The sequence below is a fragment of the Notothenia rossii genome, assembly GCF_949606895.1.
Source record: "Notothenia rossii genome assembly, chromosome: 6".
NCBI classification, from domain to species: domain Eukaryota; kingdom Metazoa; phylum Chordata; class Actinopteri; order Perciformes; family Nototheniidae; genus Notothenia; species Notothenia rossii.
Window position 1 is genome coordinate 47,745,035 of NC_136909.1, and position 72,089 is coordinate 47,817,123.

The 72,089-nt window shown below is 40.8% G+C and overlaps 1 long non-coding RNA gene across 2 annotated transcripts; it reads right to left on the reverse strand.

The window, feature by feature from the left end:
• Nucleotides 1-8,669: 8,669 nt before the first annotated feature.
• On the reverse strand, nt 8,670-37,980 carry LOC307042581. 2 transcript variants are annotated; one of them, XR_013809169.1, is made up of 4 exons: nt 37,906-37,980; nt 37,121-37,185; nt 16,370-16,494; nt 8,670-16,186 (listed from the first exon to the last, which is right to left on the reverse strand). It is a non-coding gene; the product is annotated as an uncharacterized lncRNA (long non-coding RNA). The 2 variants fall into 2 exon arrangements; XR_013809170.1 differs by lacking the exons at nt 37,121-37,185; nt 37,906-37,980 and adding an exon at nt 18,793-18,905.
• Between the last annotated feature and the right edge of the window lie 34,109 nt (nt 37,981-72,089).

The following is a 72,089-nucleotide window of genomic DNA, read 5'->3' on the forward strand; positions in this document are numbered from 1 at the left end:
GTCTCCATACTCTCAGCAGTCAACATCCTCCATCAGTCTCAGACTATTATGACTTTCATCTTTGCCTAGTAATTTACTGGAGTGGTTGCACTATTTACACGTAGCTTGCTAGTGTTTTACTTCTTATGGACGAGCTGGACTCCTTATGAATCTGAGTGCTGTTGTATATTTGTGGTTATAGAACAGGACTTTGTCGGTCTATGCACTATGCTGTTGGTTTAGCGGTACACTTATCAGTGCCACCTGCTCTTGGAGTAGCCTCTTAATTATCAGATCAAAGGCAGTGAAAAGGTGCTAAGTGGTTAGGAGTTGCAGCAGCAAGCTACTGGCCTTTGATCTGCTCGGTCCCAGCCACCCCAGCAGCAGCCTGCCTTAAATTAAATATGGACAGACATCTCTCTTAGAGTACAGCCCTCTTCCCCTCATAAGCTGTAGCATTTTTGTGTACAATGCATTCTGTTTGATGTGAGTGACTGCTCAGCCTGACAATGGATGGCAGTGTGCTTACGAAGGAGTGGCTGGCTAATCGAGGGCCGGAGCTTCCTGCTGTGTTACCTGGAAAGGTCTCAGCTATCTCTAGACCAATGGAGCAGACGGTTTAGCATTGTCTATAATAAGACTGTGTGTTTGATTTATTATTTGTGTGCTGTTTATCTGATGTTAGGGTAAACACCAGACCCTTTGCCTCCTGGGCTGCAGACACTGAGCGCTGGCTCCTGTACTTGTGCTCCGGATCGGGCTGGTCTGGCCCCGGACTGTCACGCCACTTCTGTCTTGCATTAGACCAGAGACTTTTTACGACTGCGGCGGGCACATTTAGCTGAAACAGTCGAGGTCTTGTGTCACCAGATGTTTTATAGGGCAGGCTGCCCGGAGGAGGCAGGCAGTAAGCAAGCAGGCAGAGGGGGGGCCGACGCGGGCTGGGCGGCAGTCAGGTGCTCTGGGTGCCCTTTTATGGGCCAGTCCACTAATGAAAGTGGGGTTCTGGGACCACTGTGGAACATCAGAGGCCACTCAACCCCACCAAACCCCCACCTCCATCTACACAGGAATGTCATAAAGCTTTAAAAGACCCCCCTACCTTTCATTATTTACTTCCGCCTCCCCTTTCACTCTGCTGTCCCATCTACTGATTAATTGTTTTCTATTTGTTGTCGTACCACAAGATGGGAACAATAAGTCATTATTAGACATATGAAGAGTAAAAGCCCCTACACACCAATCTGACACCAAAGAACACGTCCCGACGGACCCGACGGTTGTGTCGCCTCACGTCTCTTGGCCAACAGTCGCACTGGAACACACCGCAAAGACTTCAGCTGACGGCCAAGTAGCACGTACGAACTGTGCATGCGTGAGTTGCAATAACTCTCCGCAAACTGTCCGCTCCTCGCAGCAGTTTGCAGCAGCTCGCAGCAACGAGCCTCGCAACGTCCCGACCAATCAGAGCACACTGGGCTCACAGGGAGCGGGGGGACAGGAGCTCCAACAAGCCGTTTAGGACAGAGAGTGAATACCTGGTGAATACACATATTATACGGAGATGCTGTATGAGAAACCAATGTGATTTTGGAAAATTGCACAATTTAAATCTATTTTAGTAGACCTCAACAACGGAAATATGATCAGTAGAAATGGCCATGACATGGGACCTTTAAAGACCCAGTGAAGTGCATGTTTTTGCACCAAAATGAAATGGCAGTTTCATTCCTTACATATCATTGTGCCTGTTCATGGCTAAAATAATTTTTAATAATTCATAATTAATGAATTAATGAATTATTAATTTTGCCGTCTGAGCCTAACGGAAGTTGCAGACGATAGTGGCTGTGACGTCACAAGATGTACCCAGTTGCGATTGTAAACATGGCGGAGATTTTGGAAAGGGATACTAGTGTGAGAGAAATGATTGATTTGGACAGCTTTTCGGGCAGGATAGATGAGGAAAGTGATCAATTTGGTGCACTTTGAGGGCAACATTAAGAGATTTATGGATACAGCTCTCAACACTCATATGAAACATATATTTCAATAATCAAAAAACATTGGAAGGATTTCTTAACCTATTTTATACAACTAATATTACATAGATGGAAATATTTGTTTACATAGATGACCAAACCCACTGAGATAACTTAGGCTACAGTTTACCTCCCTGAGCTGACGTTATCTCTCTCAGTCCCACAGGAGAGCACTCTCCCTCTCCTTATTGTTGAAACAGCTAATCTCCGTTAGCTCCGAGCTAGCACCAGATGCTAACGACAACCCTGTAACTCTCTCAGTCTCTCTTTCTCTCTCTCTCGAATCGACCAGTGGCCTTTATTTATCATGATCAATCAAAGAATCTACGAAACAATGACACCAGCCAGGCTCACCTTCATCTTTTGGGAACAGAAACATCGCCACTTCGGCAGACTTGACATTACTACAGCCAGCGGCAATGCATCGTTTCCCCTGTGTTTTTCATCCCTCTTTCTTCACTGTCGCCTCCATTGTCAGGTTTTCTCGATTGGCAATCACTTCCAGTCGACTCCAACCCAATTTCCAGAAAATACTAGCTCAAAAACGTTGAGAAATTCGACTTTGAAAAAGAGAAAAAACGAGCGGTGGTGAATGTAAACAGTGCGGCGGCGTCCATCTCGTGACGTCACGCAGTAGATCGCAAGCCACGCCCACGAAGGCGAAGGTCGACTGCAGATTTCCCCGGCAAATTCAAAACTCGTCAAATTCGTTGCTATTCCAACATCCTTTGATATGGGTTCCAATGAACAATTTTGCTCATTACTATACGTATTAGCATAACAGATCATGCACAGGTGCACACTTCACAGGGTCTTTAAGCTGTTTCCACAGGATCCTGAGCCCGGATCCTGTGTCCTGGATCCTGCATCCTGAGTCCTGGATCCTGAGTCCTGTGTCCTGGATCCTGTGTCCTGGATCCTGCATCCTGAGTCCTGGATCCTGAGTCCTGAGTCTTGGATCCTGTGTCCTGGATCCTGCATCCTGAGTCCTGGATCCTGAGTCCTGGATTTTGAGTCGTAGCTGAACCTGTCACTGTGGTCCTGCCTGACTCTCATCATACTACTTCTCTGATGGCTCCCACAGGATTGTTGACATCCTCCTGGATTCATCTTCTTCGATAGAAATTGGAGGGATGAAACCCTCTTTTAATGGTCACACATGCAGAGCACACAGCACACACAGTGCCATTTGGCCTCTGCATTTAAAGGCCCTGACACACCAAGCAGTCACCAGAGAACTCGCCGATGCCGACGCCGACTGTTGCGTCGGCGTGTTCTCCTGCGCCTTGGCCATGTGTCGCACTGGAACACACCGCAAAGACTTCAGCCGAGAACGTACGAACTGCGCATGCGTGAGTGGCAATAACTCTCCTTACCAGTGGTGGTAGTGTGTATTCGTCATTAAAAACAGGCAACAACCGGAAGACAGAGAAGAAGATAGACACATGCATTTCCAAACATTTGGACTACCTATGTTGTAAATGTATTATCTTTTCAATTTTCACACGGCATCTATTGCACGTCTGTCCGTCCTGGGACAGAGGGTGTCGTATTGTCGTACTGATGTTCTGTACAAACTGTGAAGTCCACTGAGACAAATGTAAGTAAGTGAATGTGATTGGTTTGATTGAGCCTGTCAAATGGAGATCTGTTGAACACTGGTCACATATGAAGATGAAAGGAGTCTTTCTGTGACAACTGTGATGTTGACACTTCAAGGAACCTATTGGTGTAAAGTTGCCACAGAAGAGACCTTACCACACACTCTTTCTCTGCCATTTTGCTTTTAGCTATCAATCTACTCATCCAAAATTCATCAAAAAAAGCATCAACTAGACTTTAACTTGGCATCTGTCACCTCAATGGAGACCAATGACTTGGCAAACATTCTAAATACAGTTCAAAAACAATTATTTTGGCCAATATTGAAATGTCATTGTCTTCAGAAACATCATGCATCTCTAAAGAAGATGTATGTATTTTGACCTATTGAGCCGGACATATAAATATTTAGGCTTCGAGTAAAAAATGCTCTTGTCTATGTTTAAGAAACAAGTCATTTTAGTTTTTTATTTAGTCAGGTCACCAGATGCATGACTGCATGAGTCTGAGGCAAGCACAAGTCTTGAGACTCAAGTCCACACCTCTGGTTGTAGCCATACTGGAAAAGCAGACTCTGTTAGAGAGAATGTGAGACCCCTGTCAGACTTGATTGTTTTGGTAAGACGAAAGTTGGATTCAGTCAATCCATCTACTACCAATCTTCAGTTCAATCCCCACTTCCTGCTGACCCACCGTTCCCAGCTTTCTCTCCGGCCCCTCCCTCCCTCTCCCAGTGTTTTGGAGCAGCTTTGAACTCCAGCATGTCTCCCATGCCTCCTTGCTCCCACACATTTCAGACCCATGCATCACGGAAGCTTAACTTGAATGTAAATCATCAGTTTGAGAAATACATCCTCTGCCAGGTGCATACACTTAGCCAGTGCTGCCCTACTGGTGTTGAGGAAAAGAGGGCAAGTGGTGAGAGAGAAAGAGAGAGAGAGAGAGAGAGAGAGAGAGAGAGAGAGAGAGAGAGAGAGAGAGAGATTGTATAAGTGTGCATATGTGTATTTGTCCCCCTTCCTCATGGGACCAGAGTTACCGCGATCTACCCCGGCAGGCATTTGCAGGATATGACTGTATTACACCCTAACTCTGCTTGCACATTTTAGCCACAGTTCAGCACGCATGAGTGAAAGATGATGGTGAAAACAACAACGGGGTAAACACGGGAAAAAAGAGGGGGGGGCTATGTGATGGGTAGCTATGTGGAATAATGTCCCTGTGTTTTTTTTTTACTGTTGACGTGTTAAACCACAGGGAGTCAGGCGGTGCCGGTAGAGAGAGGTTGGGGTTGTGGGGGAGCTTGCGTCGGGATAGCAGCTGATACAGAGAAAAGGTTAAAGATGGGGACAGGAGGATGAAAATAAATTATAAAAATAACACAGTAAGCTCTACAGGGTTGAGTTCATTGGCCTGCATTCACAACACATAATCAAACATAGTGAGTATAGTGTAAAGAGTTAATTATTTTCCGTGTACCACAGTTACACAGTCTGGAATTCTTTACCTAATGTTCTGTCCTTAATTTGGTGATTTGTCATTAATAAGTAGCATTTTTACAAAGGGTCAAGGTTTGGGGATGCAAACAGATAAAAATAAAGCTATGTTTCTTTATTACTATTTACCTGTAACAGAAAAATGTGATTAGTGACACAGGTCTAAGTATCAAAATATAAAAGTAATGCAGCCTGATGACTTTCCATTGTTTTTGGATTAACTGCATTAAACTGGAAAGAAATATCAATAAGGTGTTTTTTTACTTAAAGGGGACCTATCATGCAAAATGCACTTTTGTACGTCTTTTATACATGAATATGTGTCCCCGGTGTGTCAGGGAACTCACCAAGTGTCAGAAAACACAACCGTCTCTCTTTTCCTCCATACCCAAATCTCTGAAAACGGTGCTGCAACGGATCTGATACAGACTGATACAGATTTGAAATATCTCTGATGTCAGAAACGAGGAGCTCCGCCTATATGGGCAACTCTCCACCTATCAGGAGGAGACAGCCTCGGCCATTGCCGCAGCGCTGGAGACGCTGTAGTACATATGCCAGGCCTGTAGGTGGCGCTGTAGTCTGCCACAAAAGCAGCAAAGAAGACATCTCACAGATTCAGCCCTTGCAAAAACAGGGCTAAAAAAGAACAAATAGAGCAAAATGAGGAATGGCTAAAATGCATGATCTTTTTGGTATTTTGAAAAAAAAACTTTGCAGACATATTTTTTATAGGTATGGCCCTACAATATATTATTCAAATATAGCATGATAGGTCCACTTTAAAACAGAACAACAAAATCTTAGAAAGAAACCAAGATATTTAGTAGCAAAAATGTGTGTTCTGCGTATTTTATTTATTTCTATACTATACTATAATAGTTTTGTTTCATAAAGATAAAGCAACATGTTCTCAGAATAAAGCAAAACTATGAGTTTAAGAGAAAAAAAACTGTGTCAAGCAAAAATATATTTAATCAAAAAAATAAAACTATAAGTTGCAAACAAATCATTTGTGTAATTATGTAAACTGTAAGTCTTTTTTCTTTGTTTTAACATATCTTTGTGTTTGCAGTTCTCTTTGCTTCTTTCTCAATGATCAGACTTTTGCTCTCGCTGCAGCTCTTCTCGTATGTGCTCCCTCCTTTTTTGTTTTCGATTCTGACACAAACGTCCCAGGGGGGCGGGACTTTCATGGGTGTGTCCCCATTGGCTACTCAGTTTGAGTGACAGCCCACTACACCACAGATCATACAGTGCAAAACTGTACCCAAATAATGAATAATGCATAATCTGTAATAACGTAACCACAATTGGGGGCATTCAAATTAAGTAATAATTTGCTGGCTATATATTATTATTGGCGCGGCGTTCAGTTTCCCGCCGGACTGTCAGGTGTTACATCATCATCATCATCATCATCATCATCATTGTAGTGGCGCGCTGGTTTTCTTGCTAGCTAGCAAAATATCAACATCCTATCAAGTGAATGCGCTTGTGTTTATTGAGATCATAATTTCTGTTAACATAATCATTATGGATCAATGGCTGAGTCGAGCTGGTTCATCCAGAAACAACAGCACAGGTGATACTGCTGAATCAGGAGAACCCGTTCTCAAGAAAATGAAAACAGAGAAGGTGAAGAATCGTCAGTTTGGTGAACATTATGTGCTCTCCGGGTTTACGGTCACAACTACAGAGCCACCGCAGCCAATGTGTTTCATCTGCTTTCTAATAATAGCATGAAACCATCCCATTTACATCGGCACTTTAGTACTAGACATCCCGCCTGTGTGGGTAAGCCTGCAGAGTTTTTCCACCAAAAGCTGGCTGAATTTAAGGGAAGCCAAGAAAAATTAAAGAAAGCGACATCGGTCTTAACCAAGGCCTTGGAGGCATCTTATGCCGTGTCGCTACTCGTTGCTAAATCGAAAAAGCCATTTACCATAGCCGAAGAGCTAATCTTGCCTGCTGCTATAATTCTCGCAGAAACTATGCTCGATAAGAAAGCAGCTGATGTCCTGAAGAAAGTGCCGTTGTCAAATAATACTGTGTGCCATCGGATCGACGACACGGGAATTGACATTATTGACCAAGTGGTGGAAAGATGTAAAGCGTCTGGTACGTTCGCTTTGCAGTTGGACGAATCAACGGATGTCAGTGGGGAAGCACAACTGATTGCGTTTGTGCGTTACAAAGACACTTTGGAGATGAACGAGCATATTCTGTTTTGCAAGAAACTCACAGGGAGAACTACCGGACAGGACGTTTTTAACGTTATTGACAATTTTTTCTCTCAACACAAGCTGGATTGGAAATCCTGCTCTCATGTGTGCACAGACGGCGCTGCGGCGATGACCGGCAGAGTAAATGGATTAATGGCCCACATAAAAAAGGTCAACCCTGACGTTACATGGACACACTGCATGATTCACTGAGAAGCATTAGCTAGCAAGAGAATGAGTCCAGAGTTAAACGATGTTTTGAATGATGCCGTAAAAGTGATCAACTTCATACAGTCCAGGCCTTTGAATCATAGACTGTTTCAGTCACTTTGTGAAGACGGTGGGTCAGAACATAAACAGCTCCTGCTTCACACTGACGTCCGCTGGTTATCCCGAGGGAAAACGTTACAGCGGCTGTTCGAGCTACGCAATGAAGTGAGGGCATTTCTGTCGGAGCACACACACCCACTTGTGGCTATGTTCGACGACGCTGACTGGGTAGCTCGGCTGGGATACCTCTCTGATATTTTCAGCAAACTCAACCAGCTGAATCTCTCTTCAAGGTAAAGACACAAATGTTCTTAGCTTGTATGACAAAGTGTGTGGATTCATGGAGAAGATCAAGCTCTGGCAGAGCAAATGTGAAAAAGGGGATACAAGTTGTTTCCTGCAACTGAACGCATACATTGCTACTGGTGAATGTGACAGAGCTCCAATTGTGAAAATAGTACACACACATTTGTCCAAGCTCAAGAATGAGTTCAACTCCTACTTCCCTGATATTGACAACAAGTCATCCACACTGGCCTGGGTGCGTAATCCATTTGTGACGTGCATTAGAAGCAGCATTCCCGCCAGACTGCAAGAAGACCTCATAGATGTGTCCTCAGATAGGAGCCTGAAGATGAGGTACTCAAGCACACCACTGACACAGTTCTGGTGTGGTGTGGAGAAGGAGTATCCTGAATTGGGGAAACATGCCCTGAATGAACTGTTGCCTTTTGGGTCCACATACCTGTGTGAGGTGACATTCTCCGCCATGACCCACATCAAGACTAAACACAGGAACAGACTCAACTTGGAGAATAACCTGGTCACAGCTGTTGCAACAATCTCCCCCAGACTCACAAAACTGATGAGGGAGAAACAGGCTCAAGTGTCACATTAATTGGTGAGTTACCTTACTTTTTTTTTAAGTCTTTAAACAATGGCTATTATAATGTATATGAGATTGAATATGATTTAAGTGTCACATTAATTGTCGCATTGGGTCACACAGACAAAGATATCATCCTCTTCTCTATCTCTCCTCGCCACTTCTCTCCTTCTTCCACTCCCAGGTTTCATCAATCAATCAATCAATCAATGTTTATTTATATAGCCCAATATCACAAATGTTACATTTGTCTCAGTGGACTTCACAGTTTGTACAGAATATCAGTATGACAATACGACACCCTCTGTCCTTAGACCCTCACATCGTACAAGGAAAAACTTCCAGAGAAAACCCCACAGTTTAAAGGGAAAAATGGGAGAAACCTCAGGGAGAGCAACAGAGGAGGGATCCCTCTCCCAGGACGGACAGACGTGCAATAGATGCCGTGTGTAAATTGAAAAGATAATACATTTGCAACATAGGTAGTCCAAATGTTTTGAAATGCATGTGTGTATAATAAGAAGATGAATCCACGAGGATATCCATCCAGGACTTATGATCCAGGACCGCAGCCACGACTCAAGATCCAGGATTCGCAATCCATGACACAGGACCGCAGGATCATCCATGACTCCGGATCCCGGCGTATATAGACACCAAAAAGAAAGACATTTGGGGAAGCTGGGTTAATCGGAACATGAGAGTACACAGGTATAGACAGAGAGAAGGAAGAAGTAAGATGTCCCCCGACAAACTAAGCCTATATCAGCAAAACTAGGGGCTGAATCTAATCAGCCCTAACTATAAGCTTTATCAAAAAGGAAGGTCTTAAGCGCACTCTTAAAAACGGATAGGGTGTCTGCCGTCCGAACACAAACTGGAAGCTGATTCCACAAAAGTGGAGCTTGATAAGAAAAGGCTCTGGCTCCCATTGTACTTTTAGAGACTCTAGGAACAACCAACAACCCTGCATTCTTGGAACGCAATGCCCTATTAGGACAATAGGGTATAATGAGTTCTTTAAGGTAAGATGGCGCCTGCCCATTAAGGGCTTTGTAGGCGAGAAGAATAATTTTAAATTCTATCCTGTGTTCTATAGGGAGCCAGTGTAAGGCAGCCAGAACAGGAGTAATGTGGTCCCTTTTCCTAACTCTGGTTAGTACACGAGCTGCAGCATTTTGAATCAGCTGAAGCGACTTGACTGACTTCTTGGTACACCCTGATAATAAGGAGTTACAATAATCCAGCCTTGAAGTAACAAATGCATGGACTAGTTTCTCTGCATCGTTTTGAGGCAAGATATGCCTGATTTTTGCAATGTTACGTAGATGGAAGTAGGCGGTCCTTGAAATGGATTTTATGTGGGTGTTAAAGGATAAATCCTGATCAAATATAACACCAAGATTCCTTACAGTCTCACTGGAGGCCAAATTAATGCCATCCATAGTTAATATATCTTTAGATAATTTGTTTCGTAGATTCTTCGGGCCAAGTACAATAACTTCAGTTTTGGTCGTGTTTAACATCAAAAAATGTAAGGTCATCCACGTTTTTAAGTCCTTGAGGCAGTCTTGAATTTTATTTAGATGATTAATTTCATCAGGCTTGATTGATAAATATAGTTGAGTATCATCCGCATAACAATGAAAGTTTACAGAATGATTCCTTATAATATTGCCTAACGGAAGCATATATAGGGTGAACAAAATAGGTCCAAGCACTGAGCCCTGTGGCACTCCATGGCTAACTTTGGTTTGCATGGAAGATTCATCGTTGACACGTACAAACTGAGAGCGTTCAGATAGATAAGACCTAAACCAGCCTAAAGCAGTTCCCTGTATGCCAACTAAGTGCTCTAGTCTTTGCAATAGGATATCATGGTCGATAGTATCAAATGCAGCACTAAGATCGAGCAAGACAAGAATAGAGACAAGTCCCTTGTCAGAGGCTATTAGAATGTCATTTGTGACTTTAACCAGAGCTGTCTCTGTGCTATGTTGTGTTCTAAAGCCAGACTGAAAATCTTCAAATAAATCATAGTTTCTTAAGTAATCACACAGCTGTTTTGCGACTGCTTTCTCAAGAATTTTTGAGAGGAACGGAAGATTAGAAATAGGTCTATAGTTGGCTAAAACCTCTGGATCGAGGTTGTGCTTTTTAAGAAGCGGTTTTATCACTGCTACTTTGAATGATTTTGGAACATAGCCTGATAATAAAGACATATTCATAATATTTAATAAAGAAGTGTTAATTAATGGAAAAACTTCTTTTAACAGCTTAGTTGGAATCGGGTCTAAGATACACGTTGATGGTTTAGAAGAGAGAATCATTGAATTTAATTGTTCAAGGTTTATGGCTGAAAAGCATTCTAGTTTACTATCTAGTGTAATATTATTAGAACTTACGTTTCCGGGAGCTGTTGATAACACTATACTGGTCAAAGGCAAGAGGTCATTGATTTTGTTTCTAAGAGTAACAATTTTATCGTTAAAAAAGCACATAAAATCATTACTACTGAGTGCTATGGGAATAGAAGGCTCAGTCGAGCTGTGGCTCTCTGTCAGCCTGGCTACAGTGCTGAAAAGAAATCTTGCATTATTCTTATTCTCATCTATTAATGAAGAGTAGTATGCTGCTCTCGCTTTACGCAGTGCTTTCTTATATTCATTGAGAGTAATATGCCAAATTAAACGAGATTCTTCAAGTTTAGTGGAACGCCATATCCTTTCAAGTTGTCTCGACTTTTGCTTTATTTTGCGGGTTTCGGCATTATGCCATGGAGCTAATCTATGTTGTTTTATTTTCTTCTTTTTCAAAGGAGCAACAGAGTCTAATTTTATTCGCAGCGCATCTGTAGCACTATCAACAACATGATCAATTTGGGGTGGTGTACATTTTGTATAAGTTTCCTCCCCTACATGCAGACATGCTATCGAGTTAAGTATTGGTGGAATCTCTTCCTTAAATTTGGCTATAGCACTAACAGATAGGTTTCTGCTGCAGGAGCTTTTGGCTAATGCTTTGTAGTCTAGTAACAGTACTTCAAAAGTTACTAAGAAATGGTCGGATAAAGCAGGATTATGCGGTTCGACTAATAGTTGCTCAATTTCAATACCATAAGTCAGAACAAGGTCAAGAGTGTGATTATAGCAGTGGGTTGGTTTATTTACACTCTGACAGAAACCAACAGAATCTAATATAGAGTTAAATGCAACAGTAAGGCTATTTTTATCATCGTCAACATGAATATTAAAGTCACCTACGATAATTACTTTATCTGTTTTAAGTACCAAAGCTGATAAAAACTCAGAGAATTCTGATAAGAATTCTGAATAAGGACCTGGTGCACGGTACACTGTAACAAATAAGATTGGCTGCAAAGTTTTCCAGGTCGGATGCGTAAGACTGAAAATGAGGCTATCAAAGGAGGTATAATTTAATTTTTTTTTAGTATTGATAAGTAAACTTGAGTCAAAGATTGCTGCAACTCCACCTCCTCGGCCCGTGCCTCGGGCAATATGAGTATTGATATGGCTGGGTGGAGTGGCCTCATTTATGCTGACATATTCTTCATGTCTCAACCAAGTTTCAGTGAGACAGCATATATCAATATTATAATCTGATATTAAATCATTTACCAGTATTGCTTTAGATGCTAGAGATCTTATGTTTAAGAGACCACATTTAATCTTCCTGTTTTGTTGCACTGTAGTAGTTGTTACATTTACTTTTATTAGGTTTCACCTTAGCTACACACACACACATTTCACACACACACACATTTCACACACATTTGACACACACACACACACACACACACACACACACACACACACACACACACACACACACACACACACACACACACACACACACACACACACACACACACACACACACACACACACACACACACACACACACACACAAAAACACGTATGGGCCGTCGTGCCAATTTTGATGTGGGCTGCTGTGCCAATTTTAATGTGGGCCGCCGTGCCAATTTGACTATACACTGGTCTGTCATCTCATGGTGGCTGGTGGCTATCCATGGTGAATGGTGTGTCAGAAATGTGGTCATATTATTAGGCTATGTTTTCGTTGTCCTTGTGGTTTGTTGGACTTTATGTCATATTATATTATTATCTGATATATATTTCGTTTCTATACCCTTTGTAGAAACGAAATCTTAAATATTACACCTTTTTTTTGGTTACTTTTCTTTCAAACGTTATTTTAAATTGTAATCTTGACTGAGCGACTTTTTACGCACGAGCGTCAGATTACCACCCCGGACTCCCGATATAATGTCAAGCTTTATTGGGTTTAAAGGGGGGCCCGGTCATGTGGCCCCGCCCCCCGGCCCGGGTCTGATATGTGCTGCCACTGCACACACACACACACACACACACACACACACACACACACACACACACACACACACACACACACACACACACACACACACACACACACACACACACACACACACACACACACACACACACACACACACTTGATTATTACGGTATATGGTTATTATATCCCTCTCACATTTTTCTCATCTTTTTATATTCAGATCTAATTCTATATTTCTTTCTTTCTGATATTACCCTGCCCATACCTATACCCCCCTCCCCCATGCTGCTATGACACCCACATTTACCCAAGGGGATCAATAAAGGAATATCTCATCTGATTGTATCATATCGTATCGCATCGTATCTCATCTCATCTCATCTTATCTTAGTTTTGTAGCAGATTCTTCAGTGCTTTGTTAACTTAATGTTACAATGGGAATGAAGTGATGATGTCAGACCTCAGAACTAAAGCTTTACTTCAATAAACTGCCAACCTGTGTGACCATGTGACTTTATCCAGGTCATCCACACACACCCACCCACCCACACACACACACACACACACACACACACACACACACACACACACACACACACACACACACACACACACACACACACACACACACACACACACACACACACACACACACACACACACACACACACACACACACACACACACACACACACACACACACACACACACACACACACACACACACACACACACACACACACACACACACGGTCTGCCACAATATATAGACTATTAATATATCCTGGGGATCACCACGATTGATTGCGTAGTAGGGGGTACTTTAGGTTGGCTTGAAATGCTTTGGGGGTACAGTACTCAAAAAAGGTTGGGAACCACTGCTCTACACCATCAACTTTAACCCAACCAGATGAGAAAACATCTTTTGACAATATCATTTCAAGCATTTCATTGTTGATCACATTCTCACCTCTGAGGGAAAAAGGTTTAATTGGCCCGTACTCGGTCTTTTTTAGAGTGAATTTTTCCCAATGATATCCAATGGCCATCTGATGCTTTTTAGCAAGTGATTTTGTTATGTTTTTGAAGTTTTTTTAAAGAATCTTTAAACAGTTTGTGTTTGGCCTCAAACCTCATGCACCACATATATATGGGGCCAATTTTTCTTATAGAAGATGGGTAATGGATTATAAAATGATGCTTAGGTATCAAGTTTTTATGTGGATACAAAAGCTTAAATAGTTTGTGATGTTCAACAATCAAATGTTTTAAATATATTGTCATACCCAGAGTGACAGAAGGTGAAAAGATGATGTTCATTATTTGAAGTAACAACAGTAAGCAAAACCAATATTTGTTTCCTGCAGGAATAATGTCACCAAACAACAGAGGGATGTTTTTCACAAGACACAATGTCTGAATGGAATTTAAACAAATACTATTGCCAGGACTCTCTAAAACAATCGGTGTGGGACGATTTTTTCGTTCTCAAGATCCATAATCAAAACCATAAAGCCTAGAAAGTAGGTCCTGTTCTGACAAAAAGTGTTGTGTGAGATATCCAAAAAGCTATTTCATCTCGCACTGTGCCACACCCTCAAGAAGATCATGCATTATATCAAATTAATAGTTATTACAAACATGGTAATACTTCAATGAATTAAGTTGTGAATTTCTTTTTAAACCATACAAGAATTTTAATTGAGGGTTTTCTTGGAAAGACTGGCAATGCATTTCAAACATATCCTTTCAACGAAGGATGACCTTAGGATCATCTTCATTGAAAACTGTTTGAGTATCATTCTTCTCAATCAAATAAAGGCGACAAAAATGATGACTACTGAATGACTCATTAAAACCAAGAATTGCGTGCATCCCCCATTTATCAATGGTTCCAGTATAACATCAAAACCATATTTGGGCAGATCTTGTGTGTGAAAAAGTGATACCAAATGAATGTTCATCAAAACTGAATTCAATTTTGGGAATAAAATAAAGACAGCCCATTTTGTGAATCCCACGTTTGGAGCCAAGGGGATCTGCTGTCTCAAAATCATCATAATAGAGTTGAATTTGCAATGCATGTCTTTTTGCTGTAAACAAAGGGTGGGTTTTTAAATAACTTCCATCAAAAAAGTCAGTGTATGGACCAGGCTCTGATCTAAACTCTTTCTTTAGGAGTTCACAAATGTCTGAATTTCTTCACATGAACTTCAATGTTTCTAAAATCGGCACATATATAAAAGTATCCTTCACAGGTACTTGTTCATAAGTACCAGATTTCTGATTTCGCCTGATGTCATACCTAATTCCTAGTGGTATTTCTACTGGTTCAACAACTCCCCATTTAAGGTTGAAGTATTTATTTTGTTTCCATTCCGTATTCAGATTTGTGAACGGGTTTTCAATTTTTTCAAAGGATTCATTTATCACAGATATGTTGGGGTCAGTTACAGGTAAAGCAGAAATAACCTTATCCTTTGCTTGCGAGCAAAGCTGACTTGTTAGTTCCTCCAAATCCCCTACAATTGAGGATACCATACTGTTGGAAATCCCACTCCCCTGTAATTTGGCCACTATGGATGCACACATTTCATTGGTTTGATCCTTAGTAGGTTCTGAATCATTGCTCACAGAACCAACACTGGAAGATGAACTTGCAGCTGGCTGACTTGAGGAACTTGCAACTGGCTGACTTGAAGAACTTGAAACAGGCTGACTTGAGGAACTTGCAACTGGCTCACTAGAGGAACACGCAGCAGTTGAAGTTTGAGAAATGTGTTGAATATTGCTATGAACACTGTTTAGGTGCTTCCTAAAACCTGCATATGTTAGAAATTGAAGCCTGCAGCCTTGTTGAGAACAGAACAATTTAAACTTGGGTCCGGGATAGTAACCATGTTCTACTCTTAAATGTGAAATCAACTGCTGACTGCTAGGATATTGTTTCTGACACTTGAAACAGATTAGCATTGTTTTAGCTTTTTAGTCGCAAAGTGTGAGCTGTACTGGCTGGTTAAGCAGTTTGGCTCTTAAGTCTCTCACTCTGGGTGACTCCTTCATTTTCCCAACGTCAATGTTGTACACTGTTGTCTGCAGAAATGTGTAAAAGTTAACTAATGCGGCATCATCGGACAAATTAAACACAAAATGTGTTTTAAAAAGTTCGTCAAATGCCCCGAGGGGACGGTTTGCCTGGCACGAGATGAGATGCTTATCCATGGCGATGTAGAAGCTTTCAATCTTGCTTTTCTGCCGCCCAACAGTGAGGAGGTAAGGCTGCCGACCCTGCTGGTTGCAGAGATGCTCCTCCAAACTGCAGCATGACTAGGGTTGAAACACGCAATAAGGAAACAGATAATTAGACACAGAGAAAAGTGATTATTCAAATATTTTGGCAATGGCTTGGGCAAGATATGAATGAATCCATTTCATTTTCAACAACCCTCATTTTTACTAAGTGAGGAGATGAAGTGTCACAAATTAATATGATTGCCTCAATATAATTACCTTATGGAAGACTACAAGTCTCTCCACTGCATCACATGCACTCATTTTTGGAGCCTTTGGTCCCCCAGGTGGTGGCGGAAGGAGATGGATGAGCAGCAACAGGGAGGCCATTTCTTGGTCATAGGCTAAGGACAAAGAGTCACAAGAATTAAATTACAGATGTAGCGCTTCATTTCAGACAGTTTGAAACGCGAGGGCCGTGATTGGTACGTGATCTGCCCTGGCTCAAGGGAAAACCTCCAGCTTGACTTGAGACCGCCCCCGTGATAGATAAATGTAATTATAATGAAGCCAGCTGCAATTGATCATTGATCCACCAGGGGGTGCAGTGGGGTTCCACACTGGAGCTCATGTGAAATAAAGTCAGATACAGTACGCTGGATGTACAGCGGAACTTTGTTAAGATCCATATGTCACGGATATCATACTCTGTGCTAAATAAGAGACATGTAATCATTTACAAAACATCAACATGTTGTTATTTAACAAAATGATGTTGTTTAGTCGAAAAAAACGAACGATTTTTAATCCTAATTTAATCATCATCTTCACCACGATCATTTATTTTTATGTTCGCCGAATTGACACAAATGAATATACTGTATTCAACTTCATTAAAACGTTATTAACGTGCCTAAACTCAGTAATTCACTAAAAATATTTATATTTTAATGGAGCCTCGTTCGCAGATCAGGATCCCATCAGCATGAAGGGTGTTATTTTCCCCATAAGGAACAAGTTGCTGCAAATTATCCCGCTTATTACATGGCCACATTCTCAACAAAGTAACGACATGACTCCCAATATTAATCTAAATGCTTTTATGGATTTAGAAAAACATTTTATTGATTTAAAAAATAGTTGTATGTATTGACATGCATCCGCTAAGAAAAATAGTGCGTTGTTACCGTTTTTTAAACAGTCTGAATGAAACGGCAGCTCTCAGCTGTGTATTTACACAACTAATGGCCCATCAACCACAGCTCTCTCCCCCCCTCCCCCCCTGATCTTTCTTCTCCAGCAGCTAAATTAACGGTAGGTTACTCTGAGTGACAAGTTTACAGTTAGACACAACACTGTCATTGCAAGTGACCGTCAGTTAGTTGACTTTTATGTTGAACTGCTAAATTTGTTACTGATAAAAAAAAAGGGCTTCTACTGTACCTAATTACCTTAACACTAGAACCGCCAGAGATTTTTGTATAGGCCTACCAAAAAACGTCAAATCCCGCTATTAGAATGCAATTTTTAACAACATAGGGTGCTACATAACACACTTTCAGGAAAAGTCGGACTGGGAGACTTTAATATTTTATTGAAAAAAAGTTACATTGCACACACACAACACACATCACACAAATTGACCCGATTGGCGGTTCTAGTGTTAAATAAGCTCACTAATTAATTAAACCAGTTCAATACACATTATTCTTATTCTTCTCATTCTTTATGAGCGCAGAAATAGTCTTAAAATCAGATCTGTTTTTTCAATGAAATCTGACGGCAGGCAGTTAGCTCTGATCACCTATGATAAAGGCTCCACACCTAATCGCTGGCCATTCAGCCACAGAGGTCCCTCTATACAAATCAAACGGTAGACGGTGTGAAAGCACCTATTGTTTTAAATAATGGTCGGAATGCGACCTGTGAGCCTTCTGAATTACCGTGGGACAGCACATTCTAAAATAAAATGTTCAATGAATAAAGTAACATCTTATCTTATCTTAATAATATCTTCATATTAATAATAATAATAAATCATACAGTATGTGTCCGAAAGGGAGCAGGAGGAAGCAAACACAAAAATATACAAAAAATATACTGCATATTAAAGCAAACGAGTGTAAAGGTAAAAGTATGAGCATAACAAATAAAGAAGTGTAATGTAAACATTTACATTATTATTATGATTATTTAATATATAAAGACTATATATTATTGAATTACAAGATTAGATATACTTTAGTTGATCTAAAATATTGATGTGTTCAAATGCTCTTCAAAACACAACTGAAAGTCCATGAAACTTGTCTTTCTGTATTTGTGAATGAAGCGCCATCTCCTAGTTAAAACCTGAAATTGAAAATCTGGCAACGCCCTCTTGGAAAATAGTGGGAGGGCTTAACATTCCTCTATACTGGTCTTTGGCAGGTCGTAGGCAGGAAGCTGTAAGCTGGAGTCTGAAATGAGGTGCTACATCTGTAAATCTATTCACATGTAATACTTTTAAGTTTGATTGAGATAGGGAGCCATTACGACATAGTTTTGGCTGTCATCCATCTTTTTCATGTTTATCCCACACACAGATTAAGCACATGATATCTAGTAAAAACAGGCTCTCATTTCCTAATTGAAATGAATGAAGCAACTGTAAATGCTATTACAGCAAATGCTTTAAAAACAGCAAAACAAATATAACTCACTTGTGGCCTCATCAACATCAATTCCAGGGGAACTTTCAGCTGACTGCAACAAGCGACGCAACTCAGGTGTTGCAGTGAGCCGCTTAGCCTCTTTTATGACATTTGGCTTGAAGAACACATCCCATTTTTGAAGCAGCCGGGAGGATGTCTCATCATCAAATAGAAGTGTGAAGTCTTGATCCACCTTTACGAAAACAGATATTAAATTACGACCACAAGAAATACATTTATATGTCAAGCTATCCTAAACATTTAGAAACCCAAACTTACCAATCCCTTTGTGTCCAAGAATCTTGGAAATATGGAGAGGATATCAGCACTTCTGCCTGGGTCATTCACAAGCTTCTGACGGTGCTGAAAGGTCTCCCTCATCTTCTGGAAAATCCGGGAATTGTCTGAAGTATGGCTAAGCAAAGACATAGCTTCTTGGCAGGCATCCCCATCAAGCTGCCTTTCAACATCAACAGTCCTTTGGAAGTTTGGGCCCCCCAAGTCAATAGGGCTATTTGGTGGCAGAGCAGATCCTCTGCGAATCTTCCTTTGGACCGTTTTCAGACGCCAAGAAAGGTATCCCGTGCTGCTTGCTGCATCATAGAAGTGTTCCTAAAATTAAAAAAAGACATTGTCATTCTCTGCTCATGAGGAAATGTCAATGTTATTCATACACTTCATGTCACAACTTACATAACATGAAAATGTCATACACAACATTATTATTAAACATTAGTATTAACTTACGTAGCCTTTTTTGGTGTATGGATCCTTGAGGGAAGGGAACAGCATCACTATCCCAAGAGCATACTCTTCGCTGATTGCTTTAGTGGGGCAGTGCCTAAAAAGAGACATTATTGTGATTAATGTTAATATCGTTACCAGCAGTTGTTGGCACAATAATAGATACATATAAAACACATACCCATGATTGTCAATCATGTGAGCCACCAATATGTTAACCATTTCTCTTCTTGTAGCATCCGTTATGGTTCCTGTTGTTTGGTACTCCTGTAGAACCTCTTCACCACCGGATTTTCCTCTTAGCACAGTTTCAATCAACTAACAAAAATCAAAACCAGAGAGAATGCAAACAATCATTATTAAGACCATTTCTAGGAATTTTTTGAAACTAAAAAAGAAATTATTCAAATTAAACTTTGTTTCAACCTCTTTAGCAGACACTGCCTCTCGTGTATTGTCAACCCTCTGTCTCTTACTCGGGACATCAACAAGGATTACAGTCGAAGCACTTGAGCTGAAGCTTGAGTTAGACATCTCGGAGGCAGAGAACAAGGAGCATTCGGAAAATTCTAAAGGAATAGAACATTTTAAAATAATGTTATTCTATAATAATAATGCATTTTATTGAAAGACTGCTTTTCTTGAAACTCAAAGACACTTTACAGAATACCCATCTTTATATCTTACCGTCATTCGAGAAAACTGTGAGAACCACATTGCCTTGTCCAACAAGGTCGCTGAATATTTCTGCATCAACTTCTGTCCCTGTTGCATCCTTGTACATCATGTTTGCATCAGGAGGAAGGCAAAATCTCTCAATGACTGGAAAGATAATAAAAATAAAACTCAATGAGCTTTTGAAGTCAGCACTGTTTCTTGCTCACAGTGAATGACTGTTCACATTAATTTACCTTTTAAATTACCTCTTCAGTTCAAGTTTAAAAGTTGATGATTTATCTTGTGCTTGTTACACATTGCATTTTAAAAAGATTTTTAGCAAATGAATCCCCATTCATGACATTTTTGCAAAAAGGCATGTAACTAAAAGAAATCAGAGTAAAAAACATCAGGACGTTTTTAGTTTTTTTAAAGAATATAGGTTACTATTTATAATAATATAAGTTAATTAACTTTGTACCTAAGCAAAGCTAAAGTAAAATGAAATTCAAAGAAAGCCAAACCGTCCATCAACCTGATCCAATTTTACGTATTTCTGCTGTGCACAGTACTTCACCTGGACCAGCATTTTACTAAAAGATGAAAGAAAATTTGACAAAACATTTTAAATGTCAACATTTAGACAAAAGGACAGTACAATAAAGCTTTGTTCCGGTCACAGACAACTTGACCCATGCATGTTGAAACACGCACGTGTTGGGAGACGTTTTCTCCGGCTGTGCTGCTTTCATGTTCAAGCATGGCAATGGCAAAGTAAAACACTTAGCTCCAGCCTCAACCTAAATCTTATATAGTAAAAAAAAAGTAAAGCTTTGTTTTACTTGCTTTGAGCTACAATTTTAATCGTTGTTAAGTCGATATTTATACAATTGGAGACATTAATTAGCTAGCTAGCATAGACAGTTAGCGAAGTTAGCTAGCTAACATAGACAGTTAGCTAAATTAGCTTATCACCTCTACACATTTGCTGTTCACTTCTAGAAACAAAGGTGTAAACGCATATATTCTCGGTAGTCATTGTGCATAATGCAGTACACAGCATCAATTGTTTATGTAGTTTGACTTGATTTAACTCACCACGTAGAACTTATCAAGGAGAAAATGGCACCCAGTGTCTCTTGTCTCCAACCGAAGAACTGAAGTGGGTGGAGCTTAATTACATCTCTGTAGGGTTAGTTCAACACTGATGTGATCAACTCTTTCGAATAACTCCAACACTGAGAACCATTTGAATCATAAAGTGTTAAAATTACACGTTTGGAGTTAAAATCAACTCTCAAATGTTTAACCCTGAAATATCAACACTCCAATTTTTGCTGTGAGTAATTAACTCAGCCTCCATTGATTTTCATATCAAATTAGCATGTTATTAAATTAAGCTATCATGCTTATACTTGCATATCTAAACAGAATCATGAAAGCCTGTTGGTAGAGTCAGGCACACGAGTCCGTTTGAGTGTGTGCGCAGGTGTCTGAGCGCTCAATCACTGCTAGCTATGTAGCTAACTGTTAGGCTACTTACCTTGCATTGTTATGGATCTAAAGCAGTGGTCACCAACCTTTTTAAGCCTAAGATCACCGACCTCGGCCTAGGTCAGCGGTCTGCAACCTTTTTGAACAAAAGAGCCATTTTGCTCCTTTTTCCCAAAAATGTTTTGTCTGGAGCCGCAAAACATATTTCATAGCTTGATAGCTAATAAAGTTACATTTACTGTTATATCAGACAAAAACTACAGTTTTTTTTGCATTTATTAGGCTATTTATTACATTATATAAAACTGTTAACCTCTAATAAGAAACAAAGAACTCCTATAAGGACTGCTACAGGATTTGATTTGTAGATTTGATTTGTTTTTGATCTGTATTTTTGAAAATTATGTAACTTTTTTATTTTATTTTTAGCATATTGTTTATTGTTTATTATATTATAACTTAGTACTTTTTTAGTATATTGTTTATTGTTTATTATATTATAACTTAGTACTTTTTTAACGCATTTCAGATATGCTACACTCAGCTGTCTGTGGCTCTTTCCTGCTGTAACGCTGCAAATTTCCCCACTGTGTGACTAATAAAGGGATTCTGATTCTGATAAGGAGAATTAAAAATAATACACAGGCCTACTTTAAAATAAATTAAACACAGCACTTGGGGAGTCCTCTGCACATTTGAAGGGAAAAAAATATTATTAAAATGTGCCCACTTTGAAATAAATAAAACATATAGCTGCACCCTAAAAAGAGTTAAAGGTAGGGTAGGTAAGAATGGAGAAACCAGCTCGAGTGCGCTAGAATTTGAAAATACACAACCGGAAAAAATATGCCTCTTCCTTCAGACTTTCTTACAGAGTTCCTCCTCCAACACACACGAACGCGCATCATCAATGAGGCCACGAGATAAGTTTGTGCAAAGATGGAAGGCTGACAGGCAGGTAGGCCAGTTATTTTAGTCGGGCCGGCTAAAATGATTGGTCGTGCTTTTTACAGCGCTACGGCTTCCAGAGATAAATTTTTGTATGTATTTATTGTCAAAGCATTTAATATATTCATTGCTATCGGGACGTTAAGAGCATTCCATGGAATATAACAAAAAGTGTTTTCTGAAATAAATTACATACCCCATTGAATTATGACCTATGATTATGACTGAAGATCGTCAGCTGTCTTCCTCTCCCGTGTTGTTCCTCGATACGTAAAGGCTGCAGCACCGTTGACAAATTCTCTCCACATATCAAACATACCGGTAAACCAGCATCGTTTGCTGTGAAAGCAGATAACTCTGTCCATGCAGAATTAAATCCTGTATTCCTCCGGTACTTTTCTTTGATTTAACCATAGTTCGCTCATCGAGCCGGGGGTCAGGTTATTCACCCGCAGGAAAAGGCGCTGGCGCGGAACCGTAGCAGGATGTGACGCATATTTTAGTTGACCTAATTAAAACCGTTTTGTTTTTTATTTATGTGTCACAGTATCACCTCAAAATACAAGATACGAAACATTTTCAACCATGCAACAAAATATAAATAGTCCTAAAAATACTTTTACTTTATTTCCTTCTTATTTTTGTCTAAGCCTATGGTCTAAGCCAGGGGTCGGCAACCCGCGGCCCTCGGGCCGCATGCGGCCCTTTAAGCCCTCTGCTCTGGCTCCCTTGAGTTTAGACAAAGATAAGAAGGAAATAAAATAAAAGTATTTGTAGGACTATTTATATTTTGTTGCATGGTTGAAAATGTTTCGTATCTTGTATTTTGAGGTGATACTGTGACACATACAGGACTGTCTCAGAAAATTAGAATATTGTGATAAAGTTCTTTATTTTCTGTAATGCAATTAAAAAAACAAAAATGTCATACATTCTGGATTCATTACAAATCAACTGAAATATTGCAAGCCTTTTATTATTTTAATATTGCTGATTATGGCATACAGCTTAAGAAAACTCAAAAATCCTATCTCAAAAAATTAGAATAGTTCCTCAGACCAAGTAAAAAAAAAAGATTTATAACAGCAAAACACAATCAAACATTTGAAAATGTCCATTAATGCACTCAGTACTTGGTTGGGAATCCTTTTGCACGGATTACTGCATCAATGCGGCGTGGCATGGAGGCAATCAGCCTGTGGCATTGCTGAGGTGTTATGGATGCCCAGGATGCTTCAATAGCGGCCTTTAGCTCATTAGCATTGTTGGGTCTGGTGTCTTTCAGCTTCTTCTTCACAATACCCCACATATTCTCTATGGGGTTCAGGTCAGGGGAATTTGCAGGCCAATCGAGGACAGTAATGCCATGGTCAGTACACCAGTTACTGGTGGTTTTGGCACTGTGGGCAGGTGCCAGATCATGCTGGAAAATGAATTCCTCATCTCCATAGAGCTTTTCAGCAGACGGAAGCATGTAGTGCTCTAAAATCTCTTGGTACACAGCTGCATTTACTCTGGGCTTGATGAAACACAGTGGACCAACACCAGCAGCTGACATGGCTCCCCAAACCATCGCTGACTGTGGGAACTTCACACTGGATTTCAAGCAACTTGGATTTTGCTCCTCTCCAGCCTTTCTCCAGACTCTGGCGCCTTGACTTCCAAATGAAATACAAAACTTGCTTTCGTCTGAAAAGAGGACTTTGGACCACTGTGCAACTGTCCAGTGCTTCTTTTCCTTAGCCCAAGTCAGACGCCTCTTCCGTTGTCTTGAGTTCAGAAGTGGCTTGACCATGGGAATACGGCTATTGTAGCCCATTTCCCGGACACGTCTGTGAACAGTGACTTTTGATACCTGGACTCCAGCTTCAGTCCACTGTCTTTGAAGCTCCCCCAAATTCTGGAAGCGACTCTTCTTCACAATGCTGTTAAGGCTGCGGTCATCTCTCTTGGTTGTGCAGCGTTTCCTGCCACATTTCCCCCTTCCAACAGACTTTTTGTGGATGTGCTTTGAAACTGCACTCTGTGAACAGCTTGCTCTTTGAGAAATTTCTTTTTGTGTCTTACCCTCCTGATGGAGGGTGTCAATGACGGTCCTCTGGACAGCAGTCAGATCAGCAGTCTTCCCCATACTTGTGATTTAGTTTACTGAACCAAGCTGAGTGTTTTTCAAGGCTCAGGAAACCCTTGCAGGTGTTTCGAGTTAATTAGACGATTCAAGTGATTCGTTGAACACCCTACTAGTATACTTTTTCATGATATTCTAATATTTAGAGATAGGATATTTGAGTTTTCTTAAGCTGTATGCCATAATCAGCAATATTAAAATAATAAAAGGCTTGCAATATTTCAGTTGATTTGTAATGAATCCAGAATGTATGACATTTTTGTTTTTTTAATTGCATTACAGAAAATAAAGAACTTTATCACAATATTCTAATTTTCTGAGACAGTCCTGTAAATAAAAAACAAAACGGTTTTAATTAGGTCAATTAAAATATGCGTCACATCCTGCTACGGTCCCGCGCGAGCGCCTTTTCTCTTGAGGCGAATAACCTGACCCCCGGCTCGATGAGCGAACTATGGATAAATCAAAAAAAGTACCGGAGGAACAGAGGATTTAATTCTGTGCGGACAGAGTTATATGCTTTCACAGCAAACGATGCTGGTTTACCGGTATGTTTGATATGTGGAGAGAAGTTGTCAAAGGTGCTGCAGCCTTTACGTGTCGAGGAACAACACGGGAGAGGAAGACAGCTGACAATCTTCAGTCATAATTCAATGGGGTATGTCATTTATTTCAGAAAACAGTTTTTGTTATATTCCATGGAATGCTCTTAACGTCCCGATAGCAATGAATATATTAAATGCTTTGACAATAAATACATAAACTAATTAATCTGTGGAAGCCGTTGCGCTGTAAAAAGCACGACCAATCATTTTAGCCGGCCGGGCTAAAATGATTGGATGGCCTACCTGCCTGTCAGCCTTCCATCTGTGCACAAACTTATCTCGTGCCCTCATTGGTCATGTGTGCGTTCGTGTGTGTTGGAGGAGGGACTCTGTGACAAAGTCTGAAGGAAGAGGCATATTTGTTCCGGTTGTGTATTTTCAAATTCTAGCGCACTCGAGCTGGTTTTTCCATTCTTACCTACCTTTAACTCTTTTTAGGGTGCAGCTATATGTTTTATTTATTTCAAAGTGGGCCCATTTTAATAATATTTTTTTTTCCTTCAAATGTGCAGATGACTCCTCAAGTGCTGTGTTTAATTTATTTTAAAGTAGGCCTGTGTATTATTTCTAATTCTCCTTATAGGAGTTCTTTGTTTCTTATTAGAGGTTAACAGTTTTATATAATGTAATAAATAGCCTAATAAATGCAAAAAAAAATTAGTTTTGGTCTGATATAACAATAAATACAACTTTATTAGCTATCAAGCTATGAAATATGTTTTGCGGCTCCAGACAAAAAAATGTTTGGGAAAAAGGAGCAAAATGGCTCTTTTGGTCAAAAAGGTTGCAGACCCCTGGTCTAAGCTCAAGGGAGCCAGAGCAGAGGGCTTAAAGGGCTGCATGCGGGAGATCTACGTATTGCAGAATTGAGTGAAAAAGACAGCCCAAACAGTGCCTCCAATTTGAGGCCTTTTATATAGGCTAATTGCATCTGAATTACTGGTACAATGAAGGCTCCATAATCAGCTTACAGCATATAGGTAGGGGTAAAGTGCTATGTGCGAGTGGGGGTCGGACCTGACCTCCTCTAGGGGGGTCCTCACCTCCTCTAGGTCCTCACCTCCTCTAGGGGGGTCCGGGGGGATGGTTCCCCGGTAAGATTTTTTTTTAAATATTGAAGATGAAAGCATCAATCTGGTGCACTTTGAGAGCAACATGAAGAGATCTATGGATTCATCTCTCAGCACCCATATGAGTAAACAGATTTTCTTTTTCTTTATGGATATTTTACAAATCACTCCCCTTTTAAACTGTATTCTTGTTTTACTGCCATATAGTATTTCATACCTGTTTTTTATTTATTCTCAATGTATTATATTATTGAGGTGTCTCAACTATACGTCAATCAAGTGGCACCTGCTAACGGGGTGGTGGATGATATGTTTACATCTAAAAACAGATATTTCAAACATTATTATTTTAATTTAATTTTTCTTTATTTTTTTTACTTTTTTGGTTAACGGTCCGCGATCTACCCGCACCACACTCTTGATCGACCGACGACTGGTTGGTGACCACTGATCTAAAGGGAGCAAAAGCTAACTTCCATAGCACAGCTCTACTTCTCAATAAACACAATAAAGAAACAGACCGTATAGTACAGCACAAACTACACAAATGATCAATACTATATTTTCACTTGTATTATTATAATAATTAAAATGCTGGTTCTTCTGCTGGTGTTCTATCCACGCTCAGCTACCGCACCGCAGCTGCCTGCACTGTACAATCGCTGGAAGACGGGGCTGTCACTCAAAAACTGAGTAGCCAATGGGGACGCACCCCTGAAAGTTCCGCATACCTGGGGGGTTTGTGTCAGAATCTCAAACAAAAAGTGAAGGAGCGCAAACGAGAAGAGCTGCAGCGAGAGCAAAAGTCTGATCATTGAGAAAGAAGCAAAGAGAACTGCAAACAAAAACCTATGTTAAAACAAAGAACAAATACTTATAGTTTACATGATTACACAAATGATTTGTTGGCAATTTATAGTTTAATCTTTGAATTTATTTTCTTTTGCTTGACTCCGTTTTTTTTTCTTTTAAACTCATAGTTTTGCTTTATTCTGAGAAAGTGTTGCTTTATCTTTATGATACAAAACTAATCCCATAATATTCAGGCAGTAGAATAGACACAAACAAAGAAACACGTGAGCACATAACATGGTTTGAAAAAAAGATAATCTGTAGAAAATGCTCTGTTTTAGTTTAATTCATAGACAATCTCACGCACACATTTTTGTGAACAAAAGGTTTACCTACTTGATTAATAAGCCCCTGTTTTTTTTTTTCAGGACACTGTGTCTCAGGGGATCTTAATATTTAAGAACCTATTAATGTGTTATACCAGATTAATAGAAAGAATCTCAGCTAACTGACGATATAAATCATTTTTACCAAAACAAAACACAAGTCTCATAAGAAGCATCTAAATGACCCCTTTGCGAAAAATGCTACAGGACATTGGCACAGAAGTCAAGATAAAAGTACCCTTATTACTTATCGTAGCTGCACATACAAGATCTCTGATTAAAGCTGAGGTTCCACAGATTATTTAGGTATATAGTATCATCACTGAGTGATCCGAATTTGCGACAGAGGAAGCAAAGAAAGACATCACAACACGTACCTTTACGTAGCTTCTAGGGAGATCGTCTCACCGTAGCTTTTAATCTGATCAAAAGACGTGTTCAATGGCATTAAAACCAGAAAAAAACGCTGCTGAATCGGTTAATCAATAGATTGATAAAGTTCCTGGGCAATAATTGGAATTATTTATAATCCATAATTCCATTTTTATGTAAAAATCGCAGAGCAAAAGTTAGCTTCTCATGGTAGCCACCAGAGTGGCTGCTGCTTCCGGTCTTGGCTATGCGGCAGTATAATACACACACATGGCCAAATAAGGACTATGTGGGAGTTCCCTCGATTCCATTGGCTCTGACGGTTAGAAAAAGATGTCACATGTCAAAATCCAGCAGGGGGAGCCAGAGATATGAAAAATCCACCCAAATGGCCCCAGAAGTTTTTTTTTTGTTGCTAAATCTGTCTAAAAATGTCAAATATCACTTGTTTTGCATCAATCTTGATACAGGGTACTTATTATATGTTGCACTTTGGATTCCTAAAGCTTTTTGTCTACTAACCCATCATCCAACGTTAGTTTTCACTAAAGTAGAAAATATGTTTTGGACGGACACTATAATTTACAGTTTTTTACCATGTTCAATCTGAATTTTCTTTAAAATATAAAACATCTATATTGAATCTGACTTTTCTACATCCAACTGACAGGTTTATCATTACTTTGAGAAAAAAGATTATTAATTTAACCCTTTTAGAAGGGAAGATATGGTCATTTGTTCTGGGAATGTCATTTTCGAGCCTGAAACCTGAAAAACAGGCTCTGGGTTTAACAGGTTAAAGAAAGAGCAAACGAACCAAAGAAAATGGAAACAGGGAAAGAAAATCAGCCAGTAGGCGTATAGATTCCCACTTAAGAAATAGCCTACAGAACAGTACAGTTTACAAGACTTGGTAGTGACATCGATGTCTTACTCTCACCTTTGGCCTAATCCAAAAATTGGCAAAGATGCAGAGCTAAGGCAGGCCTGTCTGCTAAAACAAGGACAATTAAAGCTGCAAGCAGCGATAAACGGGCCTTCGCAAGTCAACGCACGTCGGGGTACTTCCAGGATCCCTGAAGACGCAGCACTGAATCACCATGGTCACTAACCAATCCGTAACATTAACCCGATTAGTTCCATAGATGTGCGCAAATAAGCTACTTCTTGCCACCTCTTTCGTTTTGCGGCATTGTTGAACTGATTTCCCCGCTACATTTCCCTACATGGGAATCAGATTTTCCTGACCGCAGTTACAGCAATTTCCTGCGTTTTGGCAAAAGACACTTTTTACCGCCACGCTACATTTTGATCCTCATGGTCTTCTGATGATACTGACCAAGTCAGGAGTCTATCAGATGAAAACTGTAAGAGCCTTTAGTTCAAATATGGGCCCTGACAATAACAGACCCATAACTTTCACTATGGAACTTCCCACACCTCTTTAGGCTTATCTGAGCAAATTTCAGAGAGATCGGAATAATCTGTGAGGAGGAAAACTTTAAGTCCAAAAGTTGTTACTCTCCTGTTTCCAGCAGGTCGCACTATGTAGATGAGTGACTATGATCATGCAGATATCTTCAGGCCCGGACTCTGATCATCCATGAGAGATTTGGACATGTTAGGAGTATATACGGTCGTTTTACAGCAACTTCCTGTGTATGGTGTGAGATTTTTCTTTTCACTGCCACGTCGAGATCATTCAAAGTTGAAAAAAAACGTGTGGATTTGATTATCCAGGTCTTCTGATGGTACTGGCCACATTTTGAGTCGATCCGATTAAAACTGTAGGAGGAGATAGTTTTGGTACTGGCCCTGAAAACGGCAAAAATTGCCAAAAAGATAGCCGACTTCCTGTTGGGTTGCCTCCGACTTACTTTTTTGTGCGTCGCATCATGCTACATATGTCTACAAAATGTCAGACTTGTAGGTGAAAGCACAACGCAACGCTGTTTGTTAGTATTTTGTAGGGGGCGCTATAGAGCCATTTTGATTGCGCCAATTATGAAAACCCCAAAATATCAAATTTTTCACCAGACCTGTCAAGTGTGCAAAAAATCTCCATCTTTTGTGAATGCTTAAAGAGCCTGTGACACGAACCCAACAACTGTTGTGCAATGAAATAGTGGGCTACTAGTAATCTCGAACCGTCAGTTTAAAAAAGAAAAAGCTATACCGTTCCGATAAATATCAATAATTTCGAACATCGCGGGAAAATTCCTTCGACTCATTTTGAGGTTTTGGGGGAAGCCGGAAGTGACGTCAATGTGGGAACGCTTCACTGTGCGGCGAGAGAGCCAAACACGGACAAAGTGTGTTGTCATGCGTAGAAATGGTGAATTACTGAGTTTAGGCACGTTAATAACGTTTTAATGAAGTTGACTACAGTATATTCATATTTGTCAGTGCTTTCATGTCAATTCGGCGAACATAAACATAAATGATCGTGGTGAAGATGATGATTAAATTAGGATTAAAAATCGGTAGTGAGAGCTGCTGAATTTCCTCCCGTCGGATGTGATATAAAAACAAATCGATTATTTTTGTAAACTCAAGTGGATGAAACTACATTTATTAGTGCTTTCATGTCAATTCGGCGAACATATGACACATTAAATGATCGTGAGGATGATGATGTAAGAATCTTTTGTTTGAGCCGGTCTGCATTTCCTGATGAGAAAACAAACCTTAGCTTTTTGTAGTTGCAGTCAGTGGTGTAGTGGGCGTTGGACGCGGGGGTACGCCGTACCCCCACTTATTTGAAGCATGATTTCTTTTTTAAATAGTCTAATACATCTAAAATCATTGCCAGTGTTATCAGTTGCAAGTGTGTGTTTGTTGTAATAATGACGAAAACATAATAGGCAGATTTCACAGTAATTATAATAAAAACGTAGCTCAAGCATTTATGCAACTTGATTTGAAGCGTGTGTGTGTGAGGGGCAGAACTGTGTGTGTAGGGTGACCAGGTGTCCCGCACTGTGCGGGACTGCACACACAGCAATTTTATTATTTGTCCCGCGTCCCACACATTGAGACTATGTCCCGCATTTGAGTGATAGTCGCGCAGAAAGGCCGGATCGGTTCGCTAACAGCCGGCACCGCCCTTTATTATTATATTGTCTAAACGGCATCATGTAAGTTGCGATGACAGGCGACACAGAGGTCCCCAAGCCCCCCCCCCCCCCCCCCCCCGTTGACAGTTCACGAGCGCGTCCATAGTGTCTCCCGTCCACCCACCACCCCGTCCACCCAGTTAAACATCCCCACTACACCACTAGTTGTAGTAGTACACCAACATGGATTAAACGTGTGTTTTTTTTACCACAATGTTGGGGATATTAATGGATAAAATGCAAGGATTATTATTATTATTATTATTCCCACTCCGATCGGGACACTAGGTCCACCGTTTCCCCGCAGTGAGGCTCCCCCCGTTGACAGTTTACGTGGGCTGGGCTGGGTGCAGTGGCGGACTGGCCATCGGGACGAATCCCGATGGGCCGGTACCGAAGTGGGCCGGTCGGATAAGTCACTAGCACATCCCCCACTCCCCCCGTTGACAATTTACTAGTTGTACCGAAGTGGGCCGGTCGAGAGTCCCGGGCTGATTTTTAGTCCCAGTCCACCACTGGCTACATGACCGTATGATCGCCCATATTTACGCACCTAATTCCTAAACTTCTAACAGATACAAAATAAACCGATCCTTCAGCCTCATATGAGCTCTCAGACACGTTCAAAATTAAACTGTCACCGCTGTCTGAGCTTGCTGCTGTGTGCGCCATCGTGCGTTTACATGCAGATGCTGGGATCCTGAACGGTGCAGCTGGAGCGCTGTGCCCGCATTGACGTCACCTATAATTTGGCGGGACTTGAAGAATCCCCAAGAAGATCCAGGAAATGGTCAACATTGAAGGGCAGATTAATGGTTATCAAAGTACAAATATCCAAAATCAGTTCAGTAACGGTTTTCAAGGGGACAATATTTACTCAAATTGATAGGTTTGGATGATGGGGGAAAATCGTGTCACAGGCTCTTTAAGTCCTCAAAAAGGAAATTCATTTTGTGAGAAAAAAATTTATTGCAAAAAGAACTAGAGAATGTAATTCCTGAAGAAATTGCTAGTGGGAATGCTTTATGCTGAAAATCTGACGCTAATATGCTGAAATGTAATGTGTAAGAAGAAAGTGAAGAATTTAGATTGAAATGATACATGAACACTGGGGGCTTGAATGTGTGATGAGAGAAGAAAATAAATTAAAAAGGCTTGGAAAAGCAGCAGAATATTTGAACTGCAAACTTCTGAACTAACTTGATGGCGAATGATCTGTCACCATGGCAACGGCATATGTCGACACCCCATACTATGCTTAGATGCGTTGATGGCTGCATCGTTACCAAACCTGTGAAGTTTTGGGGCGTTTGGAGCAGTTTCACTGAAGTTATGAGAAAACCGTGTTTCATGGCGAGCATTGTGTTGCCATGGCAACGGCATTTTAAGAAATCTCTAAACTGTCCTGTAGATGTCTTCACGGCCCGACTGTTAGTACACATGTGAAGTTTGAGCAATTTTTGAACATGTTTATAGGAGTTAAAGTGACATCATGTTTTATGGCGAGGGATGCGTTTCCATGGAAACAGCATATGGTGAGATCTCAGATTTAGCGTAGAGCTGTTGAGGCATGGACCGGTGATATACAAGTGGAGATTGGGGGACGATTGGACCGTGTCCATTGGACTTATAGGGACATCATGTTTTATGGCGAGGGATGCGTTTCCATGGAAACGGCATATGGTGAGATCTCAAATTTAGCGTAGAGCTGTTGAGGCATGGACCGGTGATATAGAAGTGAAGATTGGGGGACGATTGGACCGTGTCCATTGGACTTATAGCGACATCATGTGTTATGGCGAGGGATGCGTTTCCATGGAAACGGCATATGGTGAGATCTCAGATTTGGCGTAGAGCTGTTGAGGCATGGACCGGTGATATACAAGTGAAGATTGGGGGACGATTGGACCGTGTCCATTGGACTTATAGTGACATCATGTTTTATGGCGAGGGATGCGTTTCCATGGAAACGGCATATGGTGAGATCTCAGAATTGGCGTGGAGCTGTTGAGGCATGGACCGGTGATATACAAGTGAAGATTGGGGGACGATTGGACCGTGTCGATGGGACTTACAGCCACATCGTGTTTCATTGCGAGTGGTCCGTCGCCATGGCAACGGCATTTGATGACACCCCATACGCTTAGATGCGTTGATGGCTGCATTGTTACCAAACCTGTGAAGTTCTAGGCTGTTTGGAGTATTTTCACTGAAGTTATGAGAAAACCGTGTTTCAAGGCGAGCATTGTGTTACCATGGCAACGGCATTTGAAGAAATCTCAAAACTGTCCCGTAGATGTCTTCACGGCTGCACTGTTTGCACACTGCTATCTGAAGTCTGCTGCTCTGAGCATGTCAGTTGGAGTGATGACATCATCGTGTTCCATTACACAGGTATTTATAGTTGAGCTAACGAGCTCTGTAGAGACCAAAGGCTTCATTGTTCTGAATGAGAGATAAACCTTACATGTGAACGTTTTGTGGAAGAACCGTAACAAATATCTTTGAAATTTCAAAACGTTAAGCATGTCAAGGAAGTTGAGTATTTGAAGTGTAATTTTTGTGTAGTTGCGGGTTAATAATGTGGCCTTTTTGGCAGTTTAACTAAAGGTGTGCGGCTGCTGCCGTGAGGAAATATCTGCCTGAAATTACAATGGGGTTTAATTATTTGTCATTTTTCAAGCTACGAGATGTTTTCCTACGTTTATCATGATAAATTATGTCTCAGGAATGTAGGGTTTGGGAATTATGGCAGTTTTAAAAATATATATGAATGCGAATTTCAAGCTGTCCTCCACTCTAGCTGTGACATCACACACTCTAGTTAATGGTAAAATGTGAAGAAAACCTCTAAAACAAGGTCTGAACAGTGTTTAATATCTCTAAAAGTAAGAATCAGATTTAAAAGTTGTTTTACACGAATAATGTCAGAAAGATGTGTAACATTTTAAAGTTGGAATGAGGTGTCTGAGTGAAAGTATGAATGAACAGTAAGCAGTTGAATTGCATGAAGATTTGTTGAAGTCTGAAGATTTTCTCCATTGACTTCAATGTTATAAATTTGATGTAATATGGGATGTATCTCTGGAATTATGAAAGTTATGAATGAGAAAAGTAATAGCCATCGATTCCCGACCGAGCTGAACATTTGATGTTTGAACGGAGTTTCTGCGATGTTCAATGCGGGAGGAGAAGCGCGGCAAAATACCGGCGGAATAATAATAAACTTTTCGTCCGTAGAAGAACAGTTAGTTGGAATGCTGTTAACAGCATTCCCACTAAATCAATATGAAAACAATAGTTTTTGTCGAGCTCAGTTGAAGCTACCAGGCTAAATAAGGCTAACAAGCCGGCTAACCTGTGGTCATGTTGCTCCCAATGAGGAAACTTTCACTCCATGTTTACGTTTCTTAAAGGTGACCTATTGTGCAAAATGTACTTTTGTACGTCTTTTATACATGAATATGTGTCCCCCGGTGTTCCAGGGAACTCACCAAGTGTCAGAAAACACAACACTCTCTCTATTTTCCTCCATACCCAAATCTCTTAAAAAGGGCCTGCAACGGATCTGATACAGACTGATCCAGATTTGAACACTTCTATGATGTCACAGAAGTGGCGCTACGGCTATTGGGCCAAGTCCACCAATCAGGAGGAGACAGCCACGGACATTGCCGTTCGAAAGCGCTGGAGACGCTGTAGTACATATTCCAGGCCTGTAGATGGTGCTGTTCTCACAGAATCAGCCCATGCAAAGACAGTGTTAAATTGAGCGAAATGAGGAATGGCTAAAATGCATGATCTGTTTGGTATTTTGAAAAATAAAAAGTATAAATATGCCTTATACTGTAGGTATGGTCCTACAGTATCTTATTCAACTATAGCATGATAGGTCCACTTTAAGGTAAATTAACTTGAAAATGGGCAACATTTAATGATTACTGTTATTGAGAAAATTCTACACAAACTGCATATTTTTTTTCACATTTAAAAAAATATACAATTGAAGTACATTTCCAAACACTTGATCAAATCGTTAATCATCAAAGCTGAATTTAAATTGAACATGACTTAAGTTACAATTGTTTTTGTTTGTGCAACTAGCTAGTCAGTGCTCCTACTGTGACGCCTCTACCACTGCTTTAGGAGAAATCGGTGGGAGTATATGAGCGTTCCACCGCAGAGCGCTGGTGGGCAAAAGCAACAGTCTAATCACAGTAAATACATACAGTATTGAGCTATCATGCCCCACAAATTGATGTTATCATCATAAGCGGGGGTCGACCCAAACTCTAAGGAAGAATTTAGTTCTGGGTTTACTAATGTTAAACGGGATTAAAGCGAGCCATTATCAATGACTGGACAGTTTTGAGATAACGTTAGCTAGCTAACCAATTCAACTAACAACACTGACCAAAGCAGTGTTTTCCTATAACTGTAGAGGAAGCCCTAGGACAAAACGTATTTAAATGCCAAATTAACGACACATGTCAATTCCAGTTATTCCTATACGGATATGAATCTGTGGTCGGCCGACGTTACTTGCTGCGGAGCACTGCTGTCAGTCAATAAACGACCCAAGTGTCAGTGGTAACTTGAAGTAAGTAATAATACATACAGTCTGATGTAATTACAGTAGAACAGTGGAGGGAATATTTTGAGTTTACCAAAACAAGTGAAGTGAGAACATTGTTATATATGTATATATATATATATATATATATATATATATATATATATATATATATATATATATATATTATATACCGGCTCACTAAAAACTGCGATTCTGTGATTTTATGAGGACATCTGTGAAAAGATAAACTCCCACCAGTGTTGGGTAAGTTACTTCCAAAATGTAATAAAGTACATATGACTTATTATGAAGGTATATATGGTGCAAAATGCGAGAGCGTGTAAAACCTGATGTGAGCACTTTCAGAAAAAAATCTGAGCTTGTGTGCATACATTTACACTTGTATAAAATATCCACGTAACTGTGAACCAAATGTACACTTGTATAAAATATCCACGTAACTGTGAACCAAATTTGAAGTCACAGAAGAAAAAAAAAAGTTTTGTGGCTTGTAGAAAAAAAATGAACTTAGTGATGACATGTTCACTTGCAGAAAAATACATATTTTTTAAATATATTTTCCATTACAACTGCAACTTGGTTATTACAACCTCTCAAATCAGTCATTACAACTTGACGAATCTGGTCTGTGGCAGTATAAATCGACGAATCTGCGGTCTTGACTTTTGCTACACTTCTTGCGATAAATGTGTCGCAAAAGTAATTTTCACCTGTAGATGTGGGAGACTGTGGGGCTAACGGTTCGTGTCGCTAGTTGCTACCAGTCTGCTGACATGGCGCTTCAATCAACGGTAAGTTTTGCCCATTACTTGCCCAGTATTACTTTGAATATTATTATTGTGATTGCGGATTAAATCCGCTTTGAAGACCACCGTTTTATATTGTGCAGTTTAGCGGCAAAATAACGTCAGTTAACCAGCTAACGCTAGCTTTGTTGAGTTTATGCTAGCTAAACAAGTAGTGGTTGTAGTATAATTCATATATTATAGCCTACTGCTTTGGCACTAACGGTTGATAACCGTTTATGAAAATAAAACCAATTGCACTGTACTGAAATAATGACAAGTTTTATAATTGTCTTGGGCTCCTGCTGTGTTTTTAAAGCCTTTGTAAATTATCCATACTATTTTCTATTTAGAACGAAGACTTCAGAATCTTAAAATCCCTTAACGTTTGTATGCAATTGTGCTAAATTCAACTCTGGAATCAAGCAATGACATGACGCTTGCATGACATTAGTTATTTATATTTTGCCATCACTTAATTACACGTTTAATACATTTAAGTCACGTTTAATACATTTAAGTCAAGCTAAGGTACATATGATGGTAGCTAGTTAGTGCTCTTACCTGTGAGGCCTCCTCCAAACAGCATAATAACCAGACTGTATCATTAAAACTAAGTACCAGTTCTAGATCCTTAACTCACTTGCTGTGAGGAGTCCAGTTCTGTCTCTCACTCTTTGGTCCAGCCTGTCTGCATCACCTGGACACCTTAAAAAAAACAGATATATATGTAAAGAACCATGTGTACAAACAATATAACTGATTCTCTTCTGTTGAACATGTTGGACTGTGTATTGTCCGAGTCAGGGTCCTTTTTATTTTACTGTAACTTTGGAAGTTGCGTTACCAATGCTTACTGTTTATTTGATATCAATTTGGTAATACAATTAATAAAAACAACAAGGTTTGGGTTTGTTCTTCAGATATGACTGACGTAAACGAGTAAGCTCAATAATGAACTCCAGCTCAACCAACCATATTGTAATATCAAAGTAATTATCTTGAAATATGACATTAATAATTGTAATATACACACATCTTATTGTGAGGTTGATTTCACATACACTTCTTCGACGTTAGATAAATAGAAAATAGCATGGATAAAGGCTTTAAAAACACAGCAGGAGCCCAAGACAATTATAAAACTTGTCATTATTTCAGTACAATACAATTTATTTTATTTTCATAGACAGTTATCAACCGTTAGTGCCAAAGCAGTAGGCTATAATATATTAATTACTGCTGTAGACTGAAACCACTACTTGTTTAGCTAGCATAAACTCAACAAAGCTAGCGTTAGCTGGTTAACTGAACATTTTTTGCCGCTAAACTGCACGATATAAAACGGTGGTCTTCAAAGCGGATTTAATCCTCAATCACAATAATAATATTCAAAGTAATACTGGGCAAGTAATGGGCAAAACTTACCGTTTATTGACGCGCCATGTCAGCAGACTGGTAGCGACACGAACCGTTAGCCCCGCAGTCTCCACCAGTCACCCGAGCCTCGTCGTTCTGATAGCTCTGCCCCTTGGCTCCAACCCCCCTCCCTCCTCCCCCCCCACATCTACAGGTGAAAATTACTTTTGCGACACATTTATCGCAAGAAGTGTCGCAAAAGTCAAGACCGCAGATTCGTCTATTTATACTGCCACATAGCAGATTTGTCAAGTTGTAATGACCAAGTTGCAGTTGTAATGGAAAATATATTTAAAAAAGATGTATTTTTCTGCAAGTGAACATGTCATCACTAAGTTAATTTTTTTCTACAAGCTACAACTATTTTTTTTTCTTCTGTGACTTCAAATTTGGTTCACAGTTACGCAGTGCTCGAATTGGAATAAAAAAGGTGCCAGTACTCTAAATCAGCAACAAGTATTTCGCACAAAGTCATAGTATATCCTATAATGCTGGTGGGTTTGTCTCTTTACTGTATATTTTAGAAAGGCTCACTGTACTTAAACAAAATGACTCAGGGTGCATCTGAGATTAGAGGGGGTGCAGTGGTAAAGTGCTATTTTTATAAGTGGGGAGTGGACCTGACACCCTCTAGTCTAGGGGGGTCCGGGGGCATGCTCCCCCGGGAAAAAATGTTTTTTAAATATTGAAGTTAGATGCATCAATCTGGTGCACTTTGAGAGCAAAATGAAGAGATATATGGATACCTCTCAACATCCATAATGAAACAACTGTAAACAGATTTACTTTTTCTTTATGGATAAAAAAGAAAGTAAAGCTTGACTCCTACTGGCTGGTTAAATGACTCCTCGTCCATGAAGCCACTACCAGTTTTTTGTGCCATTTTGCTGGATTTATTTGTCAATAGCGTTGCTGCACAAAGTGATAGCCCTCCAGTTTAAATCTACTACCCAAAAAGAAACATATGGAGATGGGTTACTATTTAAAAAAAAATGCAAATCTATTTGGGAACAGTGGGGCCGGGCCTCAAATCCTATAGGGGGGTCCGGGGGCATGCTCCCCCGGTAAGATTTTTTTTTAAATGTTGGACTTAAATGCATCAATTTGGTGCATTTTGAGGGGGAAATAAAGAGACTACACCCATATGAAACAAAAATGTATACATTTAAATAATCATAAAATCATAAGTACATGGCCATAACCAATAACATACAATATCCAATATGAAAAAACATTGAAACTTGTTTATTTATTTGTTTTTGGTTCATTTATAGTTGTGAGTGTGTCTGGGCTCCTGAATCGGCCTCTCCCGTCTCCCTCCTCTCCCCCCTGCTCCTCTTTGAGGCAACAACAAAGACTAGTTTTAGCTCTCAACAAGTTTATCTTACCTTTTTTCACCTAGTTAACATTTTGTTTGTATTATTCATGCATATTTTACTAATCACTACCCCCTCAAATGGAAATATGTGTTTACATGAATGGTGACCGAACCGTTTGAGACCCACTGAGATAACTTAAACTAAGTTAACTATCTAAAGACTCAGAGAGTAATTTACCTCACCAGAGCTGTAGTTAGCAGCCTCTCAGTCTGACTGCAAAGGACTCTCCCTCCACCTTGTTGTTGAAAAAGCTCCTTATATCCGTTAGCGCAGCTAGCTAGCACCAGATGCTAACAACAATACACGTAACTAGGGTGGCCATTTCCATAACACCAAAAAGGAGGACACTTTGGGATTATCTTTTAGTTTTTATCCTGGCTTCACTGAATCCTTCACACTCAAAACACAATAAGACTCTAGTGTACTAACCACAAGTTGAATGTCTATTTACGATACTTTTGCCCTTTCCTGGCTGCTTCCAAGAGTTTTTTGTTTGTATGGAGTCTCTGGTACATGTCTGTGCACTCAAATGTGAAGTTGACACAAATTTGCAGCTCTGCCTTGACACTGTCCACATCCAGACGATTTCTCTCATTTCTCCATGCTGAGGTCATCATTGAGAACACACGTTCTGTATGTGCATTGCTACATGGGATGGAGAAGATGTAGGCGCTGATCTTCCTCAGATTCACAAGTGGGACTTCTGCTTTGGAAAACAGTTTCAGATACCGCTCCTCACTGTGGCATCCTTCCATTTCTGAAGAGCTGAGAATAGCTTCCACCATGCCATATTCCTCATAGAGTCCATCCATGTCAATGTCTTTCAGGCTGCAGGCTTGGACTGCATCACTGTATTCTCCATAGGACACAGCAGTTGTGAGGCCAAGCTTTGACACTTTACTATGAAAGCTGTTCTCAGAGAAGTCATACCTTTCACTCACGTATTTCTTGGCTCTTTCATAGAAAACAAGAAAATCAGCCTCACATTTCTTAGCCAGATCAGGGGTTAGCTGCTTGAGTTTGTTGTTCACAGCAAAGCCAAAAAATGTGTCCTTTAACCTTCTCTCAAGTTTCCCTTTCAGTTCAGTCATTACCTTAAACACAGAGGTTATGCTGAATGATTTGGCCTCGAGTGCTTCAATGCAGTCTGAAAACACTTTCAGAATGTGACTGAGGAAGAGAAAATACATCTCAGATACTTCGTTGCCATCCTCTCCAAAGCATTTCCACAAAATCTTGGAGCATTCCTCCTCACCTAGACTCTGAAAGTAGCTGGTCAGGGGTCTCCAACACTTCAGGATTCTGTCAATAGATGGCAGCAGAGACAACCATCGCGTGACAACGTGCCGCAGCAGATTGCATTCCTCCACTTCCACAAACTCGCAGAATTCCTTCAACTGCGCCGTTCTGCTAGCTGAGATGCTAAAATGGCTATACACCTTAAGCACAACATTTTCAATGTCAATATCCAAGTTGCTTGCTGCATATCTTGTTGCATTGTGCAGAATATGGGCTAAACAGTTTGCAGCGAGCACGTCTTTTTGAGCCTGTTTCAGTTTCTGATAAACACTGTTGTGTTTTCCATAGTTAACGCTGGCGTTGTCTGCTGCATATGCTGACATTTTTTTCACATCTAGTCCAGACATCTCCAGTTTAGATAGCAGCTGATTTGTTATAGCTTCCGACTTTTCGTTGCTATCACTGTAAAAATCCAACAGTGCATGTTGCACGCCCTCCTCAAAGTGAAAATATCTCAGTACAATGGGGAAACACTTGATCGTACCTTTGTTTGATGCATCACTTGCCACTGAATAATGCAGTTCATTTTTCTTTTATGTAATCCACATGCGTCTGGACAGAGTAGGGTGCTAGGATATTTTCGCACAAAGCTTTGGCTTTTGTTTTTCCACAGGTCATCCCTTTTGCTATTGATGAGTCGTTGTAGATTGTGCGATCAACTTTTATTCCACAGTCTACACTCCTGTATGACTGGTGATGCTTGACGGCATGATAAACTTTGCAAAGTTCTGCTGCGGAGATTTTGTCATCTTGAGGCGATGAAGCTTCACGGAAAAACGATAAAAGTGAAGAGGCACCTGCGCTTTGATCGTTGCTTTTGTGCTTATCTGTGTTAGCATGTCTGTCGACAGCACCTTTTCCTTTGCTACTTACGTCCACATCGCAACGACACAACGTGCAAAAAGCATGGAAGTCGTCCTTTCGGCTTTTTGTGAGGAATCCATGCTCTTTCGACCATTCAGGATTAAATTAAGTCTTTCGTTTCGGCATTTCTGCGGTTTAACCTACCGCTAACTAGGCGGAGTTGGCTCATGAGCTAGTCTGCTAGCGCTAACGTCACTCTGTGCCACAGTGCCATGCCGTGAACGTGACGTCAAGAAGCACATGGCTAATTGTTTACGTTTATTAACCAATGAAATACAAGATATTTATTTGACATCACATTCAGCCAATAATTTGTAAGACCACAAGTCTTACAGGGATATATACTTACACATAACTTATTTTTTGTATTTCTTTGTATAATTGTCTATTTTTTTTTTATACCCTAAAAGTATAAAATGGGGATCACCTCAAAAGGAGGACAAATGAGCGTCCGGCTCAAGGCTGCGCCGGCAGACGGACACAGACATTGAAAACCGGACTGTCCGACCTAAAACCGGACGGATGGCCACCCTACACGTAACCGGTGCGCGCGCTTTCTCGCTCGCTCGCGCCACACATACACCAACACACACCCTCCCGAGCTTGAATGACACACAGAGGCCAATCGAGGGCATTAGTATGATCTGTATGAAAGTGGCAATGTAGGAAGGCCACGTCATGTAGACAGCCAGTCACCCTCTGTGAGGCAGAGTCAGACCCTCATTTGCGCTGCGTTGCGTTTACAATATATACGTATATTGCCGACGGCTGAGTACCGGCAATTTACTGACTACCGGCACCTTGCCGGTACTCAGTAAGAAGTGCCGGTACCACATGGGTAAAAATCAGAAGTGCCGGTACTGCGTACCGGTGAGTACCGGCCCAATTCAAGCACTGCAGTTACGTGGATATTTTATACAAGTGTACATTTGGTTCACAGTTACGTGGATATTTTATACAAGTGTAAATGTATGCAAACAAACTCAATTTCTTTTCTGCAAGTGCTCACATCAGGTTTTACATGCTTTCGCATTTTGCACCATATCTACCTTCATAATTATTACTGTCTTTTTTAAGTAATAAGTTACATTACAATATTACTGTCTCTGAAATGAGTTACACTACTTTTATATTACTTTTGAGTTACTTTCACCAAAATAACTGCAAAATAATGGCTAGGTATTTTAAATTCTAAAATGTAATGTAGTTTAGTGCAGCAAATGTGCAGGCCCTTAAAGAGCCTGTGACACGAGTTTCCCCCATCATCCAAACCCATCAATTTGAGTAAATATTGTCCCCTTGAAAACCGTTACTGAACTGATTTTGGATATTTGTACTTTGATAACCATTAATCTGCCCTTCAATGTTGACAATTTTCTAGATCTTCTCGGGGATTCTTCAAGTCCCGCCAAATTATGTGTGACGTCATTGCGGGCACAGCGCTCCAGCTGCACCGTTCAGGATCCCAGCATCTGCATGTAAACGCACGATGGGGCACACAGCAGCAAGCTCAGACAGCGGTGACAGTTTAATTTTGAACGTGTCTGAGAGCTCATATGAGGCTGAAGGATCGGTTTATTTTGTATCTGTTAGAAGTTTAGGAATTAGGTGCGTCAATATGTGTGATCATACGGTCAGTAAGCACAATCCTAGCATCCTGTTTAAGACCATCAACAACATTGTTAGTTCTCCTCTCCCCCCCATCCCTGTTTTCTCAAATGAGGATTGTAATGACTTTCTCTTGTTCTTTGTAAACAAGGTTGCGGATGTGAGAGCCAGCATTTCCCCCTCCCTCTCCCCCCTCCCCACCTGCCCAGCCAGGCATTCAACTTTGAACTGTTTTGCCCCTATTTCCCTTCAAGATCTCATTGACATAGTTAATTCCATGAAACGCTCTTCCAGTCCACTAGATGTCATCCCCACCTCCATCCTGAAAGAAGCAATCAACTCTGTTGGCCCCGGTTTGGTTTCCATCATTAACTTTTCTCTTGAATCTGGCTCTGTCCCTTCATATTTTAAGCAGGCGGTTGTCGAGCCCCTCCTTAAGAAACCTAACCTGGACCCCTCTCTCCCAAAAAACTATAGACCTATTTCTAAGCTGCCTTTCACCTCCAAAGTGCTTGAAAAGGTTGTTGCGAACCAGCTCAACGCTTTTCTGGCCAACACTAACACCCTAGATAAATTTCAATCTGGTTTCCGCACGAAGCATTCCACTGAGACTGCACTCCTCTGGGTCTCTAACGACATCCTGATGGCTGCAGACTCGGGTGAATGCGCTGTGCTGATCATGTTAGACCTCAGCGCAGCATTTGATACTGTGGACCACAGCATCATGCTGGATAGGCTTAGAGAGTGGGTGGGCATTTCAGGGAGAGCCCTAGATTGGTTTTCCTCACATCTCGGAGGAAGGTCATTCTCAGTGGCCGTTGGTCCGTTCACTTCTGACCCTGCTCCCCTACCCTGTGGGGTACCACAGGGTTCCATCTTGGCCCCGCTCCTCTGGGCCTTATATTTGCTCCCCCTTGGCTCTATCATCAGCAGCTTTAAGGGTGTGTCCTACCACTGCTACGCTGATGATATCCAGCTATATGTGTCCTTCACTCCGCAAAACATGCAGAAAATTAACATCCTACTGGACTGTCTAGCTGCCATTGAGGGCTGGATGGGGAGAAATTTCCTCCAGCTAAATGCGGCGAAGACAGAGGTACTTATAATTGCCTCAGACTCCCTAGCAGCCAAGGTAAAAAACCTAATGGGGCCCCTCACCACCAACGTTCACCCCCACATCAGAAATCTTGGGGTGTTCTTCGACCAGGCTATGAACATGGACAAACATGTTTCCTCACTGACCCGCAACTGTTTTTTCCACATCCGCAACATCGCTAAACTCAGGTCCATTGTGTCTCATGCAGAGCTTGAAATGGCTGTCCACGCATTCATATCATCCCGGTTAGACTACTGTAATTCACTTTTCACCTGTCTCAGCAAAGCCTCTGTTCACCGTCTGCAGCTGGTTCAAAACGCTGCCGCCCGCTTAATCACCAGGTCTAAAAAATCCTGCCATATCACCCCCATTCTAGCCTCCCTGCACTGGCTACCAGTTCATTTCAGGATCCAGTACAAGATCCTGATTATCTCATACAAAGCTCTAAACGGCCAAGCCCCAGCCTACATCAGCGAGCTCATTCCACCACACCAAAACACTCGTTCGCTGAGGTCCTCTGACCAGGGGCTTCTGGCAGTGCCCAGGACCCGACTAAAGACCAGGGGGGACCGGGCGTTTGGGGCGGCCGCCCCTAGACTCTGGAACGCACTTACCCCGGTCCTGAGATCGGCTCCCTCCCTCAACCTGTTCAAGGGACACCTAAAGACGCACTTATTTAAGCAGGCGTTTGAGCAGTCTTAGGCCGTTCATCACGTCACTGTCCTGTCACTGTCGATCACTGGTCCTCTTGCACTTGGTTTCATGTTTGTATATTGTTTTTAAGTTTTTATTCTATTTTCCTGTCATGTTATGCTTTGTTATTATTATGCCTTAGTGCCATATTGGCCTAATTGTTTTGACTGCTATATTTTGTACAGCACTCTGTGCATTCGTGCTGGGAGGGGTGCTTTAGAAATACACTTTTACTTACTTACTTACTTAGAGGTGGACTGGGACTAAAAATCAGCCCGGGACTCTCGACCGGCCCACTTCGGTACCACTAGTAAATTGTCAACGGGGGGATTGGGGGATGTGCTAGTGACTTATCCGACCGGCCCACTTCGGTACCGGCCCATCGGGATTTGTCCCGATGGCCAGTCCGCCACTGCACCCAGCCCAGCCCACGTAAACTGTCAACGGGGGGAGCCTCGCTGTGGGGAAACGGTGTACCTAGTGTCCCAATCGGAGTGGGAATAATAATAATAATAATAATCCTTGCATTTTATCCATTCATTTCCCCAACATTGTGGTAAAAAAAAACACACGTTTAATCCATGTCGGTGTACTACTACAACCGGTGGTGTAGTGGGGATGTTTTTACTGGGTGGACGGGGTGGTGGGTGGAAGGGAGACACTATGGACGTGCTCTTGAACTGTCAACGGTGGGGGGCTTGGGGACCTCTGTGTCGCCTGTCAGCGCAATTTACATGATGCCGTTTAGACAATATAATAATAAAGGGCGGTGCCGGCTGTTAGCGAACCGATCCGGCCTTTCTGCGCGACTATCACTCAAATGCGGGACATAGTCTCAATGTGTGGGACGCGGGACAAATAATACAAATGCTGTGTGTGCAGTCCCGCACAGTGCGGGACACCTGGTCACCCTACACACACAGTTCTGCCCCTCACACACACACGCTTCAAATCAAGTTGCATAAATGCTTGAGCTACGTTTTTATTATAATTACTGTGAAATCTGCCTATTATGTTTTCGTCATTATTACAACAAACACACACTTGCAACTGATAACACTGGCAATGATTTTAGATGTATTAGACTATTAAAAAAAGAAATCATGCTCGAGAGTCCCGGGCTGATTTTTAGTCCCAGTCCACCACTGGCTACATGACCGTATGATCGCCCATATTTACGCACCTAATTCCTAAACTTCTAACAGATACAAAATAAACCGATCCTTCAGCCTCATATGAGCTCTCAGACACGTTCAAAATTAAACTGTCACCGCTGTCTGAGCTTGCTGCTGTGTGCGCCATCGTGCGTTTACATGCAGATGCTGGGATCCTGAACGGTGCAGCTGGAGCGCTGTGCCCGCATTGACGTCACCCATAATTTGGCAGGACTTGAAGAATCCCCGAGAAGATCCAGGAAATGGTCAACATTGAAGGGCAGATTAATGGTTATCAAAGTACAAATATCCAAAATCAGTTCAGTAACGGTTTTCAAGGGGACAATATTTACTCAAATTTATGGGTTTGGATGATGGGGGAAAATCGTGTCACAGGCTCTTTAAGGCTACTAACAACTTTAATTACACGGCTTGGTTGAATACTCGATTCTGATTGGTCAATTTAAAACATGTGACACGTTGTTAATACAGTAGTACAGACCGCTGTCAGGGACTATAAAGACCGTTGCTAAGGAGGATCAAGAAAGAGAAAGGAAAAGAGCTTAAAAGACGGAGCGCTGGACAGCAGATAAATGAACAGAAGAATGCAGAGAGGAAGTAAACACTAACAGGAACACGGTATGGGCTCTGCAGTGTTTAAGGACTTGTTAGTGGATCAGAAACTGTAAACAGATTTGGACAGTGCTGCCGTAAAGTTGTTGTTGTTCAACAACAGTTTTTTCTTAGCGGAAGAAATACGATGATTTTAAGTCAATAATTTTTTTTTAATTAATATTGGGAGTCGATTCCTTAGTTTGTGTGCTAGTGCTAGTGAAGCTCGCTCATGAACGGGGTGGGTGCTCGTGGAGCACGCTCATGAACTGTTCGCCGGTGCCTCACAGCGGAGTTACTGCGGAGCGCATAAAGCAGACCCTTCATGCGATAGCAGAGCGAACAGGTACAGGACGGATAAAAAAGATTATGTGTGGGATACCCTGATTTCGGGTTGAAATGTGTTGTAACGTGCGTTGTAACGGGTATTATATTACCCACATTTAATTGGTAATGCGTTACATTGCTGCGTTACAGCAAAAGTAATACATTACTTTTGTAACGCGTTACACCCAACACTGTCTGCCACTCTTCTACCATGTGTACACCCTAATACACCATCAGATTAGTCCATGGTTATTGAGATAATCTTGTATTTGCTTGTATACCGACCATTTTTAAACGGTATTGTCGTTGGCTCTGCCCGTGTTTTGCCCACCAGCGACTACGTCACCAATGACATCAGCTCGTTTTCATATGCACAGTCATGTATACGTCATATCAGATGGTGGACCCACAGCCCTATCAGAAACTTTGCTATCAGAATCAATGCCCGACGTGTTTTGGACGTAATACGGTCTTTGTTTAAGCATCGCTAACACTCAGAGCTAAACTATACTGGAGAGAGCATGTGTAAGAAGCAGGATATAAAAAAGTTCTCACCTTGTGGTTAAACCGCAAGAGCAACCGCATGTGAGCTCAAAATTGTTTCAGAAATATTCCTTGATGTGGTTTTGAACATGATCTGCCGGGTCCCACATGAGCAGGCATAAGCCCAGTCCCCTCTTTTTTCTTTTTTTTCAAATATTTGAATTCTAGTAACGACAAGTCAGCCTTCTACACAGTGGATCCTGATCGATGGCAAATGACTTGCTTTCCAATCAGGTTTTTTTTGGGTATTCTTTTTTAAATGCTGAACCATGAATAATGAATCACTGTGCCAAACACCTCTGAGGCAGACTGGAATCTGTTAAAGGGACTGTTGCAGTGATTGGTTGAATAACAGCCTAAATTCACAATGACAATGAGTTTGAGCCATCTTCTGCTTTTAAGTTATGGTTGAATTCACTTATGATTGCAATGTAATGTGACCTATTATTTTTCACCATCATGAACAGATGTGTAGTTTTATACAACGAAGCCATACATTTCCAGGAGAACATATGAGGAGCTACTCAAATTGTCTTCATGTGGTTTAAGAAAGCTGCTGCGGATCAAGTTTTTGTACTGACCATTAAACAACTGCTTTAAATAAATGGTATTTTCTGTGCATCTTCTCCGAAAGCACAGGATAAGATTTCTTTCTCTGTGTTCCCGCATATCTTCCATCCTCCGATCTCCTTTCCAAACTAGCTCTGACCATTTCTCCCTCCTTCCTTCTTCCCATCTCTCGCCCCAGCACTGGCCTGTGTCTGTGTGCTCAGGGTGGGGGGGTGGGTCATTCATGCGAGAGCAGTCGGAGTGCTTGTGGTCATTATCAGAGCAAAGTTTCAACGTTGCTGCACCAATTAGTTTTGACCCAAAAGGGAAAGTCTGTAGACTGGAGACAGGCATCGCTCCATCCACAGAAGATTGAGAAGGACACACACCCAGACATACTGTACATACACAAATGCAACATCACTTCCATTTGTGTTGCAGGAGTGTACAGCGCTGTCGCAGCATCTCTCCCTCTCTTGCCCCATATTCTGATTATCTGTATTTCCATCTCAACAGAAGTTTTCTGCTCAGGACCTGTCTTCAGTGACAACCTTCATATCAATCTGGGAGTGAGTATAGGAGGGAGCACCTTCACATGCACTGGAATCAGATTTATCGAGGACACAATAATGGACCTATAGGGTGAATGGCTAATAAAACGTTACTTTTCTCTGCTTTTGTCAGTGTGAAGTGCATCTCCATATAATGCTAAATATACCCATATAAGCGCAGCAAACACATTGAAGGTGCGATCTCACATGAACTTCTGAATGTCTTTGACCGTGGACAAATGCAGCTCTTCACACTGATAGACACTTACCAAAATAATTTCCTGTACAACTTTCCCCAAAATCTTTGTAATCCAGTCATTGAAATACTTAATAACAAGAGCTAACACTAATAATAGCTTGAAATCTTTATACTTCTCAGACTGAAGGATACTCTCTGTTTTTGTGGTGCTAGTTCAAGAGGGTACCAGGGGAAGGAGCAGAAAAATAATATTTTAAAGTGTAAAACTGTAGACACACTGATACATCACACTGACCCTAGGCCCGGCAGGGGGTCGAGTTAAGCGTGGCTTCAATAAGGGCTAATTGCAAAAAAAAAAGCAAAGTCAATAATATTAATATACGTGTACCCCCTAAAGTGTGTTGTGATTATGCACAACAGATTGACCCAAAACCAGAATGTGTGTGTGCCTGCATGTAAAGTCCAGCGGTCTCTTCCTCTCTCTGCGTCCCTGCTGGCAGGCTCCTCTCTGATTTGTTAAGGTAATGATCTAATCTGCGGCCATTAGGGAGAGCAGCCTTTAGTGTTTAATGTGTGGCCAGGTGGTCCAGCTGCCAAGCTCCACAAATGAAAGACCCGCTTTGCAGTAATGAGTAATGAGCTGTATTTAAAAGCTGCCATACCTGAGCCTCCGCTCGGCCATGCCTCAATATGAACAACTTACATGCTTTTTCAATTCCCCATATGCTTGGATGAGATGAGATGACTGTAGACAGTGTGTTTCCACAATCACATGCTCAGAAACATGTGAGGAAAATACTCAGACACACCTCCATTCAGAGGTCAGTAAACATCCCACCTTTGTGACTGTTTGGTTACTATGCCATACTTGGCTTATTTATTTGAAAATAAATTGTCCACAGTTGAGGCAATAACTTGCATTTTGTGCTCTCTATATCCAATGGTCCAACACTACTCATGGTAGTGAGAATCAGCGCACAGAGAGTACTAATATTGCCACGTTTTGGTTAAAACTGCAATTATTGATACTGACAATGTCAGAAATGGATTCAACATCCTCAATTACCCCCAAAATCACTCAAACATTTTAAAATCGCCCAAGTCATTTTGTAACTATAGTTATAGGCTATATTTGCCATTGATTCTAATCAACACAACTTGTGCTGATTGTGCAAACTGTCCAACATATGCCGGTTAGCATTCCAGCAGTTTCTATGTGCTGGGGACCATACTATACATTTCTATCATAAAACTTTGGGGTACTCATATCCAGGTTCACTATACTGGCACTAGACTAATGTATTTGTTTTTATTTGAAACAGGATCCAAAATCTTTTGAGTGTATAGTCATGTCAAACATAGAGATATTGAATAAAGATAATACAATCCAACAGTTTTTGGCTTTCATCCTTACTATTGAAGCATGTAGAGTCTTCATGCATCAGGAAACACAGTGACTAATGGATTTTCATGACTTCTGAATATCAATCTAAAGGAGATGCAGGACTATAGTGAGGAGTTACGTATGGTAACCCTTGTTATATAAGCACAGGTGGAGCCCTCTACTGGACTCTATGGGTACTACCCCTTGATCATATCATGCAAGCATTCATCCACTGAGACTTCTATAAACGTAGCCGGCCCCGGGGCGGGCCTACCTGAATGCGCGCGCGTCTCACCGTATAAAAGGAGGCCTCGCCTCCTGACTGTCATCCTACACATCTCTTCAGAGAGCGGCATAGAACCGACAGTGCCCCGAGTAGAGGACTCCGCCTGTGCTTATATAACAAGGGTTACCATATGTAACCCCTCGTTATATCTCTCACAGGCAACTAGTTGACTAGTGAATTGTTTCAAAGTCATACATGTTGACTGGTGCATTTTTTGACACATCACTAGTAAACTAGTTGCATGTAAATGTCAACTAGTGAGTCATTGTGTTGAACCAGAGAGAATAAAACCACAGCTAGTGGGCTGAAAATATCCACTAGTTTAAGAAAAAGCCATACATGTTAAATCAATAGTTGCATACAGTTGCTCACTCGTGCGATAAAAGCCAAACTAGTTGAAGGAAAGGCTTTACATGTAAAAAAAAATGTGTAACATGTAAGGTCAAGGTCTAACATGTTTATAACAGGACAAAATGAAACTAAAAGTAAATATAATTGAAAATAGTATATTAGCAGTGGAACAAGCGAAGTTTGACACTGAGCATTCCAGTGAGCGTGTGTGTGTCGGAGAGAAAGACGTGTAGCTGTTCCAACTGAGGGGTGTCAGGTTAGCAGTTAGCATAGAGATCACAGTGAACACATTGTAAGCAGGAGTTTGTAATTAGACAGAAGTGGACCCTTCCCCATTTCATACCCTATACTTCAGGAATTCTTGCTATGACCACACACATCGTAATAATTCGATTTTCAGGTATATTTTGTTGAATAAATATTTAAGAAGACCTTTACTGAGCAGACAAAAAATCTTGTGTTCTTTATTACATATTAAATACAAATTGTAACCAGGGTAAATGTGGCAGTTCGTCATAATTTTGTATTCAGCTGATGCCCCGAAATAATCCTGCATTCAAAATGTTAGTCAAGTAAAAGTACAACACTATTAGCATCAACATATACTGTATTTCAAGTACCAAAAGTAAAAGTAGTCATTGTCCATTTCAGAATAATATATATGATATGTTTCATAATGATTGATCATTAAAGTGTTCTCAAAGCTGGTAAAGGTGCAGCTAGTTTGAATGACTTTGTATACTGCATGGTAGCTTGTGAATTTACTCCAGGTGGAACTAAAGTCTGATTTAACACTTGATTATATTTCACATCATTCATCATTTACAACATTTACCTCTGAACTGTAGTGGGGTAGAAGTCAAAAGTAGCATAAAATGGAAATACTCAAGTAATGTAAAAGTATCTCAAAATTATACTTCATTTCAGTACAGTACTTGAGTAAATGTACGAAGTTACTTCCCACCTCTGTAACCCAGGACCTGGACTGTTACTGAGGCAGACTGTGTCTCCTGAAAGCTGACAGAAACACAGACTATGGCAAGCCATTTGAGTATTTATTCCATATCCTTGATATCAGACGGCAGCTGCCTACACTATTTGGCTCTTTGATTTCACTTGTTAGATATATGGTCAAACTAGTTTGGCACTCTGCTTTTCTAGTTAAATAAAACATTATACTAGTCACTCTTTTTCAGCAACTAGTGGCACTTTTGTCCGACTAGTTAGCACATAAGCCTTACTAGTGACGCCATGAGCAGCACTTGTAGCACCAAAGTCCCAACTTGTAAGCTTTTTGATGAACTAGTGACCCTCTGACCGTACTAGTGACCCTAAAAGTCTTACAAGTGAACTAGTGCGCTGCAAAAGCTCTGACATGTCAACTAGTTACAGAAAAGAAGCACAACTAGTTAACTAGTGGCATACAGCCATCCTTGGCTTAATGCACAAAGGCAGCAGTTCATCGGCTTATCACTCTGAAATAGAGAGATTTGTGCAGTGGTGTGATTTTAACCATCTAGTGCTGAATGTGAAGAAGACTGAGGAGATGGTGTGGGACCCAAAGGCAGTGGGTGACCTTAGGCCGGTGGTTATCCACAATGAACCCATAACTCAGGTCAGCTCCTATAAGTACCTTGGTGTTCATCTAGATCAGGGGTAGCCAACACGGTGCCCGCGGGCACTCAGTCGCCCGCAGGGTTCAACGTGAGTCGCCCGCAGGGGCAACGTGAGTCGCCCGCCGGGCATGTTCTAAAAGTAGCTCGCCAAGCAAATCCAAAACAAAAAAGGAAATGTAATTAAAATAATCTAGTCTATGCATAAACGAAACCTAAATCATAGCGAACTCTATCTATTTACTACAACTCTATATCTATCTAACACCCCTCCCCCCGACCCCCACAATGAATATCGACCAATCACGTTCTTGCTTGATTTGCGGGACCAGCGTTGCAGTCGGGAAGAAAAGCAATGTGGCACCTCCCCGCTGATTTTCCTTCTGGCAGAATCTACACAACACATCAACCCCATTGAACAGCCTATCATGTCAGCCTATACAACACATGAGGAGCAGAGTTTTACTCTGTGTGTGTTGTTACTTGCATATATATTTATTCCACTTGACGCACACACACGCATGGCGTAATCTCCACTAGGGACAGGGGGGACATGTCCCCCGCACTTTTCGAAATCCCGTTTGTGTCCTCCCACTTTACAAATATGTTTATTATTATTTTTTAACGCAACCCGTCATCGCCAAGGAGGAGCACACAGCCTCTGTGAGCGAGCGAGAGAGCTAGGGAGAGAGAGAGAGAGAGAGAGAGAGAGAGAGAGAGAGAGAGAGAGAGAGAGCTAGGGAGAGCACACTTTTATCTATTTAATATAGATAAAGTAAGAAGTCATTCCAGTGTGTACTATAGGACAGTACAAAAAACAGTTTAAAAGGGGAGTGATTAGTAAAATATGCATAAATAAAAAGAAAGAATGCTAATTAGGTAACATAAGATAAGAATAAACCAGTTTAAATGATTTGTTATTGGTTGTGATAATATTCTAAAGATGATTGGAGTATTGAAAAGTATACAGCTCCCTTTCATATGAGTGTTGAGAGCTGTGTCCATAAATTCATTTTGTACTCAAAGTGCAGCAGATTGGTGCATTTCACTTCAACATTTAAAAAGAAATATTTTAGAGGATGTGAGGCCCCCCCTAGAGGATGTGAGGTCCACCCCCAAATAAAGCAGGTTAAAATTATTAAATTGCATACATTTTATTTTAGTAAACACTGAAAACGGGTCCCACAGACCCAAACAGCACACAAAGGTTAAAGGTAAGCATATAATATATAAATATAAAATATATACACTGCAAAAAAAAAAAAGAGGAGTAAAAGTAGCCCCCGACTTGCTTTATTTTTTTAAAGTAGCCCTCATCGTAAAAAAGGTTGGTGACCCCTGATCTAGATAATACACTCAGCTGGAAGGCGCATGTTCAAGGTCTGTGCTCTAGACTTCAACAGCGATTGTACTTTCGGCGTCGACTCCGGGCTTCCGGAGTCGACCAGAAGTTCATGCTACTGTTCGATCATGCAGTGTTGGAGAGCATCATTAGGTATTGTATTACTGCCTGGTATGGTAACTTGACAGTGCAGTCAAAGTCACAGATCGCTCGCCTGGTACAGACTGCTATGAAAATTATGGGGGTTAAAAAACATCCATCTCTCCAAAACATATACGAGCAGTCCATTATCAGACAGGCAAACAAAATTGTGTCTGATCCCACCCACGTACTCTACCCAGAATTCCAGCTCCTACCTTCTGGTAGAATATTCAGGGTTCCCAACAGCAGGCTGAACCGCTATAAGCACTCATTCCTACCTATGTCGATTAAGCTTCTTAACATTCACATGAAATGAAATGTAGTCAAATGGAATGAAATGTACTTTTTAAATGTTGGCCATGAGGGGTAGTGCAATAGGTCGCCATTGTCAGTATGTGCGTCTGTGTATTGTGTTTGTTCAAACGGTGTATGACTGATGATATGTGTATGTCTCTTAATGTCCACTATGTTTGTATATGTACATATATGCAGAACTGCAGGACGGAGTCCAGAACAAATTTCCTTACGGGGACAATAAAGTATATCGTATCCTATCGTACATTTGTCTGCACCAGTTAACTAGTAGCACCCAGAATCACTCACTAGTTAACTAAGGCAAAAGGTTCACTAGTTAACTAGTTGACGCCTCTTTTGACCTCACTAGTTAACTAGTGGGGCTCAAAATGTCTACACGTTAACTGGTGAACCCTTTGCCCTGTACTAGTTAACTAGTGAGATACATTTAAATTCCACTAGTGAACTAGTGAGGCTTAAAATGTTCACTAGTAGTACTAGTGGATCCCAAATACGCACTAGTCACACTAGTCACACAGAATGCTAATGAGGAGGAGGGGAAAGAATGCATTGAGGTCTCCTATTGGCCCTAAGGTAGAGCTTAACATTTATTGCTTTTTCTTAAACTATAGTGGATATTTTGAGCCCACTAGTTGTTATTTTCTTCTCTCTAGTTCAACACAATGATTTACTAGTTGACATGTACGTGTAATTAGTTAGCTAGTGAATTGTTTCAAAGTCATACATGTTGACTAGTGCATTTTTTGACACATCACTAGTAACTAGTTGCACGTACATGTCAACTATTAAGTCATTGTGTTGAACTAGAGAGAATAAAACCACAGCTAGTGGGCTGAAAATATCCACTAGTTTATTAAGAAAAAGCCACAAAAAAAGAAAATAGTGACAGTTACCACAATAGTGTTACAGATATATAATAATATTAAAACTGCGTTCACAGAAGTGCGCGCAGTGATGAGCGGGCCCTCGCGTCCGTGCGCCTGTCAGGGAGGGCAGCATGTCGTCCGGGCGTCAAGCAGACTCGTGCGAGTCCTCCGAAATGAGCCGTTTGTCATTTGTCTAAATTTCGCATCCCAGACTCCCAGGTCGTCCGGCAGCGACCCGGACACGGATGTCGGTGCGCCGTCTCGAAGGAAAACAAATTTGTCTAAAGGCTCGCTGAGGATCGATTATCAAGGAGACTGTCTGGAGGAGCTATAACCGAGGGTACAAAGATGTGGAGGAGAGAGGAGAGAGGAGTTTCTCTGGAGGAGCTATAACTGAGGGTACAATTAAGTATTCTCCAGAGACGATTTCCTTCAACGCATGTGCATGTTTAAAAGAGCTGTGACGCATGGCTGGACCTTTGTCAACGAAGCACAGCTCTGCAAACTGTTCCCGTTTTTCAAATGTGCATCAGACTTTCTGCCCTTTACCGTTTGTTTACTCACTAATCACATCTCCCCTGGATGTTAGGCTATTTATTTTTTTAATACAACTGCTTTCATTGTGATGCAATGTTTACAGTGAGAACAGCTGCTGAGGTCAGTGCAGAAAGCAGAACAGTGTGTATAATATCGCTCAATAATATATGTAACAGGCCTACATTTCACACTTTATTTGTAGGCTTTAGGAGATATCTACACATAAACAGTAAGGTTAGGGTTAGGTTTAGAGAGTGTATAGTTGTCTGTTGTAATGAATATGCCGCCAGCAAAGGGCGTTGTTGGACTAACTTTAGGTGTGTGTGTGTGTGTGTGTGTGTGTGTGTGTGTGTGTGTGTGTGTGTGTGTGTGTGTGGGTGTGGGTGTGGGTGTGTGTGTGTGTGTGTGTGTGTGTCTTTTTGTGTGTCTTTTTGTGTGTGTGTGTGTGTGTGTGTGTGTGTGTGTGTGTGTGTGTGTGTGTGTGTGTGTGTGTGTGTGTGTGTGTGTGTGTGTGTGAGAGTTGATGTGCCAGTCAGACAGGCAGGTCTCAGTAGCTTATATGACATAAAATTGGTCAAAAATGTTACATTCTCCGTTAGCCTACAAGCTCCCCGTTTGAGCGAAGGGCTATTCCTTCTCAATGTAGCATGACATTGGATATGCGCTTAACTTGTCCTGGATTGGAATTTTTCCGAACATTTCCCAAGGAGGAGTTTGCAAAAATGTGCTTAAAATGCATGAAAAACGCACATATTTGAAAATTGATGAGTTTTTGGGGGGCGGGGCTAATGGAAGGCAAATTCAAATATGTCCAGATTCATAAGAGCAATGTGTACTGTATACAGCGTTTCGTGAATATCGGAAAAACTATATTTGAGTAATTTGGAGTAGTTTGGAGTAATTTGCGACATGTAAATCGTCAAAAATGGTGTATTCGCTGACCCAAAGAGCCATTTTGCTGCTTTTTCCCAAAAAAAAATTGTCTGGAGCCGCAAAACATATTTCATAGCTTGTTAGCTAATAAAGTTGTATTTATTGTTATATCAGACAAAAACTACATTTTTTTTGCATTTATTAGGCTATTTATTACATTATATAAAACTGTAATAAGAAACAAAGAACTCCTAAAAGGAGAATTAAAAATAATACACAGGCCTACTTTAAAATAAATTAAACACAGCACTTGGGGAGTCCTCTGCACATTTGAAGGAAAACAAATATTATTAAAATGGGCCCACTTTGAAAAAAATAAAACATATAGCTGCACCCTAAAAATAGTTAAAGGTAGGGTAGGTAAGAATGGAGAAACCAGCTCGAGTGCGCTAGAATTTGAAAATACACAACCGGAAAAAATATGCCTCTTCCTTCAGACTTCCTCACAGAGCCCCTTCTCCAACACACACGAACGTTCACATGACCAATGAGGCCACGAGATAAAGGCTGACAGGCAGGTAGGCCATCCAGTTATTTTAGCCGGGCCGGCTCAGATGATTGGTCGCGCTTTTTACAGCGCTAAGGCTTCCAGAGATTAATTTTTGTATGTATTTATTGTCAAAGCATTTAATATATTCATTGCTATCGGGATATTAAGAGCATTCCATGGAATATAACAAAAAGTGTTTTCTGAAATAAATTACATAACCCATTGAATTATGACCTATGATTATGACTGAAGATCGTCAGCTGTCTTCCTCTCGTGATGTTCCCGTTGTTCCTCGATACGTAAAGGCTGCAGTGCAGCACCTTTGACAACTTCTCTCTACATATCAAACATACCGGTAAACCAGCATCGTTTGCTGTGAAAGCATATAACTCTGTCCACACAGAATTAAATCCTGTGTTTCTCCTGTACTGTTCTTTGATTTATCCATCGCTCGCGCGGGACCGTAGCAGGATGTGACGCATATTATAGTTGACCAAATTAAAACCGTTTTGTTTTTTATTTATGTGTCACAGTATCACCTCAAAATACAAGATACGAAACATTTTCAACCATGCAACAAAATATAAATAGTCCTACAAATACTTTTATTTTATTTCCTTCTTATTTTTGTCTAAGCTCAAGGGAGCCAGAGCAGAGGGCTTAAAGGGCCGCATGCGGCCCGTGGGCCGCGAGTTGCCGACCCCTGCCCTAGGAGGAGTTAGCAAAAATGTGCTTAAAATGCATGAAAAAAGCCAATTTTTCCAAATGGCCGACTTTCTGGGGGGCGTGGCTAATGAAAAGCAATTTGAAATATGTGATCAATCATAATAGCAATGTGTATACAGCGTTTCGTGAATATAAACAAAAACTATATCCGAGTAGTTTGGAGTAATTTGGAGTAATTTGTGACATGTAAATTGTCAAAAATTGTGTATTCGCTGTTAGCTTACGACCTCCACGATTGAGCTATCAAAAATTGGCTTCACAATTTAGCATCAGATTGGATAGGGGCTGAACTTGTCCTGGATTGGATTTTTTCCAATCATTCCCCTAGGAGGAGTTTGCTAAAATGTGCTTAAAATGTATGAAAAACGCAAATTTCTGAAAATGGCCAACTTTCTGGGGGGCGTGGCTAATGAAAAGCAATTTGAAATAAGTGTGCAATCATAATAGCAATGTGTATTAATCGTTTCGTGAATATAAAAAAAAACTATATCCGAGTAGTTTGGAGTAATTTGGAGTAATTTGTGACATGTAAATCGTCAAAAATGGAACATTCTCCGTTAGCTTACGAGCTCCTCGTTTGAGCGATCAACTATTCCTTCGCAATTTAGCATCACATTGGATTTGGGTTGAAGTTGTCCTGGATAAGAATTTTTTCAATCATTTCCCTAGGAGGAGTTCTCGAAAATGTGCTTAAAATGGCTGAAAAACGCACATTTTAAAAACATGGCCGACTTTTTGGGGGACGGGGCTAATGAAAAGCAATTTTAAATATTTGTGCAATCATAATAGCAATGTGTATACAGCATTTCGTGAATATCGGAAAAACTATATGCGATTAGTTTGGAGTAATTTGCGACATGAAAATCGTCTTTCAAAATGGCCGACTTTGTCGGGGCCGGGGCTAATGGAAGCTAATTAGAAATATGTCCGCAATTCCATGAGGAATGTCTATGCCAAAATGTGTGAAGTTCTGATAAACTATATGTGACTACCACACTATGCTTGTGAGCAGTTTTTTTGAAAAATTATTTTTTTTGGTAACACTTTATATTAAGGTACACAAATTAACCTTCCACTAGTTGCTAATTAACATGCATATTAGCAGTATATTGGCTCTTTATTAGTCATTATAAAACATTTATTAATGCCTTATTCTACATGACCATATTCTACAAGTAATAAGCTATTAGTTGAGAGTTTTTCCTCAATAACCCTCTAATTAGTGCTTATTCATTGCAAGTAAGGAAGTTTTTATGCTCTGCTCAATAAGGGCCTAATAAGGCAGTAGTAGCACAAGAATAGTAATTTTCCCTTAATAACACTTAACAAATATGATCTATTCTTATGTAACAAGACATGAAACTACAAGTGTTAATTGTGTCTAATTAACTCAAAATTAGGTATTTATATCTAAGAACATGTTCCCTATTCTAGTGGGAAGTCTTGTTCATAACCAATAAGCTAGTAATTTGACTCTAATTGACCAGAACAGGTTCCCTATTCTAAAGTTGCCTCCTCTTCACACGTTGTAAATACATAATTTATAGCACACAACTATTGCAATTAATCTCAACAGCACATGAACAAAGTAGGCTCAGGTTGAAATATCTGTTTTATTCAAATGTAAACACTTAAGAGAGGTTCAGACACATCACAAATATTTAAAGTGTCTTTAATCGTTCAATCGCTTTTCACTGACAGTTTAAATTTGCTATCTGCAACATCTGCTACCTTTCACAGGCTTCACACTTTATATTTTTTTCTAATGTCATGCAAAAGCATTCCAAGTGGTCCATATCTGTGATGTTTTCCACGCCAGTAAGTCCACTCAATGACATCCAAATGATCTTTTAACGAACTTTGTGTCCGATTTCCTCTAAGTCTCCAGATAGTTGTCTTGCAAACATGGGCGCGGGAAGGGGGGTGCTGAGGGCGCTGCAGCATCCCCTAGCGGCAGGCAGGGGGTGCGGAGCTCCCCTGTCTGAATTATTATTTGACGGTTATTGCTGCTCCCGCTGTGCATAATCTGTATAATATGTTGCCAATAAATTCCACATTATTCTACCTCAATAATATAATAAATTAACCGTGCTTTACGTCAACCTCATCATGACAGATGACGGCAGGAATGTAATTTCCCGAATGCAACAGAGGCAAGACACCAGACCAATTAGAGAGTTGCATGGAAATAAAAGTGTGCTTGTGTCATTCAAGCTCGGCTCTGTGTGTGTGTGTGTGTGTGTGTGTGTGTGTGTGTGTGTGTGTGTGTGTGTGTGTGTGTGTGTGTGTGTGTGTGTGTGTGTGTGTGTGTGTGTGTGTGCGGAAATAGCGCATTTAGTGTGTGTGAGAGAGAGAGAGAGAGAGAGAGGGAGAGAGAGGGAGAGAGAGAGAGGGAGAGAGAGAGGCACCGGTGCCAGCAGCAGGGACCGTGTTGTTAGCATCTGGTTAGCTAGCTGCACTAACGAACATAAGGAGCTGTTTGTTCCACAACAAGCTGGAGGAGAGCTCTCCTCTCAGACTGAGAGGCTCAGGTGAGCTAAAGGACTCTCTGAGTGTTTAGATAGTTAACTTTAGTCTAAGTTATCTCAGTGGGTCTCGAACGGTTTGGTCACAAATTATTCAAAAGATTATTTCCGCGGTACACCTTCATATGATCATTATAGTTATATAAAAAATAAGAGAATAAAGGAAAAGCAGTTATGAAATACTATATGACAGTAAAACAAGAATACAGTTTGAAAGGAGAGTGACTTCTGTAAAATATCCAGAAAGAAAAAGAACATCTGCTTACAGTTGTGTTTCATCGGGGTGTTGAGAGATGTATCCATATCTCTTAACGTTGCTCTCAAAGTGCACCAGATTGATGCTTTTAACTTCAATATTTAAAAAAAATCTTCCCAGGGGAGCATCCCCCCAGACCCCAGAGGAGGTGAGGTCCGCTCCCCACTCGTAAAAAAATAGCACTTTACCCCTGCCTATATGCCGTGAGCTGATTATCGAGCCTTCATTGTAACAGTTGCGGGTGTACTGTGTGTTTGCGTGTGGGGAGTGCTTTTGTGCGTGCTCTATCGTGCCCGTAATAGTGTTCACTGGAGTCCAGCACCTCAGCACCCCCACTCAAAATACCTTCCCGCGCCTCTGCTTGCAAAAACCCCAAAATCTCTCTACGTTCTGTGTATGTGCACCTGTAACAGGGTCAACAAAAGATTATTGATGGTTGACAGTCAGGTGATTATAACATTCGTCCTGAAGCCGGCTGTAAGACCTCCATCCACCTGAAATGACTGAGCTTCCGTTCTTAATGTGCTTCTTTATGAGAGGCATAAGATGTCTGGCTGAGCGGCGACGCACGATCTTGAGAATGGGTCTTCTCCTGTCATTTCTGATTCCAAGCATTCCGAACACCCAGGAACTCCTGTTGCTCGCCCGTCCTCTATTGTACTGAAAATGACAAGAGTATTATGGAGCAGTGCATGTTTACAAATATTCAACTGTCCTGAGGTGCAGGAATAACGTGACATTTCCCTTTATGGCATAATTGAACTGCATGTTATTCCCAAACGCAACAGTCATTTCTCATAGATAAGGATACTGACAGAATTTTACAAAAGGCTACTAGTACTTAGATTTGACGCACAAAAAGTATCCTTCTCTTTGTTCCATGGGAGAAAAAATTGTATATTTATGCAACCTATGGCCACATAGACCTGTGGACAATAATGCACAACTACCTGAGCCACAAACAGTGGGATGGGTAAAAGAGGTTTACATACACTCGGAATGACTACATTAAAATGGCTCTGTCTGCAGTTTCTTTAAATATAGAATGTCTTAAAATATTTTCCGTAGAGCCTTACCATTGTACATTTATACATGGAATACTGTATGCATTTGTTTTCAATTATTAATCACACAGCAGTGAACCGTTTGAGCATGTTCGGAACAGTTGTTAAAATACTTTACAATTTACAATACACTCTACTACTTTATGTATAATTAGCAATAATAGTCTATGATAGACACAGTGTTGTACAGCAGAAATGGTGAAAATAAATGTTAACTTTCTGTATATTAAAAGTATGTATACTGTCTCTAGATTAAGTAGCTCTGTTAATGACAGGCTTAAGCAAGATCATAGGAAATAAACTTGTTTTAATTATGTATTGTTTGGACATCAAGGTAACAATCTTAAAGTGTTTGCATAGTTTCCACACCTTTCTTTTATGGCCAAATTTGCCTTCATCGATCATAACAACTTCACTTCGTCTTCCAATGGTCTGCTGGCCTCTTCTTCTCACTCTTCTCATGGCAGATTTACAAACACTCCGCAGCTTGTCTGCGAGCTTAGTCAGAGTTTCAGAGCTACGAGTAATTCCTTCCGGCAGCATGTCCACTTGTCGCAATCGAAGGCCTTGGGCAAATCGGTATACAATCCAGTTAGTTAGGAGGGGAGGTTAAAACCAATTTTGAAGTGGTCATGGGTATACAGTACATTTCCATATATACACATTTCATGAATGATTTATTTTAGAACCACTCACCTGTAGATGAAATGCATCCATGTTTGTAGTCGCACATGGGAATTCTCAAACATGGAGCCACTTCGGATGGACCTTGAATATGTTTTCCCTTTGTGACATGAATCCTGGCACATCCTGATGATTAAACAAATTGGTTGAATAGAATTCTGATAAATTAAGTCTAGATTTGTAAGGTGTTGATACATCTAAGACATGGATTGAATATGGCGCAAGTCCTTTGTGTTATTCAACATTTCTAGGTATACTTGACAAGAAGAATTTAATCTACAATAATTAACTGAATAAGGAAGATATTTGAGTGCATTTAGTAGTGTTACCACCTTAAAAAGAAGCCCACATGTAAATATAAATTATCAGCAGAGTGTGATTTGAATTATGACTTTCTAGGTGAGATTTAGCTGATAATTCCTCCAAATAAAAACAATTAGGTTTAATAATATAAATTACATAATAATTTCCCATCAGATATGCATGAATCACATAGGTCACATAATGTAGATTCAAAATGGTGAATGTTTCTGAAAGGTGACAAGTCTGCATCCAACATTCAGATGAACTTACAGCTACAGAGCTACAAATATGATATGCCCAAAATTAATAAATGAAGCAAAGGCTGAGTGTTCTAGCATTACTTACCATGATGCCTCCTTTTTAGCATAACCCCCTGATCCCACCGGGAGCGTCTGCGCTGCGCTGCGCTACGGCTGCGCCGCGCTGCGACCTCCTCCTGCGTCATAACCCACCAGGCGCGTTTCAAAACGTTGCGGAAGCGGAGCGTCGTCTGTGCAGCCTCGCAGTTGTTGTTGATTTTGGAATATATTTCCTGGACATTTGTACTTCTAGGCTACGTAGTTAAATGGTTTATGTTTGTGTCTGTTTAAATCGTGTTTATTGTTGTTATTTCCTATTTTTTTGTGTTGTAGACTACAGACACAGTTAATAATAATTGTAATATTCCAGTTATAAACGACATGAATCAAAGATGTGTTGCTGTATTTTAGTGGTAAAAAAATATGCATTTATCATCATAATTATTCTATATATATATATAATTTACAGTGCCTGTAAACCGGAGGAAAACGCTGGCATGTATTCTCCTACTTGAAAGACTACGAGGGGGTGGAGGGAGGAGAAGGAGCCGGTTTTGGGTGCACCCCCTCAACCAGCAAAGGAGACAACAAGGTGATTTTCATCACCTCGTGGCTGGACAGCCAACGACATCACCAATATTTTCGGATGAACGTTCCACTTCCTGCCTGCGCTGCGCCGCGTCAAAAATAGGATTCATCCTATATTTTTAGAAATTCCTTGCGGCGAGGAGCTTCTGGGACGCTTCGAGCCGCGGCGCAGCGCGGCGCAGCGGGTCTGGTGGAATAGCACCCATTGACTAGAGTGGCCGCGATCGCTAAAAACGCCGCAGCCGCGGCGCAGACGCTCCCGGTGGGATCAGGGCAGGGCCGGCTCTAGACAATTTGCAGCCCTAGGCGAGATTTGAGTTGGCGCCCCAGCCAGAGAATCGTACAATAAAAAAGATAAAGATCAATAGAGTATCCAAGGAATACACAATAGAATGGGGGGTGGACGTCACATCCTCTAGGGGGGTCCGGAGGTATGCCCCCCCGGGAAGATTTTTTTAACATTTTAAAGGTCACATGTCATGCTTTTCCGGTTATTACCCGTCCCCTTGTGTGTTATGAAGGTTTTTCTGCATGTAAACGGTGTGCAGAGTCAAAACCCTCAAAGTACACCCTGTAGCGAGTAAAACTCTAAAACTGAAAATACCTCCCCAAAACGCCTCGTTGGTGAAACGTCATAATCCATTTGATTCTTCCGGGTACGTGCTTACGAAAGCACGTACCCGGAACTAAATGGGCCAATCCGTGGAGCCGTTACGTTACGTCCGCGGAGCCGTTACGTTAAGCCCCAGCTGATTGGTCCAAATTGACCAATCGACACACACACACTCAGTGCAGGCAGCCCTGCTGATTTCTGCTCCGTGCTGCAGGCTGATAAAAGACAGTTGGGATCGCGTGAAATTCTCTCTGCAGACCCATTCTCACAGCGTTTATCAACCTATAAACCTTTTTCTTACTCAATATCAAGCCACACTTATTGTTTTTATTTCGGCTGTGACTTTGTGTGTGTTCAGGTTGAGTTTGGCTGTGTTTGGCTGTGTATCGCTAAACAAGTAAATCACGGAGGGGCGGGGGGGGGGGGGGGGGGAGGGAGGAGCTGCAGTGAGCCGTTTAGTGGAGAAAGTGAATACTGCTGAATACACATACTTTACAGAGATGCTGTATGCGAAACCAATGTGAGTTTGGAAAATTGCACAGTATCTTTCTATTTTAGTATACCTCAACAATGGAATTATGATCAGTGGAAATGGCCATGACATGTGACCTTTAAAGTAAAATGCTTCAATCTGGTGCACTTTAAGCAGAATTACTACTAGATCTAGGGGGTACAACTCTAAACACCCATATGAAAAAGATTGGTTTACATTTTATTAATCAAATAAGTATGTGAACATAACCAATAACCTACCATAGCCAATAACAAATAAATGTAACTTATTTTATTTGTGTTGTTCATTCATATCTTATTTGACCTATTAACATTTATTTATTCGTGCATTTTTTTTAATCTCTCCAGTTTAAAACAATATTTTTGGTTTACTGTCCTATAGTATACATTGAAATGATTTCAAACCTGTTTTATCCCAATAATTATAAAGGAGTGCCTTGGAAATATTTGTTTACATAAATTGTGACCAAACCGTTTGAGACCCACTGAGATAACTTAGACTAAAGTGAACTATCTAAACACTCAGAGTCCTTTACCTCACTGAGCTGTAGTTATCAGCCTCTCAGTCTGACTGGAGAGCACTCTCCTTCCACATTATTGTAGAAACGTCTTCTTCTAATATCCGTTAGAGCAGCTAGCACCAGATTCTAATAACAACAGCGCCGGTACCGGTGCACCCTCCCTCTCTCCCTCATTCGCTCCCAAGCTCACTCGCACTTTGGCTGTGAGCTGCGGGCGCCAGATAAGCCAACATCCCCTATTTTCATCACTTACAGCGCCCATCGTACAGGGCAAATGAAAAGTGAAACCGGGGTCAAAAAAGGGTGTTACATTTACTTAATTATGAATGTTGTTACATCAAGGCCGAAAATTAGGATGAGCACCAACGGTCAAAAATGTTTTTCTACCAGCGCAGCGCCTCCCCAGATCTGGCGCCCTAGGCGAACATCTATAACGCCAGTGCTACGGGCCGGTGTCGGTACCAGATATTTTCGCGGTACCATATGTGTTCGGGGTCGGTCTCTTACCAGTGAAGTCACGACGTACGACGTCACGACGTAATGACGTCAATGACGTCACGCATTGTGATTGGCTGTACGGTAATTTACCCACGCTGTCTAGAGTATAGAGGGTTTTTTTGATCATTACATTACATTGCATTTAGCTGACGCTTAAGTGCATTCGACCAACAAGATAAAAACTTGAAGAAATATAATAAAACTTGAAGAAAAACCAAGACGAATGAGGAGAAGAACAAGAGAAATCGAAGGTAAGAAGTATATAACGTAATATGGTAGGTAATATGTAATATGTTCAGTGCCGTTGGTACGTTAGTTCAAACAGTAACAACGGACTATTTTTCTTAGCGTATGCAAGTCAATTTAAATCAATACATACAACTATTTCACATGTACAATATTTTCTTAGCCCTAATACTTAATACTACTTATTTCGTTTTGATTGTTATATTTGATTATATTATATATTATCAATAAATTATATATTATATATCAATATGATATACTTTTCTATATAATAGATTATCAAAAAAAGTATTTATTAAGTAAGGGATAATGTGCAGCAATCACAATCAAGTCCACAATCGAATCCATAAAGACAAAGTAAATCTGTTTACAGTTGTTTCATATGGATGTTGAGAGGTATCCATATATCTCTTCATTTTGCTCTCAAAGTGCACCAGATTGATGCATTTAACTTCAATATTTAAAAAAATGTTCTTCCTTCTGTCTGTCTGTATCTGTGTATTCTCATGTTCCGATTAACCCAGCCAAATTTTTCTTCTTTTGTGTCTTGATGTGATCTTGAGTCGAGGCTGATCCTCTTGCTGTGGTCCCGCATCCTGGATCCTCTATCCTGAGTTCTGGATTAAGTCGTGGACTTCGGGTCGTGGTCTCGTCGTGCTGCCTCCCTGAAGACTCCCACAGGATTGTTGACATCTTCTTGGATTCATCCTCTTATTATAGACACATGCATTTCCTAACATTCGGTCTACCTATGTTGTAAAATGTATTATCTCTTCGATTTACACACGGCATCTATTGCACGTCTGTCCGTCCTGGGAGAGGGATCCCTCTTCTGTTGCTCTCCCCGAGGTTTCTCCCATTTTTCCCTTTAAACTGTAGGTTTTCTCTTGAAGTTTTTCTTTGTACGATGTGAGGGTCTAAGGACAGAGGGTGTCGTTTTCTTCTCATACTGATATTCTGAACGAACTGCTGTTGTATTAGCTGTAAAATGTCTCTACTGTAGGGTATTTTTATTGTTTGTACAGCACTTTGGCTCGACCAAAAATCGTTTATAAATGTGCTATATAAATAAAACTTGATTTGATTGATTTGATTTGAAAGGGTGTGCGCCAAGGTTCCATATTAGGACCAATAACTTCACCATATACTGTATGTAAATAATCTCTAATAATTTTTCAAATGCTGCTTTCCATTTTTATGCAGATGATACTGTTATTTATTGTTCATCCTCTTCTATAGAGCAAAGTCTTGATTTCCTCCAGTCTGCCTTTGATGTTATTCCATCCCATTTATCTCAACTCAAGTTAGTATTAAATGCAGACAACTCCAAACTCATGATATTCTCAAATGGCAAAAAGTTAACTTCTTTTCTCCCCAACATTTGTACTGTTCAAGGGACTGACATTGACATTGAAAGGGTCACTACATACACATATCTAGGTTTTATTATTGATCAGAACTTATCTTTCAAGTCACACACTGAAAATGTTGTTTTAAAATTAGGTTTCTCCTTTCAGTCAAGGAAACATTTGATCTCTGCAACGTTTTTACCAGTATTGGATTCTGGTGATCTGCTTTACATGAATGCCTCTGACCAGTGCCTAAAGAGTTTGGATACTGTGTACCATTGTGCATTATGTTTTATTACACACACACACACATATATATATATATATATATATTGTGAGTTTGGAATAAATATGCACTTTATGAAAATGATTAGTTGGTTACTGTTAGTAAAAAACAGTAAGGTTAATACTGGATGTTTGTTACACTTGGATATGTTTTCTGTAACACTTGTAACATAATTATTCTCCAGTTTATGCATTTGAGTGACTTGCAGTTAATGCTCGACATTCAATTAAAAACCTTTATTTATCCAGGTAAAATCCCATTGAGATCAATGATCTATTTTTCCAGGGAGACCTGCAGCAGTAGGTTCCACATGAAGACATACAAATATAAACAACAGAACAACAAAAGGACATCATACAGGCAAAATTACAGGGATTACAATTTACATATCCACATGTACAGGTACCAACAGCATCTGACTGTGGAGCATCCAACCGAGCTTTAAAAACATGTAGTGGTACCAGCTTGGTAATTTTACATTCTTTTTGCAGACTGTTCCAAGTTAGTGGAGCTGCACATCTAAAAGCTTTCTTCCCTAAGACAGTCCTAGCACTTGGCACATTTAATAAAACCACAGCATGAGATCTCAGGCAATAAGTACTTTCAATTTGCCGAGAGATCAGGGAGCAGATATAAGATGGTACTTTATCCAACATGGCTTTGTAAATGAAAATGTACCAGTGACTGAGCCTCAGTACAGTAAGTGATGGCAAAACCGCCTTGGTTTACAGTGTACAGTGATGCGTAAGTGCTTTACAGTTTGTCACAAATCTCAGTGCACTGTGATAGTAAAACCTTATTGTGGTTTAATTATATATCCAAAGCAGTCAGAAGTCAGAAAATTATTTGTGATGTTTAACCACTCAGAAGAAGGCCCATCAAAATGAACACATTGGGACCTTTCAGAGAGGTAGTTCATCTTCTACATATAATAACGGACAAAGTAAAGAATGAAGTCTCGGCTATGTTTAAATGTTCGGAATTTGACCGTGTATGATGGTCCTCTTGAGTTGCCTTACAGCCAATGGCGTACAGCCATTGCTCCGTTTTCATGTTTTTTTAACATGTTTTTCACAAACATTTTCACACGCTAGGAGCATAGGAATAATTCAATTCGGTTCGTCATGATCTGTAGATGTGAATTGCCCCCGAGCACCCCTGGGTAAATTACCGTACAGCCAATCACAATGCGTACAATGTGTGACGTCATTGGTAAGAGACGGCCCCGAACACATATGGTACCCCGAACACATCTGGTACCGACACCGGCCCTGGATCAGGGGGTTGCCGTTTCAACTTCATGACATGAGCACAAGAGGGGCATTTCATTGATTTTCGAAGAAGGCCTTTTTTCATTAACCAGTGGTTGAACTTAAGGTTTTCCTTGGGCCTCTGTCTAAAATGTATTCGCCTCAAAAACGTGTAATGTGACACCATACTTGTAAAATTATCTAAAATAATATTACATTCTCAGCTATTGATATTGCGCCATACCTCCACACTCCACAGCGAGGGAGAATAAATTAAATAGGCAGGACTTACCCTTTGGGAGAATAATGATTGACAAAGCGATCCACCAAACCATGGTTGCGGTCGGATAGTTTAAAAATCAGCTCCTAAGTTCTAACCTTATCTCCTATTCCTTGACCTCTCAGTGAGAAGAGACTGCGGTACTTTAGAGAATCCGAATGCACTTTCACTATCCGACGTGTTTATGATGTTCCAGCGGACGTCATTGCGTGCGTCTGCTGCTGTGGTGAAACTATGGAAACTACAGTGTTCTTCACAACGGACTACATGGATGTTTAATAAGAACGAGGGACTAATGTAAACTCATCCAGAGACTCTGCACCATGCTCTGATGCTGTTGTTTTATGCTTTATGAACGTGGACAACAGAGAAACATATTCTTCATGACCAAAGTTGTAATTGAAATAAAAAAGGAAAGTGAAATGTATGCTCGTCACCCTCTCCCCCAGGTCCACATTAATACAAATGATCCCAATACGTATGATTGTATGAACATATCTTAAAATAAATACAAATGTATTTATTATAAACTTTAGTCCTTAACATCTATCACTGTGTATATCACCATTCAAACATCTTTTAAAAGTTGAACAAACCCCACACAGCTCAGTGAAATGTTGACTTTATTTGATAATTTCAGTAAAAACTAATGTTCATATTTCTCTTTTTGTGTGACGTTTGGATATTACTTGGACCCCAAAGCAGGGACTGACAAAAATAAAGTTTCAACGTGTTTAATAAACAAAGGTAGGTACGGAAGACAGGGAGCTGGCTGGCCGTAGTAAGTCCAAAAACGAAGCTGCGGGAAAACGTTCCCGACAAAAACTCAAAAAGAACTCCTAAACAAACTGCGAAGTGAAACAACAACAGACTCAGGCTGCAGAAAGGCACTACGGACCGCGGAACAGCATGTCATTATCTGGCAGAGAAGTGAGGTGAGGGGCAGGCTCTTAAAGAGCAGGTTGATCATGTGAGTGAGGACAGGTGTGCCTCATCTGCAGCAAGGAGTAAACCAGCCACGCCCCCCAGTCACACACCAGCCCTGCAGAGACGGAAAGACAGAGTAGTGAGGAGTAAAAGGAGCAAACAACAAGTAAAACACAACAACAAAAAACCCCAAGAAAAACATAACACTTTGGCAAGTTACCACATACGTTTTAAAATGCTTATTAAGCACCGTAACTTTCATGATATAACTTCTCCGTCATAATCGTTTGTTTCCGTGAACGGCCGACTGTTGTGTGACGGCAAATGCTGCGGCTGCAAGGCATTGTGGGGCATCATTTTCTCCTCTCCTTTCGGTTCGGGAGGTCCAGTGGTTCCTAAGCTAAAGGAGGTTATAAAGGAAGTTTGAAACCTCCTTTCCTATCATTCTAGAGAATTCGAACGGCACTTATCATGGCTGCCACTGAGGGACTTCTGGGTCATTTCACTCCGTTAGGAAGGTTCCTTAACTAAATGGACTATTCGACTCATAAATGGACGTAGGGTCCGTGACGTCACCCATAGGATTCTGCAGAGTTGCCGAGAAGCCCTTAGTAGGGTTATGGCTAGAAAGGATCCGTCTAATGTAAATATGACGTCACGTTCTCGTTCTAACTCTCGTTGTAATCGGAGCGGCTCGGCTGTAATCGGAAAGGGTCGGGGTGGGCGGGACGCGGGAAGATCGAGAAGAGGCGTCGTTCTAACTCTCGTTGTAATCAGAGCAGTGGTAACCACTCAAAGTCCTCAAGAGATAGGAAACGACAGCAGTGTGGGACCTTATTGCGCGAAATTACTGAGCACCAGGGGTGAAAGTGGTTTGAATTTCTTGCAGGTACTATAATGCTACCCCGACCTTCATTGGTTCATATTGTTCTCCTCCCGCCCCCAGCTTCATGCATCCCTGAACACAAACTTCACATCTTTAATATCTTTATGGGGTAGAAATTAGAAACACTTGACAATATGTATAGTCAATTATTTATTTTCAATTGTGCATACAACTTGTGTCAAAACTTAACAGACCATTAGCAAGGCATGTTGAGGGAGGTAAACTACACACTTTTCCACATTTTCCACAGAGGGCTGAAGTAGCTCTGCTCTTCTGTGTACCGGCGAGCCATGCAGCTTGTTGAGTGGGCTGCTCTTCTTCCTTTGCCCAGCCAGGTCTTCACATAAGGCAGTGGATCCCACTGTCTGCATGGTGGTCCCACAGAGCTGATGAAGAGGAGATTTGCTGCATTTTTTGTTGTAAGTTTGCTCCTATACTCAGTTATGATGTTATTCATTGTGCTGAACCCCCGTTCACAGTCAGCATTGCTTGGAGACAGTGCCACTGCCATGAGCAACTTCTTCATTTTGTTGGGAATGTTTCTTCCTCCACTGGCCTTGTATTCTGTGAATCCAAGATGGGCCTATTGTTGGTTCACATGTAGGACATCACACAAAGCCCTCACCTCATTATCTCCAAATCGAGGATTGTCATGGTCCCAGTTGTCAGGGTTGAGGACTGCCATTTGATTGATAAGGCTGTTATAAGCCTCTTTTCGGTTGGCTGCAACACTGGCCTGTGCTCTGTTTGCTGTGGTTGTGAAGAGTCTTTCTTTCATATTGTCTGCCACTGCTTGGATGAACTGAGCAGAGTCAATGATGGGAGACCTGCCAACTCTTAAATCCTCTCCCTTGAATTCCATCACTTCCTCTGCCTGACTGGCATCAACTGCATGTTGTCCTGGGTAGCGATTGAAACTTTCTATGCGTTTGACATACGTCGTCATGATGTCATGGGCCTTTGGGAGTGTGGTCTTCCTGTTCTGAAGAATTTCTGACAAGTTCTTAAGTTCAGTCAGAACATCTGCCATCAGTGCAAGACTTTTCAGGAAGTTGATGCAGCACAACTTAGAAAGCAGACCTTTGAATTTGGCCCTCTCTCTGCTGTCCCTTGTATCATCCTCTGATGCCTCACGGAAATGTTGTGCCAAGACTGGATAAGACTACCAAACTGCAGAGACTGCCCTCCATGAAGAAGCTACCCAGCGAACACTGAACACTTTTCCAATCCTCCTGAGGGCGATGTCC